We start from the raw sequence: 72,089 nt of genomic DNA, 5'->3' as shown, positions 1-72,089 counted from the left end.
CATTATATGTCTTCTCCATATTGCTATATGGTGTCTATGTTTTGTTTCATGCCTATAAAACATTCCATTGAGCAGTTATACCCTAATTTAATTAGCAAGTCTCCTATTTTAGCTATTTGGACTGTTTTTAATTTTCATTGTTATTTGAAAAATATATTAATGCATAAGACTGTTCCAGAGTTTGGATTATTTCCTTAGGCTAACGTCCCAGAAGGAAAATTACTACATCAAAGGATCTGAGTAGTTTTACAGTTCTTAAAAATTAAAGCTGTTACATTCTATAAAATGTAGGCTAATATTCAGAGCAGTAGTAATATAGAAGGATATCAGATTTAACACATACTTACCAGCATTCATTTGTAAGGCTTTACTAATTGAGTGAAAATGTTACCTCTTTTTTATTGAACTTTTTTTGTTCAATTTTATCTTTTGTGAATTATCTGTTCACATGTTTTTCCTGTTTATTTGCTGATCTTAGGATTGATCCATTTGTTTGCACCCTTTATAGATTAGAGATGTTCACCCTCAGGTATTTTTGCTGCAAATATTTTTCCCAGATGGCTTTTTTCTTTTGTATAGAATATGCAGAATTATTTGTCCATCCTTTACTTTGTGACTATTTCTGTTTCTCCTATACTTAGAAAGCATCCTCTACAGTTTTTGATAAATAATCAATAGAATTCAATTTCTTTCCATTTTACGTTTGTTAGATATTGTTTCTTTATTTATATTAGAAGTTTATTTATACATAACTTTTCATTCAGATTTAGTGTGATGTGTTGGGTTGGCCAAAAACTTCGTTCAGGCTTTTCCGTAAAATGTTATATCACACTCATATATAGGACATATTTGCTGCAAATATTATTCCCTCTTTCCCCTCCTGCCTTTCATAGCCCCTTCCTACCAACCCCAGGTAACCACTAGCCACTATAGATTGATCTCAGTTTTAAGAATTCTGTATAAATGGCATCATACAGAATGTACCCTTTCATTCTGGCTTATTTCACTCAGCGTATGTATTTTGAGATTCATCCATGGCGTAGTGTGTATCAACAGTTCATTCATTTTATTGCTCAGTAGCATTCCATTAGATGGATATACCCTAGATTGTTTATCCATTCTTCTATTCATTGGCATTTGGTTCACTTCATGTTTTGGGCTGTTACAAACAAAACTGTTATGATCATTTGTGTGCAAGCCTTCGTGTGGATTATGCTTTCATTTTTTTCAGGTAAATATATGAGTGGGACACTGAATCATACTGTCAGTGTGTGTCTAACTTTTTAAGAAACTGTCAAACTGTTTTCCAAAGCAGTTGTCTCATATTATATTCCCACCAGCACTGTATGAAAGTTCCAGTTCTTCTGCACGCTCACTGACGTGTGGTATGATCAGTCTTTTTAATTTTAGCCGTTCTTAGTGGGTGCATAATGGTATCTCATTGCAGCTTTAATTTGCATTTCCCTAATAATTAATAATGTTGAGCGCCCTTTCATGTGCTTATTTGCCATCTGTGTGCAAAAGTTTAGAATAATAATGGTCTCTTGATGAATTAACCCTGTTCTCATTATGAAATAATCATCTTTTTCCTTGGTAATATTATTTCCTCTGAAATCTTTGATATTAATATAGCCACTCAAGTTTTGAGTAGTGTTAACGTGGTATACATTTCCATTCTTTTACTGTTAACTTACTTCTGTCTTTATATTTACAGTATGTATCTTTTGGACTTTTGAATTTTTATCCACTGTAACAGTCTCTAACTTTTAATTGGAACAATCAGAACTTTTATATAATTATTGATATAGTTAGGTTGAAGCCTTTTATCTTGCTGCTTGTTTTCTATTTTCCAAACTATTCTTTGTTGTCTTTTTCCTCATTTTCTCTTGTCTTTTGGATTAATTGAATATTTTTATTCTGTTTTTTTTTCCTTTGTTAGATTATTAGCTTATAACTCTGTTCTCTTATTTGAGTGATTACTTTAGGGTTTATAGTATAGAGCTCTAACTTATCTGTTTACTTTCAACTGTATACCACTCACGTGTAACTGTGCAAAACCTCACACGTAGAATAAAAAACCTTACCGTAGTATACTTACATTTCTCCCCTCCAGTTCTGTGTGTGTGTTTCCATAATACATCGTTACTTTAAAAACAGTACTCTTTTATTGTAGAAAATATGTATACCATCAAATTTACTGTCTTAACCATTTTTAAATGTACAGTTCAGTGGCATTAAGTACATTCATATTGTTGTGCAATAATCACCACTATTAAGGTCCAGAACTTTTTTTTTATCATCCCAAACTGAAACTCAGTACCCATTAAACAATAACTTCCCATTCGCCCCACTCCTCAGGCCCTGGTCACCAGTACTCTATTTTCTGTGTCTGTAAATTTGACTACTCTAGATTCCTCATATAAGTGGGATCATACAACATTTGTCCTTTTTGTGTCTGGCTTATTTCATCATTGACCTTACCATACACTTTTCAAGGTTCATCCACATTGTAGCATGTACCAGAATTTCTTCCTTTGTAAGGCTGAATAATATTCCATTGTATGTATATACCATATGTTGTTTACCCATTCACCTAACAATGGGTATTTGGGTCGTTTCTACCTTTGGGCTATTGTGAATAATGCTGCTATGAACATTGTTGCATAAATGTCCTGCTTTCAATACCTTTGGGTCTAGAAGTAGAGTTGCTGGATTACATGGCAATTCTATGAAAAACAGTTAATTATCTTTTGAAAAGATTTACATAGAAATTTAAATTATGATTTAAATTTAAAAATCTTCTATATTTACCCATGCAGTTAGCATTTCTGGAGCTCTTCATCCCTTTGTGAGGATTCCTATTTACAAATGTATATTTACAAATGTTAGCTATTTGTTCTCACAGTGGAACTGTAGAATAAAATTGTCAACTCGCAGAAAAAAATCATTTAAGATTAAAAATTGAATTCCAGGTCATTGAAAACATAACTTGGAGAGAACAATGAGAAAATATTCAGTATTTCCATCTGATAATATGTCACGATTTGCCATTTATTCAGGTCCTCTTTTCAATGTACAAATAATATTTTGCAGTTTTATTTAGTCAACTTCTATACATCTTATAAACGTTTATTTCTTCTGCTTTGAGGGGCATTATATTTCTGTTGAATGGGCCTTCTTAAAATTATGTTTTAGTTCTCTTTTTATAAAGGTACAGAGTACTACTGACTTCTGAGTATTTATCAGATACTGTTACCTTGATTAAGCTTTCATTAATACTAGAGATTGTTATTTTTAGCTGAGTGCCTTGGATTTCTAGGAATATAATCAAGTCACCTTAAAATAATAATTTTATGTATTATTTTCTTTTACTACTATTTCTTTGACATGACTTACTGCATTAATAAAAATTTCTAAAATGCTACTATATAAACACAGTGAACATAGATACTTGTTATTACTGTTCCTGAGTTTACAGGGACTTTGTCTAAGACATCTGCTATTGACTATAATGATGACAGGTTCAGGATAAGGACTATTAATTATATATATTAATGGAAAAGCCTTCCATTCCATTTTTTTAAATACGTTTAAATGTTCAATTTTAGCACATCCCTTCTTGCAGCTATTGTATTATCAACATAATTATAGTAATGCATGTCCTTATATTTTATCATTCCTGCATTCGTGAGATAAGCCCTGCTTTACTGTAGTGGGTTATTCTTGTATTATATTGTTACAGTCCCTGTGTTAGTATCTTCTTTAAGGTGTTAGTTAATGTGCACTATTGGGTTTAGGTATTCTTGGCAAAGAAGCACAGAACCTCCTGCTACTGTACAACTAGTCTTCAGTGGGGGGAAATCCAAAAGAAAACAATGTGTGGTGGCTTTACTAAACAGCAAAAGACAAGGGAGTTTTTTGTAGCATTTTTCTTACCATAGGCCTAAGAAGTGGGAATCCTTAAAATTTTGGTGATTAACATAACTACGGCTGGGAAATAAAAGGTTTAGCTTAAAAAATGGGAAACAGGTAAAAATCTTTGAAAATCTGCCCATCTTCTTGCTGTTTCTAAAGACCAAACAAAAAAGCATTAAGTCCATTTTTAGGACAGTAACAGACTCCCCTCTGCAATCCCAACATCGAACTGTCCATACAATCTGGGTGGGCTGGGAAGCAGTGGTAAGAAATTGTTTTAAACTTTAGAATACACATGTTAAAAGTACTACCTCAAAGCTAAGGTTCATAAAAACATTACTGAGAATTTTCCCTAAAAGTGAAAAACTAAACAATCCCATCTCTTTTTTTAAAAAATTAATTTATTTATTTTTGGTGCGTTGTATCTTCGTTGCTGCACGCGAGCTTTCTCTAGTTGTGACGAGCAGGGGCTACTCTTCGTTGCAGTGCATGGGCTTCTCATTGCGGTGGCGTCTCTTGCTGCGGAGCACAAGCTCTCGGCGCGCGGGCTTCGGTAGTTGTGGTTCGTGGGCTCTAGAGCGCAGGCTTAGTAGTTGTGGCGCACAGGCTTAGTTGCTCTGCGGCATGTGGACTCTTCCCGGACCAGGGCTCGAACCCTTGTTCCCTGCATTGGCAGGCGGATTCTTAACCACTGCACCACCAGGCAAGCCCACAATCCCATCTCTTAATTCACTGTCACCTTCCATGCTTTCCTATTCTCGGTAACAGTTTATTGGAAACAGGAATTGTAGTTTTTGTTTTGTTTTGTTTTGTTTTTGTCTTCATATACCCAGAGCCGAGGACACATTAAACATTTTATAACTGCCTGAATAAATTAAGAGAAAAATGGGGCCATAAAAGGTGGCTACTAAAGATCGACGAAATGGGGCTTGAAACACAGTACGGCAGCAGATGAAGCAATTGGAGAACGATTTAATTTTTTGTCCTATAAAATGAAATAAAATGGGGAAATATTATGATTTTTGTGCTGTAACTTTACTTAAACCAAGTATATTAGATTTAGCCAGTGTGTGTCCATTTTCTAATACTGATAATTCAGGAATTTTGGGGGGCGGGGTTTGTTTTGTTTTAGAATCCACATGCAGTCCCTTTGGCAATTGAAGTTGCCCGGATAGCATCTCTTTTGTTGACATAAACCATGGGAACTTCAGTGGCATGATCTCATTATCTGATTACAGCTGTGACTTTGAAGTAATCTCTCAGAATGAGCATTTTTGGAAGAGTTGTTGCTCACAGGCCAAGCCCAGGGTTGTGGAAGAGGATTTGCAAAGGTATTTGTTAACTCTGCTCTTTTTCCTTTGGCTTTCTCCTGCTCTATTCCATTAGTTTCTCATCAGGCAAGAAACTACAGTGGGACTGATTTTAGTTCTGTACACAAAGGGCACTCAGCTAATATTGCTTTACCAAGTGGTCAATGGGAGAGCACCAGTAGATTGTACTGTACAAAGTTCCACAGGGATCCCTGACACCGTGTGGAGTTCAATCCTCTAAAATCCTCTTAAAAAGAAATTCCATAATGACCTTGTGCAAATCATTATGTTTCACCCACATCTTTGAAAAGGTGATTCGTTTGCCCTTGGTAAGTAGCAACTTTTAGTTTTAGAAAAATAAGTTTGAAGCAATTATCCTAGGATCCATGGTTTTTCACTCTGATGATCAAACACTAGTCCACGGAACATCTCCATTAAAATCACATAGAAAGCTATTTAAAACAATGGATTTCTGAGCCGGGCCTTTGGAATAAATATTTATTTATTTAGTTATGTTGTAAAATTAAGACAAAAACCCTCATGGCATAAAATTCACCATTTTAATCATTTTTAAACTGTACGACTGAGTAGGGGTTTTTGATATTTACAGTGTTGGCAACCACCACCAGTATCTAATTCCAGAATCTTTTCATCACCTCTAAAAGAAACTATGTATCTCCAAATTGCTCCCTTGCCTCATCCCCTAGCAATCACTGTTTCACTTTCTGCCTGTATAGATTTGCCTATTCTGCTGTAGCATAAAAGGCATCGTACAATATGTGACCTTTTGTGCCTGGCTTCTTTCACTTAGCATGAAGTTTTCAAGGTTTATCCATGCTGTAGCGTGGATATTTCATTCCTTTTGATGGCTGAATAATATTCAATCATTAGTTTTGCTTATCCATTCATTAGTTTTCATTTGGGTCGTTTGCATTTTTTGCCTGTAGTGAGTAATGTTGCTGTGAATATTTGTGTACAAGTTTTTGTGTGGACATGTTTTCAATTCTCTTGAGTATATACCTAGGAGTAGAATTACTGAGTCATATGGTAACTTCATGCTTAACTTTTTGAGGAGCTGCCAAACTGTTTTCAATCGTGGCTGCACCATTTTACCTTCCCCCAGGGCATCAGGAAAGATGACTGAAAGTGTTCTTCATTCCCCAGCAAGGGGGAACCCTAATGGCCAGAAGGAACATAGGAACCACAGCACATGGCACAGAACAGGTAAGAAAACAAAAAAGTCACCAGGGCACCACTGTAGCTAAAGGAAAGTGACCCCTAGTACCTTTGGTTCCCCAGGAAGCAGGAAGACAGGTGGCCTGAGGACCACCAAAACCACAGCACTGGGCAGGTAGGTGTTTAGAGGGTTCCTCCAGGGCACTATCAAGAGGAAATGATGTAAACAAAAGGAGTCACAGTTTCCCAGCATGTAGGGAGGCTTGTGTCCCTAAGGATCCCAGGAATCCCAGGAGGCAGGCAGGCTACTGACCAGATGGGCCCCAAGGGCATCAGCGCTATGCAGGGAAGGTGACCTAAAGTGCTCCTGGTTCCACAGCAAAGGGGAAGGCCAGACCCATAGCAGATCCACAGGCTGATACAGGAAAGTTTCCCCCAAAGGCACCAGCATGACAGGCAGAATGAACTACAGTTTTTTTGTTTTTTTTAAAAATCACATAGGCAGGCTTGTGACCAAAAGTAACCCAGAAAACCCAGAGGGCAGGCAGGCTAGTGACCAGATGGGCACTCAGGACAGCTGTGCGCTGCAGGTAAGGCAGCTGAAAGTGATCTCAGCTTACCAGTGACGGGGAAGGCTGATGGCTGGAAGGACAACTGGAAACATAACAGGGACAGGCTGGTGGTCAGAAGGTTCTCCAGGGAGATCAAGGCGAGGATAAGGACGGAAGAAACCACAGTTCCCCTGCACGTAGGCAGGCCTGTGGCCCAAGGAATCCCAGGAGGGAAGGCTAGTAAGTAGATACACCCCACCCCCACCCCCACTCCCCAAGCACCAGCGCACTGCAGGGCAGGTGGCCAAAATGTTCATCCGTTTCTCCAGCAAGGGAGAAGGCTGGTAAGTGTAAGAGCTAAAGGTATCCTAGCACACTTGCAACCACTGGTTCTCCGGAGGCACCAGTATGAGGGACAGGGCAGTGGCTGATAGGAGTCACGTTTTCCCAGCATGCAGAGAAGCTTGAGGGCATAGGGATCTCCAAAACCCCGGGTGGCAGGTAGGCGGATGACCAGATGTCCCCTCTCCCTCCACCCCCACAGGAAATCAGCGCACTGCTGGGAAAGAAGCTCAAAGTGATATCGATTCCTCAGCAATGGGGAAAGCTGATGGCCTGAAAGACGTAGGAACCACAGAACGTGGGCAGACTGGTGCCCGGACGGTTGCCCCAGGGCACCATCACGAGTAAAGGGTGTAACCTGAGGGAGTCACAGTTCCCCAGTAAACAGGCAGGCCTGTAGCCCAAAAGATCTTAGAAACCCCAGGGTTACAAGCTAGTAACCTCAGAAGCCCTCGGAGAACCAGCGTGGTGTAGGGAAGGGGGCTGAAAGTTCACCCCTTTCCCCAGCAGGGGTAAGGAAGGTGAGCTTAAAAGCCCTGGAACGCAAACACGAGGACAGGATGGTACCCGGATAGTTCTTCAGAAGCACCAGTGAGAGGCTACTACGGTAGCCTACAGCAGCCATAGTTCCTCAGGTCGCAGGCAAGATTGTGGCCGAAAGAGTCGCCAAAACCTCAATGCGAGAGTAAGCTAACGACTATATAGGTCCTCCTGAGAATCACTGCACTACAGGGAAGGTGACTGAAAGTGCTCTAAGTTCCCCAGCAAAATGTAAGACTGACAGACTGAAGTATACCGGAACCCTAGCTCTAGGGGTAGCTGACGCCGGGAAAGTTACAAGATGTACCATCATCAGGGTATTATGGTGGACAAAAAGAGCCAAGTTTCTCCCAGAACACCCACAGGCTTGTGGCCTAAAGTATCCCAAGAGCCCTACCGTGTGGCTAGGTACTGGCGGGAAAGTGGATGAAAATTTTTTCCGTTTCCCTAGCCAGGGGGAAAGTGAAAGCTAGAGGGACCACCGGAACTTTAGCACTAGTGCCCGGAAGGTACCATTCGCGAACCACTTTGAGGAAACTACGATGAGCGAAAAGAGTTCCCCAGCATGAAGGCAAGCATTTGGACCAAAAAATCCCAGAGAGGTGGACGAGATAGTGACCAGATAGGACCCTGGTGCGACAGCGCTCTGCATGGGCAGTGGGCTGAAGTGCTCTTCATTCCACAGCAAAGGGAAAGCCCATGATGGCCAGAAGAACAGTCAGAACCATAGCACACGTGTTCACGCTGGTGCCCGGACGCTTTCTCCAGGTGGACCAGAGAGGTACTATGGTAAGCAAAAGGAGCCACACTTCCCTAGCTTGCGAGCGTGTCTGCGGTCCACAGGATAAAAGGAGAAGGCAAGCTAGTGATAGGTGGGTTCCTGAAGCAGCAGTGCTATTGAGTGAAGGTGGCCAAAAGTTCACTCAGTTATCCTGCAAGCCAGAAGGCTAGTGGCCCAAAGGAGTCTGGAACCCAGGTTCTACAGTAAACTAGTCCCTGGAAGGCACCCAGAAGAACCCTCAGGGCACCACTGCAAGGCACGGACAGTGGCCAAACAGAACCAAGATTTTCCAGGCTGTCAGCCTGATACATGCAAAGCCCCAAGTTTCCTTCGCGAGCATGCAGATAGAGTTCCACATGAGACCCTGTAGCTGAGGCAGGGTGGTGGCCAGAAGACATCCAGGACCGTGAAAGGACAGATGGCATGTAGACAAAAGATTACGTGGGTCCGCACTACGAGGGTCATATGGTGGCCGAAAGGACTCTGGTTTCCCAAGCGTGGAGGCCGTCTGATGGTCTGAAGGAACCCACAGCCAAGCGTGCACACAGGTAAGTGACTTGAAGGGCTCCCAGGGCTCAGCCACATTGGAGGGAGGGTGACCAAAAGTGCCTGCCGTTCCCCAGCAAGCTGGAAGGCATGTGGCCAGGAGGAACACCAGATAGACTTGTTTAAGTACCTGCTATTCAACAAATAGTTACTTAGCTATCTGAAAAAGCTGTTTCCTTCCCTCCAGGAGCCTGTATTATAAAATACAAAGTATGATTTTTTTTTAAGCCATGTGATTGCTAACAAATGCTCCAGGGCAGTGTTTATCGTACTTTAAAGTGCAGATGAATCACCTGGAGAGCTTGTTTGAAATTCTGCTTTAGCAGATCTGAGGCGGGGCCTGAGATTCAACATAGTTAATGATAGGCTAATCAGGTGATGCCAATGCTGACTGACCACTTTTGAGTAGCAGAGACCTAGAGCTAGCGATCCAGTAGCCACATGTGGCTAGTTAATGTAATTACATTTAAATTTAAAATCTAGATCCTCAGTCTCACTAGCCACATTTCAAGTTCTTGGTAGCCGCTTGTGGCTAGTGGCTACCTTACTGGAGAACAAAGGTACAGGCCGCTTTCATCTTATGCAGACAGTTCTCCAAGGAATAAATGACCGTATATTGTTGGGCAATTCAAGGAAGTCTTTGTGAATTTTGTCTGGACCTAGAAATGTAAGTATGATTGTGATGGAAGAAACATTTAATGTGGAAATAAATGCTAGAGGGCAGCTTTGCGCATTGGAAATAAAGGGGGTTCTGGATTGAAAGATGCCTGGCATTGAACCGTGCCTGTGACATTTATAAGCTTTGTAATTCTGGGGGAGTTACTTTAACTTTCTCAGCCTTGGTTTGCTCAGTGTAAAAATGTCTATGTCACAAAGTATGCATTAGATATATGTGTGAAAACATTTGCAGTGTTAGTCCCAGCAGATTCCCCGACCCTGCAGTCTGCCTTTTCCTTCTCACAGCTGGGGTCACTTAATCCCTACCTGTGATCTCATCCCTGCCCTTGATTCCCAAGTTCAGAGTTAATATTTATTAAACTTTCCATTGTAGGGTTGTAAAATCCTGGAATTGATATGGAGGACCTTGAATGCCAAGGCTGAGGGGTCAGTTTTCATTGGATAGGCAGTAAGGAAACAATGCTTTTTAGCCTGTTATTGTAAAAGGTGAGCTATCCTCTTGGATGATTAGAAATAGCATTCAGCAGAAACTAGAGGTGAGTAATCGAACTCAATAGAAGGCAGGTGAGAATAGAGAGGTTTGTGGGACCAGATCAGTGGAGAGCCCTGCCTATATTGTTAAGGAGTTTGTACTTTATCCCGTTGGCCATGGGAACTTGCTCAGAAGTTGTAAGATTTCATAGCCAGGCCATCTGGTTGAAGTGGGAGGAGATATTTGAAGAGAACTGTCTGTGAAGAAGTGAAAGCGGTGGAGAAAGAGAACTCTCTAGTGAGAGGTGACTTCACGTTTAGAGATTTTGAAAATGGAGCCCTTCTGAGTGATGACAAGAGTTGTGAGGCTGTCTAGGGACTAAAGAGGAATAAAATTAATTTAAATATAAGCCGAGACACCCCATTATTTGAGAAGGTGGGTGAAATGGGCATATTTCATTTCGAAAGTAGTCAAGGAAGGACTGTCTCCAAGGAAATTTCTTAGGTTTAAGCTCCAGGTGCCTGAATTTCAAGCACTATAATTTAAAGCACTGGATTTTTCTGAAATAACATGTGACCCATCATTTGTTCTATGTCCTTGCTCCCTAACCATTATTATGATGAAAATCTTTCCTAGAATTAGTTTCCTTAGTCATAGAAAGCCACATTCCTTCACATTTAGGGGGAGGAGTCAGGGGAGACACTCAGTGAATGATACAGGAACATATAGCACAAACAAGTTGACCTCTAAATATTTTTGCATGGATTATCTGTCACTGGGGGTAATGATAGCAGATATGTAATTCCTGTTGATCATTTCCCTGCTTTCTGAGCTGTTTGGTTCTCTCTAATGTCACCCTCAAGTTTCCCTCCTCCATGTAATTGAGTAGTCCTCCATAGTAATATTGTCTGAAAGAAGTACCACTGAGAAGAAAATATAAAACTAAACAGCCTGCATTGTACTTCCAAGGCAAATAAAAATGACTTGGGGACCAGTCACTAGTTGGAATTATCTACCTCACCTCTCTTCTACTGTTGAAAAGTGGCAGGGCATTTCTTTCTGGCCAACTTAGTCTTTTTTGTGATCCTTCCCTCTCTTTTATTTCTGGGCAGAATCATATCACGTTGTAAAACACTAGACCACTTAAAACAGAAGAAATACAGCAGTCCTCGCTGTTAGTAGTCAGGTTTTTTTTGTTTCTTTTTGTTTTTTGGTAATATAAAAACAAATGACTAATATTTTAGGGATTACTTGTTGTCTCAGCTTTAAAATAAACAGCCACACTGTTTTTCTATCTCAATTTCTTATATTTCGAGCCTATTCCAGTTTTATATCCGGGACTATTATTTGGAATTGGGCAGAAAAATGGAGGCATTAGAACTTGGTTTTGTTTATTTTGTTTTGTTTTTTAAATTTTATTGAAGTATAGTTGATTTATAGTGTTGTGTTAATTTCTGCTGTACAGCAAAGTGATTCAGTTTTACATATATATATTCTTTTTCATATTCTTTTCCATTGTGGTTTATCACAGGATATTGAATATAGTTCCCTGTGCTATATAGTAGGCCCTTGTTGTTTATCCATCCTATATATAATAGTTTGCATCTGCTAATCCCAAACTCCCAATCCTTCCCTCCCCCACTCCCCCCTTGGCAACCATAAGTCTATTCTCTATGTCTGTGAGTCTGTTTACGTTTCATAGATATGTTCATTTGTGTTGTATTTTAGATTCCACATATAGGTGATACCATATGGTATTTGTCTTTTTCTGACTTACTTTGCTTAGTATGGTAATCTCTAGTTGCATCCATGTTGCTGCAAATGACATAATTTCATTCTTTTTATGGCTAGCATTCCATTGAATATATGCACCACATCTTCTTTATCTATTCATCTGTCTATGGACATTTAGGTTGGTTCTATGTTTTGGTTCTTGTGAATAGCGCTGCTATGAACATTGAGGTGCATGTATCTTTTTGAATTATATTGATAGTTTTCTCTGGGTATATGCCCAGGAGTGGGATTGCTGGGTCATATGGTAGTTCTATTTTTAGATTTTTTAAGGAACCTCCATACTGTTCTCCATAGTGGTTGTATCAATTTACATTCCCACCAACAGTGCAAGAGGGTTCCCTTTTCTCCACACCCTCTCCAGCATTTATTATTTGTAGACTTTTTAATGATGACCATTCTGACTGGTGTAAGGCGGTACCTCATTGTAGTTTTGATTTGCATTTCTCTAATAATTAGCGATGTAGGGCATCTTTTTTTGTGCCTATTGGCCACCTGTATGTCCTCTTTGGAGAAATGTCTATTTAGGTCTTCTGCCCATTTTTCAATTGGGTTGTTTTTGTTTGTTATTGAATTGTATGAGCCGTTTGTATATTTTGGAAATTAAGCCCTGTTGGTTCCATCATTTGCAAATATTTTCTCCCAGTCCATAGGTTGTCTTTTCATTTTGTTATGGCTTCCTTTGCTGTGCAAAAGCTTATAAGTTTGATTAGGTCCCATTTGTTTATTTTTGTTGTTATTTCTGTTGCCTTCGGAGACTTACCTAAGGAAACATTGGTACAATTTATGTCAGAGAATGTTTTGCCTGTGATCTCTTCTAGGAGTTTTATGGTGTCATGTCTTATATTTAAGTCTTTAAGCCATTTTGAGTTTGTTTTTGTGTATGGTGTGAAGGTGTGTTCTAACTTCATTGATTTGCACTCGATTGTCCAACTTTCCCACCACTTGCTGAAGAGACAGTCTTTTCACCATTGTATATTGTTGCCTCCTTTGTCAAAGATTAATTGACCATAGGTGTGTGGGTTTATTTCTGGGCTCTCTGTTCCATTGATCCATATGTCTGTTTTTGTGCTAATACCATGCTGTTTTGATTACTGTATCTTTGTAGTATTGTCTGAAGTCTGGGAGGGTTATGGGAGGCGTTAGAATTTGAACACCAAGGTGTTAGTTTGAAACTATGTACTGGTTTATATGAATTTTTAAATGGCCAAGGAAATTTTCAACACTTTAGCTTCCAGCTTTTATACTTTCAAAGTTTATTTCCAGCCTCTCTCAAACCCTTGACTATTTATCACTTTCTCTGAATTATTAATGCCAGACATACACTTCCGTGAATATTGTTGTATTTCCTACGTAGCGCCGAGGCTGCTAGTTCACTTTTGTTCCGCTGTAAAAGAAAAAAAATTTAAAAGCTACCTTTCTTCCCTGTGTTTCCCACACAAAAGTCACTGCTTTGTGGAGATTACCATCTGTAAGCTAATTCTGAAATTGTTAATGGCAAGAATCAGAGAAATTGGCATGTGTTTTAAAACACACAGTTTAAGGTTTAAGATGATCTCTCCCACTCATTTGTGAGAGCTGTGTGACATAGCAGTGTGTTCTCTCTAGGGGGTTCCAGCAAAGACTTTTATTTCAATTGCTTTAACTGGCTTTTTGAGCATTTTTAGGGAGTGTAGATTAACTCCTAAAGACAAAGCAAATCTGTGCTACTTGATTTGTTGTAAAACCATAACGTTTTCCATTGATTTCCAGCCTAGCCACAAACATTCTTCAGACTTCCCCTCATCCCTGAGCTTGAAAAAAACTTGAATAGAAAAGCAGCTGTGATCCCTGTCTTTTCAACAAATTCTGATTCCAAGTGCCCACGGGAGAAATGACAAGGAAAAGAGTTCATGTTTCTATAATAATACAATTCTAGAAAAGGTACAGATATTCTCAAAGAATCCTGTACAAACTTTGCAACAATCTGTTAATGGGCAAATATTTTCACTAGCCTACAGAATACCCTGAAACATTTCCACCCTCAATAGTGTCTTGAGAAAAGCATGACAAATGACTGTGAAAAGCCAAGAACAAAAATATTGTTGAATACCAAAGGTTTCAATTTCTTTTTTAAATTAAAACTTTACCTTTCTGTAATCTAAGTTCCTTAGGATTTGTTCTTATTTTTGTTTCAAGCCCCAGAGAATCTGTGCTGTTTTCTTTTTAGCTCTTGTGCAAAACATCTTGCTAACATTGGATAAGTTAGCAATAGCACCAAAACCAAAACAGGTTATTTTATTTTTTCAGTTTTTCATTCCTCATTAAGCATCTTGCAGGGATCTTAACTAGGAGTGCTCCTAAGATGACATATCAAGATTTTACATGTCAAGGTTTCAAGGAACAGAACAGGCAAACATTTAAAGCTAAAAATGTCACACAGAGAGAATATGGTACTTTCCAACAGAGCTTTGTAATTGTTGAGCCCTAGATTTGACAATCATTAATTTGCTATTAATAAATGTTACTGTTAGGGGGACTCACTTCACCAGCCTCAGGAAGTTTGTTCTTTAGACAACCATTGCTTTAAAGCAGCCTGTCAAATTGATTCAGACATTCAAGGTAAGAAAGAGATGTAATTAAATCTTTTCAATATACTGGCTAAGCACTCATCTGCTGCCACTGATAGATAGAATTTGGGAGTTGCTATGAGTTCTTTATCCTCTCCCTTAATACATTTTTTAATGATCTTTAATGCGTTAAATGTCTATCAGCCCATAGTTGAATTGGTGTTACTTGGATATGTAAGACCTTTCTCAGTTAGATGAATAAAGAAAATTCATCTCAATAAACTAGCCGGACAGTTTTTCCTAACTCTGATAGTGTGTGGCATATATGACATGTATACATTGGTATATATATTGTTGCCTTACATTTTTGGTTGCTATACAATGGAAATGGCAAAGACTAGATTATCTGTCAAAGTAAGTAATTATAGATTGTTTTCCCCTGACTTTTTGCCCAGGCATTAAAAATTAAGTGGAAAAAGAAACTTCAGTTCAGATTTGGGGGTGGGGGGGGTGGGAACACTGTTTCGGGTGGGGAGCTCGCACAGTGTTACATGACTCGGTGCTCTGTCTCTAGCTCTGTGTTTGGATCCCCTACCTGCTGTGACCCTAGAGCTGTGACACAGAGCTCACCTGTGTGCAAATGCCATCTCTTCTCACTGGCTCTCTTGTTTCTCTTTCTCTCATCACGCCCTTAGTTTCCTTTAGCTCTGTCATATATCCTTGACCTTCCTACCTCAGGGAAGACAGAATAAATTCCAGGACTGTGTGTCTTACTATAAATGTGTGGGAAAGGTTGGACTGAGCACAAGTAAAGGTCACCTTGCGGCTGCCCTGCTTGATCTGTGCCCTTTTGTGAAGAGTAATAGTAAATATATCAGCTCTTAGCCATGAGGTAGCTCTAAATACCAGATTCATGGAGAAATCCAATGGGAAAACAGTAGTCTCTCCATAAAGGGTTTTTCCGGCCTTGTGCTACTAAAATCAGCTATTTTGCCTTGAGAAAATGGCCTTTTCATTTATGTGCGAAAGTTGTTCTACCATGAATGGAAAAGTGTTTTAAAACGCCAGCAGTGCCCCCATGTGAAGAATTCTCCACTCGCTCCATTCTTCTGATTATCCTGTTGATTATCCTGTTGAGTTGCTTAGCCTCTGTGCTTCTGAAACATATTCTGAGATTGCTACTGAAATGCAATGTTTGTTGCTGAGAGCTGTCAATAGTACAGTAAAGACTTACTCCAGTGTGTAGTAAAGGGAAAACACTGGCTTCTGAAACTAGGATATATTGAGTAGTTACAGTGTTTTGCATTTAGGGGACACCAAAAAAGGTAAAAACATGTATCAAACTGTACAAGTGTCTTCCAGTCTGGTGGAAAGGGAAAATACATACAAATAGGAAAACAGCAGAGCAACAGATAACATATGTAATAACCATTTTATCAGTGAGCTAGTGCTACTAACCACCACAAAATCTCAGTGGCTTACAGTAAGAATTGATTTCTCTGTGATTCAGCTGGAGTTTAGCAGATGTAGGCTGAGCTCAGCTGGGTTTGGCTCCAGGCCTTGAGTTTGATTCAGACTTGGTCCACTTGGGTGTCATGCTTGTACCAAAGGGCTACCTGGGTATGTTTCTTCTTAAGATGAAAGAGGTCAACTCTCCCAGAGAAGAGAGTAAACAAAGCAAGCAGTGCCTCTTTAAGGCATAGTCTTGAAGCAGTACACAGTCAGATGTGCCAACATAACACTGGCTAAAGCAAACCACATGACCAAAGCCAACAACAGTGGGGCATGGAAGTGTACTCCTCCTATAAAGTAGGGAGGGGAGGGAGTGAATAATTACTGAAGAAATAACCCTAACTTGCTACAACTATATTGACTTTTCAGTGCAGAAGTAACATGAAGGACTAGAGGAATCTGTATGGTAGGTGGGTTACAGCAGGAGTTTTGAGAAATCTAGGAATTGCAGATGCCTTCTTGGCAGTTACGGTAATAATCCATGACTCAGGGCCTATCTATAAGCTGTCTATAAAATTTTTTTCATGGTTCATTCAGCAAGAAGATAAGTTACAGTTTTCTCATCTTAAATGAAAAGGGGGGGAAATGCAGTAAGTTCTCTAAACCAGAACATATTAGAAAAAGAAAACTTATTCTTCCATCATAAAATTAGTGTTCAGCTATTTTTTCAGCGGTATTTTTATGGAGAAGTTTGCTGACATTTCAAGCTGTTCATGAACACCTCCTTTAGAAGACCTTGCTAATTGTTGCAACCAGCCTCCAAGTTGCACTCCCCCTGGATTAAAATTTGTGTTCTGCTCACCACCACTCTGGCCCTCCAAGTTGGTCCTCCCTGAAATTTATTTTCATTTGACATAGTCTTAGTGACATATCCAGGGATGGTTACGTAGGGGAATATTTCTCTGTTATTTTCACATATTTAACTTGTCTCCACTTACACCTTTCAGGGATGTGTGCTTTATGAGTCTCCAGCATGTAGTTCATAGTGAGTATGTGTGTGAGAACGGTGTGGAGCAAAGCTTTCACTCTTCCCTTTAAATAGCTGTAATAGGATTAATTCATCTGGATAACAATTAAAATGCATTAACAAGAAGAGAACATTTGAATCTAGAATTGGAATGCCAGTATGTGAAATTTTATAGTAAGGAGTTACAACTGTATCTCTAGCTACATGACCTTCGGAAAACCACATTATCTAGGGCACAACTTTTCCCTGTTTTTTTTTGTTTTTTTTGTTTGTTTGTTTGTTTGTTTGCGGTACGTGGGCCTCTCACTGTTGTGGCCTCTCCCGTTGTGGAGCACAGGCTCCGGACGCGCAGGCTCAGCGGCCATGGCTCACGGGCCTAGCCGCTCCGCGGCATGTGGGATCTTCCCGGACCGGGGCACGAACCCGTGTCCCCTGCATCGGCAGGCGGACTCTCAACCACTGCGCCACCAGGGAAGCCCTTACCTGTTTTTTGAAAAAAAGGATTGGAATAGATGGACTTTAGAATTTTAGTGCTGGTTCTTTCAAGCTGAAGCAGTAACAAGTTTTAAATTCTACCATCAGGTTAACATAAAATAAATATAGGCAGCAAAATCATTATAGGGAGCATAGAATCTAAGTTGACATAGGGAGAAAAAAATGAACATAGTTAGGATTCTGCCATTGAGGACAGAAGTACAAGTCACAGAATAAGGGAGTTCAAGAAGCAGAGTCAGACATACAGGACGGAAGTTTCAAGGTGAGCCACTTGGCCCACCCTGGCAGCCAGCCTGTGCATCACTGGTCTGATGCTGGAGCTCTAGGTTGCTCCTAGAAGACCATTTACCTTCGGCACCATGGACAAGATGTTGAATAATAGGGCTTTGTAGATGATAAAGTTATGTACCTCTTAAATTGGTAGTTCAGAGATGATGCTTTAAGTCCCTGGCTGTACGTACCATAGACAGTGTTCTTTTTTATCTGTTAGAAAAGCTTTTGTTTCTCACTGTAAAATTTGGCTAGGTCCTATCTTTGAGTCTCGCCAGAGTTACGATTTCTTGAAGAAAGAAGACATTAGTTCCGTTGAATCCTTGAAGTACATTGCGAAGTATTTCCCATTGGGAACTCCTTACTTTGATTTTCAGTATAAACCACCCGCATGTGGGTTCCTTTAATAATTATAATGATTGCATTTTTGAAAAGAAAGTCATAAGAATATTCTGAAATTTAGTATGCCACTGTTTTCCTGCAGGAAAATCCAGGCTATATGATACACAGAATGGTATGGATTTTGCAAACTGTATGATGTTAGTGAATCATCATTAATTTTGATATTATAGAGATATGGGGATAATGTTCAAGGTAGTTTATAGGACCTTTATCCAGTACTCCAAATTCTAGGATATTTTATGCAGTGATAGGAAAAAGGCAATGACCAAAGACTTATGAAACACAGGTAGTTGGTATATTTCTCTGAATGGAATTATTTATTTATTTACTTTTTCTATTTGCAACATGTCTTAAAGGTATCCTTCATGTTAAGGTCAGTAACGATTAATTTAGAAAATGTGAATGTTAATTAAAGGCATGCTCAGAAGAAACCTTTTAAACATTTGGCTCATGCTGGTTAATTAGAAGAACAAAAATTACTCCATTGTGTAAATATAGGGAGAGTTTCTTCTTCCCAGTAATGTGAATACATATCTGTTTGGTTTGTATGGGAAGAGAGGAAGTCATTAGGCAAGTGAAATAGGTAAGGTGACACTGACTTTGAGGTTTTAAATTATTTCCAGTATTAGGCTTTATGGAGCTATACCAGTGTACCTGGTCGTCATCCAACAGAGGCGATAGCCAAAGTTACAAAGCTATAAAAAGGATGGAACTGTATACCGTGGTTTTCTGTTTGTATGGAAATGCAAATCCAATGGCAAAAACGTTCTAGGATTTCTCCTGCTATAACTTTTTAAAATTTATTTATTTATTTATTTTATTTTTGGCTGCGTTGGGTCTTCGTTGCTGCGCGCGGGCTTTCTCTAGTTGTGGCGAGCGGGGGCTACTCTTTGTTGTGGTGCACAGGCTTCTCATTGTGGTGGCTTCTCTTGTTGCAGAGCATGGAATCTAGGCACGCAGGCTTCAGTAGTTCTGGCACATGGGCTTAGTTGCTCCGTGGCATGTGGGATCTTCCCAGACCAGGGCTTGAACCCATGTCCCCTGCATTGGGAGGTGGATTCTTAACCACTGTGCCACCAGGGAAGTCCTCTCCTGCTGTAACTTTTGATCTGACTAATCAGTGATGTAATTTGTAGAACACCACAATTGGTCAGATCTTGAAAGTATCTATTACACAAATGAAGCTATTTCTTTATATTTATTGTTGGCTTGACCAAACCTGTAGTTAAACAGTTTTTTAGGACTCCTCTTGCTTCCCTTTCATATAGCCTAAGATGTAAGACATCTATGGATAGCTAAGATTTTGTGTAAAGTCTTCAAACCTTCTCCAAATCCTTGTCATGAGGTAGAGGCAACCTGAATCACTGAGGGAAATTGTATCAGGTTGAGAAATTTGCAACATGCTAAATTATTGCTGTGTGTGTGTGTGTGTGTGTGTGTGTGTGCGCGCGCGCGCGTGCGTGTGTGCGTGTGCAGGCGCATGCGTGTGCAAAGTGAGATACACATATAGGATTTGTTACACTCACATGGGAGACCCCTAGGGCCCTTCCTAGGAAAACTCATAACATATCACAGAGATTCATTGTGTTCCCTGCTCACCACTCCATCCCAAAGAGGTAAAAATCTGTTAAAATTAGCACTAAGGGCAACAGTGACAAGGATAAAGCTGAGGGAGATCATGACTATAGTGCTAGGGTAAATGGCGATCAGGATATGGTTGTGAATTGATGAATTGTATTCTCTTACAGTAATGCGTTCTTCTTTTGTTTTCTCATCTGTACACCCCCATTCTGAGTCATTGGGGCACTCTGAATGCCTGGTTTCCAAAGGAGGGACGCTGTTAAAAGTATCTGAATGCCCCAATTTGTCATAACTTAGAGATAATGACTAAGAACCAATTTCCAGTCCAGCCTTTGTTTTTTGTTTTAATTCATAATTATGTTTAATAGATATAGCCATTGAGTAGAAATTATAGAGCCTACCCATTTCTATTTTGAATATCTTTCTTTCTGATAAGTTGAGCATGAAATTAAAATCTCATGAGTTTTGAGTGAGTTATATTAAAATCTATATATTGACTGTTTAAGTTTTGACAATTTTTTTGCAATATACATTATTTTACTTATTTAAGACGATACATTGCAAAAATTAAAACATACTTTAAAACTATATTTTAAAACACACCCATAAACATCTTTATTGGAGTATAACTGCTTTACAATGGTGTGTTAGTTTCTGCTTTATAACAAAGTGAATCAGTTATACATATACTTATGTCCCCATATCTCTTCCCTCTTGCATCTCCCTCCCTCCCACCCTCCCTACCCCACCCCTCCAGGCGGTCACAAAGCACTGAGCTGATCTCCCTGTGCTATGCAGCTGCTTCCCACTAGCTAGCTGTCTTACATTTGGTAGTATATATATGTCAGTGCTACTCTCTCACTTCATCCCAGCTTACCCTTCCAAGTTCACTTGATGCTGGAAAAAAAAATCCATATATTTTTTTCCTTCAGTAATATCATTTAAAAAGATTGTGCTGTGAGGAGGGAAAAAGAAAAAAGTAAAACATTTTTTTCATTGTGATTCCCATCCTGTATGGTTCTATTAATATTTGACAGGAATTAAAATGAATTTGGTATTGGTGAAATTGATTTGCTTATTCATATAAATTCATATAATGAATCAGCAGAGAGTTTCATTCCTAATTCAGGTAGGAAATGATTATTACACAAATATAATAAAATGTTTTAAAATTTTTAAGAAAGGACTAAATTTCTTAATCATTTAGATGAAACAGTGGGGTTTTTTGTTTGTTTTCTAATATGGAACCAGTTTTTTTTTCTGTTGAGTTCTGTTATGTAGGATCCAAAGCTAAATACATCATGGTGGGTTGTGAGTTAAGGGATGGTCTTCCCCTCCTGTGAGTTAGAGATGGAGGCATGGGTAATTAAGAGGTTCTAATATATACATTACACCCTTGAGACCATTCTGCATTAATGCATAGTCATCTGCATATCTAAATTATTTTTCATGAATCATGTAGGTAAACGATTTGGGGGGGAGCTGTAGAAAAAGCATTTCAGTAAATATACTGAAAGCGTGTGCTTTGTCAAAAATATTATTAATGCATCGTAAAAAGATTCTAAGAACACATGTGAATTCATAAAGTCTGTCAGGGGAGATGTATGCTCATAAAAAAAACAGGTGCAATTATTGCTGAGTGTTTGTGGTATTTTATGAGTAATGGAAAAATAACTACAAATATTAATGTGGCCAAAAACCTCAATTTGAGCAGAGCAAGAAACCATAGCAACTCATCTTTTTCACCCTGAAATAACAGAAAAATTGTAACCCGACAATGATCTCAAAACAGCATATTCCTGCTCAAGTATTATTTGATTTTTTTTTATCATGTATCCTCAGTAGAATCCTTCAATCACAGTCTACATTTTCTAAATGTTTTTCCTCTTGGAATTTTATGGAAAAAAGGGAAAGATCTGAAACTTACTTTATTACTTCTGATAGGAAAGCACATATTTTAGTATTAATATTTTTTCCCCAGGAATACCTAAAGTTCTATATAATAAAAAATTGGAAAAAGATAAATGATTTTATATAAAACACTAGGAAATCAAGATGGCAGAGCATAATTTGGGGGTTTTAAAACCCACATGGATAAGCCAATGTAGATTCTCAAGTCATATCAGGAAATGATGTTATAATCCACAGAGCCTGTTTCAACTGCTTATTTAGCTCATGTAAACACAAAATTTCACGTTTGCCCTTCCAGATATACCTTTGAGAGCAAGCTTGTGCTGCCTTTGGGCCAGGAAAATGGTCCTGATTGTCAGGGCAAGAAGGATTGCCCCCTTCACTGGCCCAGCCTCAAAGAGCACTCCCATTACCCTACAGGTCTTCCAGGCAGTTTCTTCTCCCACCACCTCCTCAATTAAAGCAGCTTGAAATTTTCATGCTACCCTTCCTAGTAAACTTCCGTTTAAATAAAGCATTCTAGTCAAAAATATGTGAAACTTTTGGACCAGTTTATGGCTAGCAGCTCATTCACTTGCCTTCTTTACCCCAGAAATCTTTCTGTGAAAGTACTAATAGATATAGTTTTATGAAACATGGTATAAAGACACACTTTCATTTACCTTATTTAATTTCAGTGTTGAAATATAAATATTTTCAGAGGTAAATTTGAGTATAAATTAAAATCTAAAAAACTAGAGAGATTTTTATTACTTCAAGTATAAGTTAGATCACAAAGCCTTATTTACTCCTTTCTAAACGATGGGTATGTGGATTGGGGAGGTAATTTGTCTCTTCAACCTTCATATATATCCATTTAAATATTTCAGGACCAAGTATAACATGGCTATATAAAAAAGTTGGTCCTAGTTATATTATACATAGAAATTAAGCTTTAAGACACCATATGCTGTATAACTTTTAATAAGATTTATACTTTTTAAATGCCCTTTTCTGTTAAGAAAATGGCATTCGATGTGGAGAGAATGACAGAAAACACAAATGATGAGAAAGCATAAAACTTGAGTGTTTATGAGTATGCTTGTGTGTCTTGGGCAGAGGATTTGCATAAGGAAATAGTAAGGTAGAAGATTGGAAAGAGTTTAGAGACAAACTGTGAAACCATTGACTTTCAAAATTAGAAGAATCTGAAAGATCATTTATTTATCCCTTTTCTCTGATGCACAGGCTCTCTCTCCAGCAGCACTAATAAGCAATCATCCAAACTGTTATACCTCCCATGTCAGCAAGTGCATGACTTCAAAGCCTTCATTGTTTGACAGCTGCAATGACTAAAACTTCTTCCTTGTGTCAGAACTGAAACTTCTGCCATTGGTCTTAGTTTTGCCTCTGGAATGCAAAAGAATCCTTTTTCTAAGTCAATTCTTTTGAAGGTTAAAAGTCTTTCAAAAGAATACTCTGATACACTTCTTGTGTGATTTATGGCAGTCAGATTCCATAACCTATGACAGTTTGCTCTTCACCTAGAAGACAAGAGAAGTGCTTAATATTAACACTAACAAAAACATGGGTATTTCTTATTATGTGTCAGGTACTCTAATTTACATATACCAATTTATTAATCCTCATAACCTCCCTATGAGGTAGGTACTCTTATAATCACCATTTTTTCAAATGAGGAATCTAAGGTACAAAGAGGTTAAGTAACTTATCCAAGGTTACATAGCCAGCAAGTGGCAGAGTGGGACCTTCAAGATAGCAGACTTGAATACAAATGATTTCTTTACTAACCCATTTCCGGTAGCTTTGCATTTAAAGAGGAAACCAGGAGATGTAAAGAAAGGAAAATACTAAAACTGGAAAAACCCATCAGTGGATTATCAAAGATTAATCTTAGTACTGTATTTCTCATTTCCAGGTTACTCGGCAATTAATCCAATTCTTTCATTTCATATCTGACTTCGTAACTTTGTTCTCTTTCAACACATATTTCTGTTTAATTTCTTATATCCAATTCCAGAATAACAGAGAGTTGGGATTGCTGCTTTATTGTGTTGTAGGCATCTTGTGCCTTAGTCTGTTTTTTCTCAAAATCAATAATTAAATACTTATATTAGGCAAAATCCATATATCTTAGTAGTTTCATTTTAGGAAATGGCAGTGTTTTAGAGCACAGAATGTGTTTTTTTAAATTAATTTTTATTGGAGTATAGTTGATTTACAGTGTTGTTAGTTAGTTTCAGATGTACAGCAAAGTGAATCAGTTATACATATATCCACTCTTTTTTAGATTCTTTTCCCATATAGGTCATTACAGGGTATTGAGTAGAGTTCCCTGTGCTATACAGTAGGTTCTTATTAGTTATCTATTTTATATATAGTAGTGTGTATATGTCAATCCCAGTCTCCCAATTTATCCCTACCCCCTTTTCCCCCTTGGTAACTGTAAGTTTGTTTTCTACATCTGTGACTCTGTTTCTTCTTTGTAAATAAGTTCACTGGTACCGTTTTTTTGATTCCACATACAAGCGATATCATATGATATTTGTCTTTCTCTGTCTGACTTACTTCACTTAGTAGGATGATCTCTAGATCCATCCACGTTGCTGCAAATGGCATTATTTCATTCTTTTTAATGGCTGAATAGTATTCCATTGTATATATGTACCACATCTTCTTTATCCATTCATCTGTTGATGGACATTTAGCTTGCTTCCATGTCTTGGCTATTGTAAATAGTGCTGCTATGAACATAGGGGTGCATGTATCTTTTTGAATTATGGTTTTCTCCTGATATATGCCCAGGAGTGGGATTGCTGGGTCATATGGTAGTTCTGTTTTTAGTTTTCTTTAAGGAACCTCCATACTGTTCTCCATAGTGGCTGCACCAATTTACATTCCCACCAACAGTGTAAGAGGGTTCCCTTTTCTCCACACCCTCTCCAGCATTTATTGCTGTAGAATGTGGTTTTTTCCTCTAGATATATCTGAGTCAGTTTTAATGGTTACATGCAACTTTTCATATTTATCTCTACACTTTCAGCATTTGTGTACAGGATTACATCACCATGGATCACCATTTACTAATGTTTTAAATCATCGATATATTGATACATTGAAGTTTGAGACTTCTAAATACCAGTATATCTGTATACTGAGATAGGTTCCAAAAAGGTAGAAAACCTCCTTCATTGGAATAAGTAACTTGTCTAATTATAAGTAAGATTCTACCCTTTCAAACTCAAAGCATAGATACAGTGGGTGTACTGCCCTTGTTAGGGTGTATCTATATGCAGTAGGTTCTGTCAGAACCCTGCTCATATGCCTTTGCGTTCACTGTTCCTGCAACCACAAGTCTTTGTTTCAGCGATTTCTCTGCCCATGGTAGTATGCTTAGCTCAAGCACAGGGCTGGTTGGAAGGGCCTGGACGTTGTCATTGGTTAACCCATTAACCAGTAGCACACTAGAATTGGTGGATAAATACCTTCTTTGCCGCTCAGATGGTGCAGTGCTGAGGCATGTTATATACTGTCTCCCAGAGGTTCTTAGTAAGGTTGAGCCCCCAGTTGCCCACAGTGGTAATCACTCATGAACACATTCTGTATTGGCTGCTTTAACTTTTCTTTCTCACTTCTCCACTCCCTGCTGGTAATCACCTCCTAAACGTGTGCTAAAACCGTAGTCTGAGGGTCTTAGTTACGGAGAATCCAGGCAAAGATTCTTTTCACACAAGGAAGCTCCATATAGGCAAAGTTGTCTAGAGGGGGACCACCGCCTTTGGAGGCAGTGCTGTCTCAGTTTTTCTTGCTGGCACTTGGCACTTGTACTTGTGACTATGTATATTATCTTTGTGGATGTATCCTCTCTCTTGCCACCATCTGTCATTATCACCTAAATTTTGATTTGTTTCCTTTACTTTTTTTTTTTTTAATCTTCTATTGTCTTGACAAATCACAAGAACACTTTGCTTGGCAGGCCTAAGTTCTGGGCATGAGTAGTGAATCTGATAGGCATTAACCCTTGTTTTCTTTATCTTTCCTATTATAGTCAACTCAACCCCTAAACTGACCCTTCCCTCACCCTTACCTCTGTTAAAATTAAGTTCTATCAGTTAAGCCACACAAATATGTCCTAAACAGTTCAATCCCCTACCCTCACACACTCCCAGCTTTAGACCTCATCATTCCTTGAAAACCTCAATGCCTACACCAGCCCCTCAAATCTCTATGTACCCTCACTCTCTCCATTTTGGTCCATCATCTACCCTGCTGCCAGAGTATTTTTCAATATTGTAAATTTGATTGTGTTACATTTTTGTCTCAAAACCCTTCAGGGGTTCCGTATTACCCTGAGAACTGTCCCTGCTCCTTAGCATGGAACACAGCATTCTTCTTTGTCTGGCTCCCAACCACCTCTGCAGACATGTCACTCTCCACACTCAGCATGCACTCTGCCATCCAGGCATGGTGAGCCATTTGTAGTTCCCTGAACACATGGTGACCTTTCAGAGGGCCTTCCAAATATGCCTGAGTCTAAAGTCTGTTCTTTTTTCCCCTATAACACTCCCATGCACTATTCCCATGCACTATTTCCCAAATGCACCCTGAAGCAAAAATTTCCTGGGAACAAGAATGAGAAGGAAGGGAATATTATTTCAAACCCTTTACAAAATAATTGTAGACACTGCATTTGGGAATTTCTAAGTGCAATAGAAATCTGGGTGAGTAGGTAAAATAGCTACATAAATAAAATGAACACCTTTTAGGTCACATCGGGAGATTGCCTTGAGGTTTAAATGGCTGAGATCATTTTCACGTTCCTCACAGCTAGCCATCTATAATTAAACAGCGGCGCCAGTCAGCACACATTCATCATCTCCAAAGAAAAGGAAAGTCACCTCCATAAATCTCAAAAGATGGGATATTAGAAGTTTGTTTTTATAATAGCTGACATACAACCATTCGTGCTAACATCTGCTTAACCTGAATCCATGTCCCAGGATTCAGGATTTACGCACGTAATAAAGAAAGCCTGCTAGTTTTTTCTTTGCTAAAAGCAAAGAAAAATAAACTCTAATAATTTAAATGATTTTTAAACTTAAGTTTGGATTTTGATTGGCATTAGTAAATTTACTGTGTTTTGTAAAGGGTACCAATCAGCTTATGAGAAACACTTCTCAATGTTCCACCCCAGTTCATACCTTTACCTCATGCAGTTCTCCCTCTCGTTCCCTGGATTGATTGTAGAGTAACTCTCCTAAATATAATTCCCCTTCTGAAGAGCTCTATGTAATTTTGCCAGATTCTCTTACAATTCCCTCTACTTCCTATTACCTTAAGTATCAAAAAAATACTCTTTCTCCCTGAAATAATAACATCTCGTGAAGTATCAGATTCATAGAAAGAAACAAGACAGCCCATTCTACATTACTTGCGCCTTGGTCACTTTTCAGGGAACAACACTATATATGATTATTTAGACCTGGAGTTGGCAAAGTTTTTGTGTAAAAGGCCAGATAGTAAATATTTTAGGCTTTGAAGGCCATACAATCTCTGTTAAAACTACCCAACTCTACCATTGTAGTACAAAAGCAGATAGACAGCACATAGAAGACTGAGTGTGTCTGTGTTCCAATAAAACTTTATTTACAAAAACAGGCACCAAGCATGTTTGGCCCATGGGCCATAGCTTGCTGATCTCTGATCAGCCCCTTAAATCCTTTCTGACATCCTCTTAGGACAGTAACAAAAAGATTACTTGATTTGTTTTAACACAGTTTTGTTGAGCAAAACACATAAAAATAGTCCTCTTTCTCTGAGGATTCCCAATCTCAAAATCAAATAAGGTAAATATACTAATAGTAGATATGTCTACAGCATTTGAAATGATTAGAAACAAGACAATAAGGAGATTGAAGTATATACCATTAATTACAGGTCAAAGAGAATATATATTTCGAGACTGGAAAAAATAATTCTGGCCCTTTCCTGTCCAGACTGAAGGGGGATATCAGTCAATTTGGAAGAGTGGAACAAGTATGAGATCAGATTCCAAGGCTGGGTTCTTTAAGTTATCGATGGCCATCAGAGTTTGAATAAGTCATAATCTCTCTCAGATGTCCATTTTTTCCATCTGTAAAATGCAGATTTTACCTACGCTGATGTCTTTCTCAAGGCTGTTGAAAGACTGTATATATGAAAACCCTCTTTAAGAAGTAATTTTAAGCTATGGATGCTCACTTTAAAAACTCAAAGTATGGAGGAAAATCTATAGATCTGATGATTCTTTTGAAGAATTTTACTTGCCTCCAATATGCTGTGGAAGCCCCTTGATCGTTTCTTTGCCACTCTCTTGAATTCTTCCATCTTTTTTACATCTTCCTCTTGGAAGGATGCCCAGAACTAAAACATAATACAGACTTCTCTTTCAAAATAGCAGGACCTCTTAGGGATTACGAGTCTTTTTTAAAGGTGGTGCCTAAAGTCAATTTGTAGTCATTCTTGCTAAGAAAGAAGAAAGGGATGGAGTCACCTTAATGCTACTACGCAGACAGCTGTTTCTTCATGAAGGAATAAAGAGAGGAGATAAGACTATGAAATAAAGCATCCTCTCTCTCTTCACCACCTGTCATTTTAAGCCTTATTAGCCAAAACTAATTTATTTAGCTGTAGAAAGGTCAATTTCTGGTACATAATGGTTACTTAAAAGAAAGTTGCATGAAGGTCTGGAGGTACGAATGACACCTCATCGTTTAATATCTATGCTAGGATTAGTTGACGAACAAGGATCGGGTGTAAAATTGTAACTTGGAGTACTAGGGGAAAGAGGGTAAACTAGACAGTAGTAGTGCCCAAGTGTTTTGCCACTCAGCTTACTGATAAGCATATTTGGCCACACCAGACCCACAGGTTTTGGCACGTGCTTTCATCTGACAGAGAAGACACACGACTCAGCCAAAATACATCATTGGTGGTGAAGCCAAGGTTTGAACCAAGCAAGGCTGATTGAAATCCTGTTTAATTCAACCATTCATTCATGCCTCACAACATTTACCTTGGTAAAGCCTGAAGCAAATATTTCAGCAAATTTCTCTGCTATTTTTTTTAATCCTGAGTGCCTCTTGTTCATTACACAATCTCAGTGATTATCTCAGCGTATCATTAAAGACATCACACTTAAGGGTCTCTTGAAATTATTTTTTTGGTTCACCTAATTTCTGGTTCACTCACACCTGCTACCAATTCTGAGCTTTCATGTTCCTCATTTGAAGAAATCTTTCAAAAAGGGGGAAAAAATGAACATTTTTGGTTGAGTTTTTCTCTCACCAATGATCTTTTATCAAGTGGAGAAATTTCATTTAATATTAATTCCTCAGCTCAAAACAGAATTCTGTTGTTACACCCTTACATCTATAAGTAGACAATCTCTTTTAGTACAAGATGCTGAACTAAAATATAAAATGAAGGGAGATGGTCTCATAGAAAGCTTCAGTAGGGCCCTAGGATGATTTATATCTAGAAAAGGCAGGTTCCGTAAAGAGTAACGGAAGACCACTAAAGTGCCTTTAACAAAAGACCATTTAGACTTATATGAATTATATTTCCCTCATTTAACCATGTACATTAGTAGTGTATGTGAGAAAGTGCTAGGCAGTCTTTATTTTGAAATATGATACATAGATCTAAATAGAAATACTTTACATCTGTCAGTCCTTACATCTTATATTAAAAGGCACATCCATCTTAAATTCTATTTAATGGGTTTAATAACTGAAGTACCAAAATGACATAACTACCAAGCAATACCATGTATAAAACTGTAGTTTGAGATCTGAAGAAAGAGACAGCCTGAATTCCAGTATCTTATAGTCAGTATGTTTGAATTTTCTGTCCTTGACATTTCCCTGTTTATCCACTGTTTTGTCTTATTTAGGTGGGGATTCTTCTTATTGCTCTTAAAAATTTGCCCCAACCTTGTTTTCTTTCTGTTGGGAGCTCAAGGACCAACAATTTAGCAGGGCATCGTCTTCACATCTGTTCACTATACTGTTACAGATGCAGCCTAACCAGCATAACCTGGGTGGCATATACTCAGATACATCATCTCCGTCTTGACTGCTATATATTTCAGCAGCTTAAAAGCATATTAAAATTATAATGATCTTTGTCACCCCCAAGAAATTCTGCTGCTTACCAAAGAATACAGTACCAGTGATGAAAGACTCTTATTTTCCTCTTCCTTGCGTGATAACACCTGGGAGATTATCTTGTAAACTGAGTAAAAGAGCTGCCAGACACCATCTCCTGGAAATGCCTGGAAGAGACATGAGCTAAGAGGAAAACAGCAAACCTTGAAAGAGGGATCTGCCAGCCTGCATCAAATCACCCCCAACCTGGGCTCCTCACACTGACTCAGTAAGTTTAGTCTCTTGGCAAATCATACACCGTAATTACCTGTCCTTATTTCTGACGAACGTTTTATGGGCCCACAGGGTCTGGAGAGAAAATCGTTAGCTTCACTGGATAATTTTCAGTTAATCAGCAGCAATTCATTCAACAGAGCACTAATCGGGCAGCCTTGATTAGAAGTATAGGGATATGATATAAATTGGCTCCTTCTAACAGGGATGAGGATGCTAAATGGCAAAGACCATCTGTAGCTCTGGAAAGGAGACACTTGAAAAACACTTTTTGAAGGTAAATGATAAAACAAGAATATTTTTTAAGTTTTCAATTCATTCTACAAAATATTTTGTTTCTTTTGTTATTATTTCTTTGATTCTCCCCTTCAGAGACAAAAACTTCTTTGAAAAATATTGTTTTAAGTGACGTATACAAATGGTGAAGCTATGTGCTCTGCAACCAAATCTTTTAGATTTTGACTTGGGGATAGAGTTTAGGAATATTGAATATACATAGAGGTAAAAATGATATACATATATATGTATATGTATATTTGTGTGTATTTATATCCTAAAAGAACACCAAATAAATGAAATTTCTTAGGCAGAATCACTTGATAAAAAGATAGAGTGAAGGGAGTCTTCATGGCTGTTATATGGGTCTGAAAAAGATTGAAAATAGAAATTAAATAGCATTAAAAAAATCTACAAGCAACAAATGCTGGAGAGAGTATGGAGAAAAGGGAACCCTCTTACACTGTTGGTGGGAATGTAAATTGATACAGCCACTATGGAGAACAGTATGGAGGTTCCTTAAAAAACTAAAAATAGAACTACCATATGACCCAGCAGTCCCACTACTGGGCATATACCCTGAGAAAACCATAATTCAAAAGGACACATGCACCCCGGTGTTCATTGCAGCACTATTTACAATAGCCAGGACATGGAAGCAATTAAACAGCATTTATTCGAAGCTTTGAATTAGAAGTATAGGAGAAATCACCTACTCAGTAAAAATGCAGTCTGAATTTTATTTACTACAGTAAAACTCAGTTAACCAAAGTACTTCAAGAATGGAGGATTTAGTTAATTTAATTTTCCTACTAATTAAAATTTAAATCTAACCCACCTTAGTTCTAATTCTTATTGCTGAAATGTCTTTTGAAATGAAATATTTTATTACCTTAGTAAGTTGAGTATAGGAAATATAATTGAATCATAGATCATTTAGGATTTTCACTAGGATCATTCAGAAGATCAATTCTTGTGCTCTAATACAATAGAGGTACAGATAGAAGGCGGATTTAATTGAGTAGAAATTTTACTTTGACCCTAGGACCATTAGGCATGCCCTTGCTCTCTCCCCCCACCTCCCTTCCTCCCTGCCTCTCTCCCTCTCCTAACTAAATCTCTGAAATAAACTTGTTTTATTCTCCTTCCCCTCTGGTTTCTATTAATGGATTATTTAAAAAGTATTTTTAAGGGCTTCCCTGGTGGCACAGTGGTTAAGAATCTGCCTGCCAATGCAGGGGACACGGGTTCGAGCCCTGGTCCCGGAAGATCCCACATGCTGCGGAGCAGCTAAGCCCGTGCGTCACAACTACTGAGCCTGCGCTCTAGAGCCCACGAGCCACAACTACTGAGCCCGTGCACCTAGAGCCGGTGCTCCGCCACAAGAGAAGCCACTGCAATGAGAAGCCCACGCACCACAACAAAGAGTAGCCCCCACTCACCGCAACTAGAGAAAGCCCGTGCACAGCAACGAAGACCCAACACAGCCCCCTCCCCAAAAACAAAATATATATATGTGTATATATATATATATATATATATACACACACACACACACACATATACATATAAATAAGGAACTCAGAGCAGAGAACCTGAGCCCCTGGGTTTAAAAAAAAGTATTTTTATTTAAAAGTTTAAGATTCTTTTAAATTGATAAAAACAGCAATTTTTTAGTTCTTGAGGAAAATATTTCTTTGTCTCAGTATCCACATAAAATAAGTGAAAGAGCCAGGGCTTGAATCTGTTGTTCATTTGAGGAAGCAGTAATTTACCTACAGCAGTTAACATATAACTGGAAATGTAATCATCTGTAAGATCCTTTCTAACTGTAACAGTCAAGGTCCAGGATCAAATGCTAAGGTCTGTCTTTTTACCTAATAGAATTCATGATTTCTGTGGGCTTAATGAGGTTTTCATTTCTGTATCTCCTGAAAGAATAAATTGATCTAGTTCAGTATCATGGCAGTGAGCTGATATCCCCCTGCCCTTGACTAAAAACATACAGAAATTCTCAATAGAATATGAAGCAAAATAAACCTACCATCATATCAAGATATTTAACAGAACTATAAGAAACTGATAAGTGAAGATAATAAAATGAGTAAACATAAAATATTTGAATAAAAATGTAAAGCTTGATCTAAAATATACATCTAGAACGCTACATGGACTCTAGATAAATATTTTGATCAAGCTTTAAAGTTTATTATAAATTATTTTCAAAACACATCGAACATTTGACGGCAATAGAAGTCTTGAGAATTTCAGCCCAAATTATATAAAACAAAACAAATTCTCTGACCATAAGTCACTTAACTTTAAATTAACAATAAAAATAGTCACAAAAAACTCACATATTTAGAAACTAAAATATACACTCTTTTTTTTAAGATTCTTTTTTGATGTGGACTATTTTTTTTAAGCCTTTATTGAATTTGTTACAATATTGCTTTTGTTTTATGTTTTGGTTTTTTGGCCACGAGGCATGTAGGTCTTAGCTCCCCAACCAGGAATTGAACCTGCACTCCCTACATTGGAAGGTGAAGTCTTAACCACTGGACTGCCAGGGAAGTACCAAAAAATATGCACTCTTAAGTCATATTTAAATTAAGAGAAAATCAGAATGAAAAAAATCTGTAAATGTATACAACCAAACGACAATGAAAATCCTCCATAGTAACAGTTATGAAAGGCAAATAAAATAACACTTAGGTGAATTTATAGCTTTACATGCGCTTGGTTTTTAAAAGCTTTCAAAAATAAGAGTTCACATTTTTTTTTTTGAGGTATAAATGACATATCACATTATAAAGTTTCAGGTGTACAACATGATTGGATATTTGTATATATTGTGAAATGATCACCACAGTAAGTCTAGTTAACGTCCATTACCTTATATAGTTAGAAAAAAACATTTTTTCAGTGATAAGGACTTTCAAGTTTCAAATATGCAATACAGTATTATTAACCATAGTGACCATGTTGTACATTACATCCCCAAGTTTTATTTACTTTATACCAAGAAGTTTGTACCTTTTGACCCCCTTCACCCATTTTGCCCACACCCACTATCCACCTCCAGCAGCGATTAATCTGTTCTCTGTATTGATGAGCTTTTTTTAATTCCATGTGTAAATGAAATTATACAGTATTTGTTTCTCTGATTTATTTCACTTAGCATAATGCCCTCAAGGCCCATCCATATTGTTGCAAATGGCAAGATTTCCTCATTTTTTAAGTGGTTGAGTAATATTCCATTACATATATATACCACAACTTCTTTATCCATTCATCCATCAATTGTTGTTTCTATGTCTTGGCTAATTGTAAATGATGCTGCTATGAACGTGGGGGTGCAGATATTTTTTCAAGTTAGTATTTTCATTTCCTTTGGATATATTCCCAGAAGAGGAATTGCTGGATCATCTGGTAGTTCTAATTAGTTCTATTTTTAATTTTGGGAGACCTGCCATACTCTTTTCCATAGTGGCTGTACCAGTTTACAATCCCATCAAAAGTGCACAAGGGTTCTCTCTTTTCCACATCCTCACCAGCATCTGTTACCTTGTATGTTATTGATGATGGCCATTCTAACAGGCATGAGGTGATATCTCATTGTGGTTTTGATTAGCAATTCTCTAATGGCTAGTTATGTTGAACTTATTTTCATGTACCTGTTGGCCATTTGTATATCTTCTTTGGAAAATAGTGTATTCAGTTCATTTGTCCTTTTTTTACATTGGATTATTTGGGGTTTTTTCTTTGATACTGAATTGTTTGTGTTGTTTATATATTTTGAATACTTACCCCTTATCAGATAGTTTGCAAATATTTTTTGCCCATTCTGAAGTTGTCTTTTTACTTTGTTGATTGTTTCTTTTGCTGTGCAGAAGCTTCTTAGTTTGATGTAGTCTCACTTCTTTGTTTTTTATTTTGTTACTTGAGCTTTAGGTGTCATAAACAAAAAATCATTATCAAGATTCATGTTAAGAAGTTTTTTCCTGTTTTCTTCTGTGAGTTTCATGGCTATGGGTCTTGCATTTAAGTCTTTAATAAATTTTGAGTTAATTTTTGGAAGTGGTATAAGATAGGGATCTAGTTTCATTTTTTTCCATTTGATGATCCAGTTTTCCCAGCACCACTTATAGAAGAGACCATCTTTCCTCCATTGAGTATTCTTCACTTCCTGTCAAATATTACTTGACCTTATATGCCTATGTTTATTTCTGGGCTCTCAATTCTGTCCCATTGATCTGGATGTCTGTTTTTATGCCACTACCATACTGTTTTGATTACTATAGCTTTGAATATAGTTTGAAATCAGGTAATGTGATGCCTCCAATTTTCTTCTTCTTTCTCACACTGCTTTGGAAATTCAGGGTCTTTTGTGGTTCCATACAAATTTTAGGATGTTCGTTCTATTTCTTTGAAAAATGTCATTGGAATTTTGATAGTGATTGCACTGATTCTGTAGATTGTTTTGGGTACTGTGGACATTTTTAACAACATTAATTTTTAAAATCCATGAGCACATAATATCATTCCTTTTATTTGTGTCATCTTCAGTTTCTTCCATCAGTGTCTTACAGTTTTCAGTGTACAGGTTTTTCACCTCCTTGGTTAAATTTATTTCTAGGCATTTTATTCTCTTTGATGCAATTGTAAATAGATTGCTTCTTAATTTCTCTTTCTGATAGTTCGTTATAAGTGTATAGAAATGCAAAAGATTTCTGTATATTAATTTTGTATCCTACAACTGTAGGATACAAAATTTGATCTAACAGTTTTTTGGTAAAGTCTTTAGGGTTTTCTATATATAATATCATGTCATCTGGAAATAGTGACAGTCTTACTCCTTCCTTTCCAATTTGGGTGCCTTTTATTTCATTTTCTTCTCTGACTGCTGTGGCTAGGACTTGCAGCATTACATTGAATAAAAGTGGTAAGGGTGAGACTTCCCTGGTGATGCAGTGGTTAGGAATCTGCCTGCCAATGCGGGGGACACAGGTATGAGCCCTGGTCCGGGAAGATCCCACATCCCACGGAGCAACTAAGCCATGTGCCACAACTACTGAGCCTGTGCTCTAGAGCCTGCGAGCCACAACTACTGAGCCCACATGCCACAACTACTGAAGCCCGCATGCCTAGAGCCCATGCTCTGCAACAAGAGAAGCCACCGCAATGAGAAGCCTGCGCACTGAAACAAAAAGTAGCCCCCACTCGCCACAACTAGAGAAAGCCTGTGCGCAGCAACGAAGACCCAACACTGCCAAAAATAAATAAATAAAAATTAAGAAAAAATTGGTAAGGGTGAAGACTTCCCTGGTGGTCCAGTGATTAAGACTCTGCGCTTCCAATGCAGGGGGTGCAGGTTCAGTCCCTAGTTGGGGAACTAAGATCCCACATGCTGCCAAGTGTCACAGCAGAAAAAAAGAAAAGAAAAAAAAAGAAGTGCTAAGACTAGGCATCCTTGTCTTGTTCCTGATCTTAGAGGAAGTGCTTTCAGCTTTTCTCCACTGAATATGATACTAGCTTTAGGACTGTCATATATGGCCTTTATTAGGTTGAGGTATATTTCCCCTATACACACTGTGTTGAGAGTTTTTTCATAAATGCATGAATTTTGTCAAATGCTTTTTTTGCATCTGTTGGCATAATCATATGATTTTTATCCTTCGCTTTGTTAATGTGTTATACCACATTGATTGATTTGCGGATATTGAACCATCCTTGCATCCCTGGAATAACTCCTACCTGATCATGGTGTATGATCCTTTTAATGTATTGTTGAATTTCATTTGCTAATATTTCGTTGAGGATTTTTTCATCTGTGTTCATCAGGGACATTTGCCTATAGTTTTCTTTGCTCGTGGCAACCTCATCTGGTTTTGGTATCAGGGTATGTTGGCCTCATAAAATAAGTTTGGCAGTGTTTCCTCCTCTTCTAATTTTGGAAGAGTTTGAGAAGGATTGAGATTAATTCTTTAATATTTGATAAAAATTACCAGTGAAGCTGTCTGGTCCAGGACTTTTGTTTGTTGGGAGGTTTTTGATCACTGATTCAATCCTCTTACTACTAATCAGTCTAGCCAAATTTTCTGTTTCTTCATGATTCAGTCTTGGAAGTTTATATGTTTCTAGGAATTTATCCATTTCTTATAGGTTGTCCAATTTGTTGGCATATAATTGTTCATAGTAGTCTCTTAGTGTCCTTTGTATTTCTGTGGTATCAGTTGTACTATCTCCTCTTTCATTTCTGATTTATTTGAGCCCCCTTTTTTCCCTGGTGAGTCTAGCTAAAGGTTAGCCAATTTTGTTATTTTTTCAAAGAACCAGCTCTTAGTTTTATTGATCTTTTCTATTTATCGTTCAGTCTCTTTCATTTATTTCCACTCTGGCACCACTCTGATCTTTGTTATTTCCTTCCTTCTACTAACTTTGGGCTTCATTCGTTCTTCTTTTTATAGTTCCTTGAGGTATAATTTTAGATGGGTTTTTTTGAGATTTTTATTTCTTAAGCGAGGCTTTTATTGCTATAAATTTCCCTCTTAGAATTGCTTTTGCTGCATCCTGTAAGTTGTGGTATGATGTAATTTCTTTTTTCATTTGTCTCAAGGTACTCTTTGATTTCTCATCGGTTTCTTCATTTGATTTCTCTTTTGATTTCTTCATTGACTCATTGGTTGTTCAGTAGCATGTTGTTTAATCTCCACATATTTGTGAATTTTCCAGTTTTCTTTTTGTAATTGATTTCTAGTTTCATACCATTATGGTCAGAAAAGATGTTTGATATGATTTCAGCCTTCTTAAATTTATTAAGACTTATTTTGTGTTGTAACATACAATCTATCTTGGAGAATGTTTCGTTTGCACTTGAGAAGAATGTGTATTCTGCTTTGGGATAGAATATTCTGCATATTATCTGTTAAGTCCATCTGGACTAACGTATCATTTAAGGCTGTTTCTTTATTGATTTTCTGTCTGGATGATATACACATTGATGTAAGTGGAGTAATAAAGTCCCCTACTATTATTGTGTCCCTGTCTATTTCTCCCTTTAGGTTTCAACATTTGCTTCATATATTTAGGTGCTCTATGTTGGGTGCATAAATATTTACAAATGTTATATCCAGTTTTTGTACTGACTTCTTTATCATTGTGTAATGCTCCTTTGTCTCGTGTTACAGTCTTTGTTTTGTTGTTTTTTTTTTGCGGTACTCGGGCCTCTCACTGTTGTGGCCTCTCCCGTTGCGGGGCACAGGCTCCGGACGCGCAGGCCCAGCGGCCATGGCTCACGAGCTCAGCCGCTCCGCGGCATGTGGGATCCTCCCGGACAGGGGCATGAACCCGTGCCCCCCGCATCGGCAGGCGGACTCCCAACCACTGCGCCACCAGGGAAGCCCCCTCTGTAATTTTTGGGAATAGTTTCAGAAGGATAGGTGGCAAGTCTTCTCTAAATGTTTGATAGAATTTGCCTGTGAAGGCATCTTGTCCTGGGCTTTTGTTTGTTGGGAGTTTTTAAATCACAGTTTAAATTTCAGTGCTTGTGATTGGTCTTCATATTCTCTGTTTCTTCTTGGTTCCGTCTTGGGAGATTGTACCTAAGAAGTTGTTCGTTTCTTTCAGGTTATCCATTTTATTGGCATATTGTTTGTATTTTTGTGCTGTCCATTGTAACTTAATCCTTTATTTCTAACTGTATTGATTTGAGCCCTCCCTTTTTTTTTTTCTTGATGAGTCTGGCCAAAGGTTTATCAATTTTGTTTATCTTTTCAAAGAACCAGCTTTTAGTTTCATTGATGTTTTCTTTTGTTTTCTTTGTTTCTATTTCATTTATTTCTGCTCTGATCTTTATGGTTTCTTTCCTTTACCAATTTTGGGTTTTGTTTGTTCTTCTTTTTCTAGTTGCTTTAGGCGTAAGGTTAGGTTGCTTATTTGTGATTTTTCTTGTTTCCTGAGGTAAGACTGTATTGCTATAAACTTCCCTTTTAGACCTGCCTTTGCTGCATCCCATAGGTTTTTGGATCGTCATGTTTTCGTTTTCATTTGTCTCTAGGTATTTTTTTATTTCCTCTTTGATTTCTTTAGTGATCCATTGGTTGTTTAGTAGCATGTTGTTTAGCCTCCACATGGTTGTGTTTTTTACAGTTTTTTTTCCTTATAGCTGATTTCTAATCTCAGAGTTGTGGTTGGAAAAGATGCTTGATATGATTTCAATTTTCTAAATTTACCAAGGCCCACAATTATTGTGTTACTGTCGATTTCTCCTTTTATGGCTGTTAGTGTTTGCCTTATATATTGGGATGCTCTTACGTTGGGTGCATGTATATTTACAATTGTTGTATCTTCTTGAATTGATCCCTTGAGCATTATGTAGTGTCCTTCTTTGTCTCTCATAACAGTGTTTATTTTAAAGTCTATTTTGTCTGACAGGAATATTGCTACTCCAGATTTCTTTTGATCTCCATTTGCATGGAATATCTTTTTCCATCCCCCTCACCTTCAGTCTGTATGTATCCCTAGGTCTGAAGTGTGTCTCTTGTAGACAGCATATATATGGGTCTTGTTTTTATATTTATTCAGCCAGTCTGTGTCTTTTGGTTGGAGCATTTAATCCATTTACATTTAAGGTAATTATCAATATGTATGTTCCTATTGCCATTTCTTAATTGTTTTGGATTTGTTTTTGTAGGTCTTTTCCCTTCCCTTCCTCTTTTGTTCTCTGCTCTTGTTATTTGATGACTAACTTTAGTGTTGTGTTTGGATTTCTTTTTCTTTTTGGTGTGTATATCTGTTGTCAATTTTCGGTTTGTGGTTACCATGAGGTTTTGATATAGCAGTCTATATATCAACAAGATTGTTTTAAGTTGCTGGTCTTTGAATTTCATATGCATTTCCAGTATCCTGCATTTGTGCTCTCCTCTTCTCACATTCCTGGTTTTGATACCATATTTGTGTGCAGATGATTTCCTACCTTTACTGTATGCTTGCCTTTACCAGTGAGCTTTTCCATTCATAATTTTCTTGTTTCTAGTAGTGGCATTTTCTGCTTAGAGAAGTTCCTTTAGCATTTGTTGCACAGCTGCTCTGGTGGTGCTGAATTCTTTTAGCTTTTGCTTCTCTGTAAAGCTTTTTATTTCTCTGTCAAATCAGTGAGAGCCTTGCTGGGTATAATTCTTTAAATGTTTGGTAGAATTCACCAGTGAAGCCATAAGTTATTGTAAATTTTTTTTCACCACATGTGATGTCCACACTATCCTGTATGTTTGAAGTTCACATGCATAAGACCGGCTCTTACTGGAAGACAATTTGACACCAAGAGAATCTCCTCACATACAAAAGAATGAAAGCTCAACAAGAAAGTTTGTCAACTAAAACAGATGCTAGACTTTAGTACAGTCGAATCTTACTTGAGACATTTGCTTCATTCTGAGTAGTTTCCTATTCAAAGATATTTTTTAGGTCACTGGGTTATAAATTCACCTTTTTGAATATCACAGTCAGTTACTTGCAGATCCCATCTCAATAACTGATGTTCTATATTTTAGGTCAGAGTGATTAGTTTTGTTTTGTTTTTCTCTAATTAAAGTTGATTCTCTTATTAAAAAGAGACTTGTTTCCATTTTCATATTTTTTCTCAGAAGGAGCATTTCCACACACACCACAATTGCTTTTAAGTACCATCTTTCTTTAAATTTGACTCTACAGTATATCTGTAGATATCAAACTATGGATACCTTGTGCACTATTTTAAATGTAGGCATTAATTTTTTCTCAGTTAAAGAACCTTCTCCTGTAGAGTCCTGGTTATCAACAGCACATACCCAGTATTTAGAGTCATTTGGATAATGAATACTAAGTAGAAAAAGGTATATCATTTTGATGTTTGTTAACCTTTCTTTGACGTTTACCTACAACCTGAAGTGAAAGATCAGTATAGCAAGCTGTAACTAGCAGGGTGATTTTTTAAGGCTTAATTATGTCAGTGGTTATTATTTCATCTCTCTTTCTCTCAACAAAAGATTCTTAACTTGTAGTCTACACTTTAAAACTGTAACCCTTGATTTGTTTTGAGGTGGCCTAGGTCAAATCTTATTTGTGATATCAGTTTCTTCCAGTCACAGACCATCAGGAACACACCCATAGTTGAACAAAGTTGGGCTTTTTGGCTATTGTAACGAGGAAGACAGTACATCATGAGGATATAGTGACAGAAGACAGAAACGATGAGGCATCTCAGAGGGTATCAGAAGGGACTTGTTATAGGATATAGACTTCTGTTTGGTGGTTTCTGGGATAGGTTCAAGGAAGCATGATTTTCCTATGGATTGGTTGCTCTCAGATGGCAAGGAAAATTCTATGTTTATGATCTTAATAATTTTTACCTACAAGGTGGGCATTCTAAATGATAAATTTGGGGCTAGTAGAAAATAGTAGAAAATAAATGCAAATGTATTTTTAAACCTACGTGATACGTGAAACTAAGAGCAGGGAGCTCCTTGTGAGTGTGGCGGATATCTTGCAGAGGAAACAAAGATTTAGGACTGGAGAGTATGCAACTTTGTCATTGGGTCAGTGGTTGGAAGGACATGGTATGGCTCCATCCAGTGCAATTGAAGTGATGTCCTTTTAAATTGTATCCAGTCTCCAGGCTGTAGCCCAATAGCATCTATTCTTGCAGCCATGAATTGTATGCCTTGTCACAAGCCATTAATATTTGTGATAATGTACAAAATATCATCTAATATTTTCCAAGTAGATGGCTGGTGCATTGCAGCAGAAAATCTTATGATTAATATTAATTTCTATGTTGGTTGTATATCTCATGCTCAGGAGCACTACTGACTATAGTTAGTTCCTCTCATCCTCCAATGCCACAATTTGACCACTGGGAACCCGTTTTGGTTGGCTCCTTTTACTACAACCCCAGAACTTTTAAAAGCATCCTTGCTTTCTTACAGCAAAATAATTCAGACCCAACTTTATTTTTTCTAACATATTACCAGAGTTTACTAAAGATTTTCATTCGTACTCTACTAATAAATCTAACTGGTACACGTGTTGCTAAGTATATATGCAATTGGAATGCCACCAAATTACAAAGTGGGCAGTTTCTAATCAGTGAGTTTATCATCACTGTTGTCTTCATTTGATTGTGTTTTTCAGTTACTCTAATCCTTACATTTTAATTATAAATACTGTCAGTTTAGCTTCATCATTATTAATTTAGCTTGGGAGTAGTTGTTTGTTCACCTTACAGTGATAAGGGATACATATTTGCATCAATAATATTTTTGATATATAATTTTTCCATAAATAGGTATCTTTAAGATGTGTATGCATTGAAGTTCAAATATGAATGTGTCAATCCCTCATTTATTGAGCAGCTGGATTCGTAAACTTAAAAAATATAGAGGGACTCTAAAAAACATCTTTAAAAACTCGTATTTTGGGGGGAAAGTTAATAAGTGACTCATATGTTGCCAACAACAATTTTACTACAAATTTACTACAGTTGTTGCTTACAGTTCTTTATTATAATGGTTATCATTTTTGGTATCATCGTTTTTCATTTAGAAAGTAGGAGCAAGTAATAAAGATGGGTCATAGAAAAAAAAGTTTAAAATTGCTCTTAGTGAAGTCCCCCTCAACTGGAAACTCATATTAGAAATATCAGAGTATATTGGGTGATTTTATTTTACAAAATATGCATATCACTTCCCCACTAGCAATCCTTATAGGGTAGCCACACGTGTTACAAAAACTTTCTCCCTGTATTGCTCTTTCCCATCTCACTTTTCTTTCCTACCTACCCAACCTTGAGAAGCACCACTGTTCTAGGTCTCTAGTCCCTAAAGGTTATAAATGGATATTGCTCAGTGGGAGCAAAGACTCAGCAATATTTGACATCTTTACAAAGAAGAGAAAGCCCATTGGCCATTTCTGCAGCTTCAGGCCATAGGATTTTCAGAATCATATACCGTGGTGCCACTGATCAACCTAAAGACTGTAAAGGTGTCTCTGATTTCTCTCTCTGACTCAGTGTCCTTTCTAATAGGTACTGCACTATGGATCAGTCACCGTGAAGGAAATATCCCTGTGGCTGAATGCTACTCGGAATTGTGTCACTAGAAGGAATAAGTTAACAGGGTGTTTTTTTCCCTCCTACTAGTCATTTTGTAGAAGAATTGGCTTTCAGAACATGTAGACTGCCGTTTGTGGACTTTCATGTGTCCGTATAGTCAAGATTACAATGGTATTGGCTCCCTTTTGTCCTGCAATATGACCTATTGGGCATAGAAACAATCATAACATCTCAGTGGTATAAACAAAATCAGCATTTGATTCATTTTTGATCTACTGACCCCAGCTGGGCTTACTCACATATCACTCCTCTGTTGTTGGAGTGGGTGGCTTGCTGAACTCAAATGGATGGTCTCATGTGTCTAAAGGTCAACAGGTCAGCTGGAGTTTGACTGATTAAGGATATGGTGTCTGTGGTAGCTCTGCTTCACACTGTAGGTCTGTGAATTGGCTGCAAATGTTTCTCCTCCTAGGAACACTGAGCTAGCCAGGGTATGGCCCCTTTATTACAATGGCAGAGACACAAAAGGCCTTCTGAGGCCTAGGATTGGAAGTGGCAGATCGTCACTTCCTTCTCATTCTTTTGGACAAAGCAAGCCATATGACCAAATCCAAAGTCAAAGGGTGAGGAAATGTAATTAAACTCTTTAGGGGGAGGAGCTACAAAGTCATATATCAATGGGCATGAATAAAGAAGAAGAGACAGTGAAGAACTGGGACAATTAATGACATCTACCACATACCTCTTGCATTTTCCGAGCATAACATGTAATACACATGAAAAAGTCCCATAGTAATACTTTCTACCCTGATTCGGAAGCCACGGTCTTAATCAGAAAGGAAAGATATTGAAGTGATTAAAATCCCAGGGTCTGCTGGTAGCCAGACCAGGACTTGAATACCTGCTTTACTCCTTACTAATCAGGTGACTTTGAGCAAGTTGATTGCTCTGAGGAATAGTTTTCCCAACTAAACAATGACAAATGTAATAACACCTAACTCTAGGATTTGTTTTAGGATCAAATGAGATTAATACTTGAAAGTTGTTTAGTACAACTACATACACTTGGTAAGAGTTCAAAGTATCATATCTATAGTTTTTTTCTCGTTCTCTCTTTATTCATCTTTTCCTCTTCTCATTTTCTTCTCTCTCCCTCTCTTTTTTCCCCTTTTCCAACTCTCTTCCTTTGGGATTTACTTCCTGATTATTATGCTCATTCTTTGACCGGCTCATTTTAGATGAAATGTATTCATCAAGATCTCATTAAAGCATTTTTCTTTTTCTTTTTTTCCCAGTTTTATTTTGATATAATTGACATACATCACTGTATAAGTTTAAGGTGTACAGCATAATGGTTTGACTTACATATATTGTGAAATGATTACTGCAATTTAAAAAAGCAAAACAACAAACCTTTTTCCCTTCTGATGAGAACTCTTACAATTTATTCTCTTAACTTTCCTATATATCATACAACAGTATTAACTATAGTAATCATGTTGTACATTACATCGCTGATATTTATTTATCTTATAACTGGAAGTTTATAACCTTTTGACCACCTTCCTTCAATTACCCCTCACCTCACCACCCACATCTGATTAATACAAATCTGATTGGTTCCACATATAAGAGAGATCATACAGTGTTTGTTTTTCTCTGATTTATTTCTCTTAGTATAATGCCCTCAACTTCCATCTGTGTTGTTGTAAATGGCAGGATTTCCCTTTTTTATAGCTGAATAATATTCCATTGTGTGTGTGTGTGCACGTTGTGTTTGTATGTACGCACGCGCGCGTGTGTGTGTGTATAGAGAGAAAATCTAGTTTTCACAGCACCATTTATTGGAGAGACTGTCTTTTCTCCATTGAGTATTCTTGGCTCCCTTGTCAAATATTATTTGACCATATATGTGTGAGTTTATTTCTGAGGTTTCAATTCTGTTCCATTGATCTATGTATCTGTTTTTATGCTGATGCCCTACTGTTTTGATTACTATAGCTTTATAGTAGAGTTTGAAATCAGGAAGTGTGTTGCCTCCCACTTAGTTCTTCTTTCTCAAGACGGGTTTGGCTATTTGGGGTCTTTTGTAATTTCATATTAATTTTAAGATTGTTTTTTATACTTCTTTAAAAATGCCATTGGAATCTTGATAGAGATGACATTGAGCCTATAGATGGATTGTGGTAGTATAGACATTTTAACAATATTAATTCTATTCCTTGAACACAGGATACATTTCCTTTTATTTGTGTCTTCTTCAATTTCTTTTATCAATTACTTGTAGAGTTTTTTTAAAATATTTGTTTATTTAGCTGTGTCGGGTCCCCGTTGCAGCACATGGGATCTTCATTACAGCACGTGGGATCTTTTAGTTGCGGCATGTGAACTCTTAGTTGCAGCATGGGGGATCTAGTTCCCCGACCAGGATTGAACCTGGGCCCCCTGAATTGGGAGCGTGGAGTCTTAGTTACTGGACCACTAAGGAAGTCCCTACCTGTAGTTTTAAGAGTAGAGATCTTTCAACTGTTTGGCTAAGTTTATTCCTAAGTATTTTATTGTTTCTGATGCTGTGGAAAATGAGATTGTTTATTTCTTTTTCATAAAATTTGTTGTTAGTGTATAAAAATGCTACTGATTTTTGTATGTTCATTTCATGTCATGCAGCTTTACTGAATTAATTGACTAGATCTAACAGTGTTTGGGTGGGGTGTTTAGGATTTTCTATGTATGAAATCATGTTATCTGCAAGTCAGGACAGTTTCATTTCCTCCTTTCCAATTCTGATGATTTTTTTTTCTTGCCTGATTGCTCTGGGAAGGACTTCCAATACTATATTGAATAGGTGAGAATGGGCACCCTTGTCTTATTCCTGATCTTAGGGGAAAAGCTTTCAACCTCTCACCAGTGAATATGATGTTAGTTGTGCGCTTATCATATGTAGCCTTTACTATGTTGAGGTACACTTTTTCTGTATCTGATTTGTTAAGAGTTTTTATCATGACTGGATGTTGAATTTTGTCAGATGATTTTTCTGCATCTTTTGAGCTGATCGTATGATTTTTTTCTTTTCAGTCTATTAATCTGATGGGTCACATTGATTGACTTGCCTAAGTTGAACCATCCTTGCATCCCAGGAATAAATCCCACTGGATCATGGTGAATGATCCTTTTAATGTGCTGCTGAATTCAGTTTGCCAGTATTTTGTTGAGAATTTTTGCATCTAAATTCAATAGGGATATGGTCTGTAGTTATGTTTTCTGCTAGCATCTTTTTCTGGCTTTGGTATCAGGATAATACTGGCTTTGTAAAATAAGTTTGGGAGTGTTACTTCCTCTTTCATTTATACCAAGAGTTTGAGAAGAATTGGTGTTAATTCTTCTTTAAATGTTTAGTAAAATTCGCCTGTGAAACCATCTGGTCCTGGGTTTTCCTTCATTGAATCAGTAATCAAAAATCTCCCAGTCTCCTTAGTAGTAACTGGTCTATTCAGACTTCATATTTCTTCCTGCTTCAGTCTTTGTAGGTTGTATGTTTCTAAGAATTTTTCAATTTGTCTAGGTTGTCCAGTTTGTTAATGTATATTTGTTCATAGTAGCTTCTTATGATCCTTTGTGGCTCTGTGGTGTCAGTTGTAATGTCTCCTTTTTAATGTATTTTGTTGACTTGGGTCTCCCTCTTCTTCCTTTGGTTAGTTTAGCTAAAGTTTTCTCAATTTTGTTTATCTTTTCAAAGAACCAACTCTTAGTTTGGTTAATCTTTTCTGTTGTTTTTATGTGCTCTATTTATTTATGTGCTAATCTTTATTATTTCCATCCTTCTGCTAACGTTGGGCTCAGTTTTTTCTTCTTTCTAGTTCCTTAAGATGTAGAGTTAGACTGTTTATTTGGGATATTTTTTGCTTCTTAATGTAGGTGTTTATTGCTATGAACTTCCCCCTTAGGACTTATTTTGCTATATCTCATAAGTTTTGGTATGTTGTATTTTCATTTTCATTTGTCTCAAGATACTTTTCCCCCCTTTAATTTCTTCTTTAATTTGTTGGTTCTTCAGTAAACTATTGTTTAATTTCTATGTATTTGTTAATTTCCCAGTTTTCCTCTTGTTGTTGTTTTCTAGTTTCATACCATTGTGGTCAGAGAAGATACTGTGATCTCAGTCTTCTTAAATTTGCTAACACATGTTTTGTGACCTAACATATGTTCTATCTTAGAAAATATTGCACATGCACTTGAGAAGAATGTGTATACTCCTGTTGTCAGATAGAATATTCTGTATATGTGTGGTAGGCCATTTGGTGTATAGTGTTATTTGCTGTTTCCTTATTGATTCACTATCTGGATAATCTATCCATTGTTGACAGTGGGATATTAAATAAAGTTTCTATATTATTGTACTGTTGTTTTATTTCTCCTTTTAGTTGTTTTTCTTTTTGCTTTATGTATTTAGATGTTACAATTAGGGGCACATAAATATTTACAGGTGTTACATCTTCTTGATATGTTGACCCCTTTATCATTAGATAATGACCTTCTTATGTTTATTTTTACCATTTTTAATTTAAAGTGTATTTTGTCTGATATAAGTATAGCTACGCCTGCTTTTTTTTGGATACCATTTGCTTGAAATATCTTTTTCATCTCTTCACTCTCAGTCTTTGTGCATCTTCAAGGCTAAAGTGAGTCTCCTGTAGGCAGCATTTCTTTGTATCTTGTTTTTTCATCCATTTAGCCATTCTGTGTCTTTTGATTGGAAAATAGAATCCATTTCTGTTTAAAGTAATTATTGAAAATATAAATTTACTCTTGCCATTTTGTTGTTTTCTGATTGTTTTGTAGATCCATTATTACTTGTTTCTTATCTTGCTGACTCTTGTGTTTTGAGGTCTTGTGATATCAATATGCTTTGACTTCTTTATCATGTTCTTTTTTTTTTCTTACATCGTTATTGGAGTATACTTGCTTTACAGTGGTGTGTTAGTTTCTGCTTTATAACAAAGAGAATCAGTCATACATATACATATGTTCCCATATTGCTTCCCTCTTGCATCTCCCTCCCTCCCACCCTCCCTATCCCACCCCTCCAGGTGGTCACAAAGCACCGAGCTTATCTCCCTGTGCTATGCGGCTGCTTCCCACTAGCTATCTACCTTACGTTTGGTAGTGTATATATGTCCATGCCTCTCTCTCGCTTTGTCACAGCTTACCCTTGCCCCTCCCCATATCCTCAAGTCCATTCTGTAGTATGTCTGTGTCTTTATTCCTGTCTTACCCCTAGGTTTTCATGACATTTATTTTTTCTTAAATTCCATATATATGTGTTAGCATACGGTATTTGTCTTTCTCTTTCTAACTTACTTCACTCTGTATGACAGACTCTAGGTCTATCCACCTCATTACAAATAGCTCAATTTCATTTCTTTTTATGGCTGAGTAATATTCCATTGTATATATGTGCCATATCTTCTTTATCCATTCATCCGATGATGGGCACTTAGGTTGTTTCCATCTCTGGGCTATTGTAAATAGGGCTGCAATGAACATTTTGGTACATGACTCTTTTTGAATTATGGTTTTCTCAGGGTATATGCCCAGTAGTGGGATTGCTGGGTCATATGGTAGTTCTATTTGTAGTTTTTTAAGGAACCTCCATACTGTTCTCCATAGTGGCTGTACTAATTCACATTCCCACCAGCAGTGCAAGAGGGTTCCCTTTTCTCCACACCCTCTCCAGCATTTATTGTTTCTAGATTTTTTGATGATGGCCATTCTGACTGGTGTGAGATGATATCTCATTGTAGTTTTGATTTGCATTTCTCTAATGATTAATGATGTTGAGCATTCTTTCATGTGTTTATTGGAAGTCTGTATATCTTCTTTGGAGAAATGTCTATTTAGGGCTTCTGCCCATTTTGGGATTGGGTTGTTTGTTTTTTTGATATTGAGCTGCTTATAAATTTTGGAGATTAATCCTTTGTCAGTTGCTTCATTTGCAAATATTGTCTCCCGTTCTGAGGGTTGTCTTTTGGTCATGTTTATGGTTTCCTTTTCTGTGCAAAAGCTTTGAAGCTTCGTTAGGTCCCATTTGTTTATTTTTGTTTTTATTTCCATTTCTCTAGGAGGTGGGTCTAAAAGGACCTTGCTGTGATTTATGTCATAGAGTGTTCTGCCTATGTTTTCCTCTAAGAGTTTGATAGTTTCTGGCCTTACATTTAGGTCTTTAATCCATTTTGAGCTTATTTTCGTGTATGGTGTTAGGGAGTGATCTAATCTCATACTTTTACATGTACCTGTCCAGTTTTCCCAGCACCACTTATTGAAGAGGCCGACCTTTCTCCACTGTACATTCCTGTCTCCTTTATCAAAGATAAGGTGACCATATGTGCATGGGTTTATCTCTGGACTTTCTATCCTGTTCCATTGATCTATCTTTCTGTTTTTGTGCCATACCATACTGTCTTGATTACTGTAGCTTTGTAGTATAGTCTGAAGTCAGGGAGCCTGATTCCTCCAGCTCCGTTTTTCGTTCTCAAGATTGCTTTGGCTATTCAGGGTCTTTTGTGTTTCCATACTAATTGTGAAATTTTTTGTTCTAGTTCTGTGAAAAATGCCAGTGGTAGTTTGATAGGGATTGCATTGAATCTGTAGATTGCTTTGGGTAGTGGAGTCATTTTCACAATGTTGATTCTTCCTTTCCAAGAACATGGTATATCTCTCCATCTATTTGTGTCATCTTTAATTTCTTTCATCAGTGTCTTATAATTTTCTGCATACAAGTCTTTTGTCTCCTTAGGTAGGTTTATTCCTAGATATTTTATTCTTTTTGTTGCAATGGTGAATGGGAGTGTTTTCTTGATTTCACTTTCAGATTTTTCATCATTAGTTTATAGGAATGCCAGAGATTTCTGTGCATTAATTTTGTATCCTGCTCCTTTACCAAATTCATTGATTAGCTCTAGTAGTTTTCTGGTAGCATCTTTAGGATTCTCTATGTATATTATCATGTCATCTGCAAACAGCGACAGCTTTACTTCTTCTTTTCTGATTTGGATTCCTTTTATTTCCTTTTCTTCTCTGATTGCTGTGGCTAAAACTTCCAAAGTTATGTTAAATAAGAGTAGTGAGAGTGGGCAACCTTGTCTTGTTCCTGATCTTAGTGGAAATGCTTTCAGTTTTTCACCATTGAGGACGATGTTGGCTGTGGGTTTGTCATATATGGCCTTTATTATGTTGAGGAAAGTTCCCTCTATGCCTACTTTCTGCAGGGTTTTTATCATAAATTGGTATTGAATTTTGTCGAAAGCTTTCTCTGCATCTATTGAGATGATCATATGGCTTTTCTCTTTCATTTTGTTAATATGGTTTATCACATTGATTGATTTGCATATATTGAAGAATCCTTGCATTCCTGAAATAAACCCCACTTGATCATGGTGTATGATTCTTTTAATGTGCTGTTGGATTCTGTTTGCTAGTATTTTGTTGAGGATTTTAGCATCTATGTTCATCAGTGATATTGGCCTGTAGTTTTCTTTTTTCTGACATCTTTTTCTGGTTTTGGTATCAGAGTGATGGTGGCCTCGTAGAATGAGTTTGGGAGTGTTCCTCCCTCTGCTATATTTTGGAAGAGTTTGAGAAAGACAGGTGTTAGCTTTTCTCTAAATGTTTGATAGAATTCGCCTGTGAAGCCATCTGGTCCTGGGCTTTTGTTTGTTGGAAGATTTTTAATCACAGTTTCAATTTCAGTGCTTGTGATTTGTCTGTTCATATCTTCTGTTTTTTCCTGATTCAGTCTTGAGAGCTTGTGCATTTCTCAGAATTTGTCCATTTCTTCCAGGTTGTCCATTTTATTGGCATAGAGTTGTTTGTAGTAATCTCTCATGATCTTTTGTATTTCTGCAGTGTCAGTTGTTACTTCTCCTTTTTCATTTCTAATTCTATTGATTTGAGTCTTCTCCCTTTTTTTCTTGGTGAGTCTGGCTAATGGTTTATCAATTTTGTTTATCTTCTCAAAGAACCAGCTTTTAGTTTTATTGATCTTTGCTATCGTTTCCTTCATTTCTTTTTCATTTATTTCTGATCTGATTTTTATGATTTCTTTCCTTCTGCTAACTTTGGGTTTTTTTTATTCTTCTTTCTCTAATTGCTTTAGGTGTAAGTTTAGGTTGTTTATTCGAGATGTTTCCTGTTTCTTAAGGTAGGATTGTATTGCTATAAACTTCCCTCTTAAAACTGCTTTTGCTGCATCCCATAGCTTTTGGGTCGTTGTGTCTCCATTGTCATTTGTTTCTAGGTATTTTTTAATTTACTCTTTGATTTCTTCAGTGATCACTTCGTTATTAAGTAATGTATTGTTTAGCCTCCATGTGTTTGTATTTTTTACAGATCTTTTCCTGTAATATCTAGCCTCATAGCTTTGTGGTCGGAAAAGATAATTGATATGATTTCAGTTTTCTTAAATTTACCCAGGCTTGATTTGTGACCCAAGATATGATGTATCCTGGAGAATGTTCCATGAGCACTTGAGAAGAATGTGTATTCTTTTGTTTTTGGATGGAATGTCCTATAAATAACAATTAAGTCCATTTTGTTTAATGTATCATTTAAAGCTTGTGTTTCCTTATTTATTTTCATTTTGGATGATCTGTCCATTGGTGAAAGTGGGGTGTTAAAGTCCCCTACTATGAATGTGTTACTGTCGATTTCCCCTTTTATGGCTGTTAGTATTTGCCTTATGTATTGAGGTGCTCCTATGTTGGGTGCATAAATATTTACAATTGTTATATCTTCTTCTTGGATCGATCCCTTGATCATTATGTAGTGTCCTTCTTTGTCTCTTCTAATAGTCTTTGTTTTAAAGTCTATTTTGTCTGATATGAGAATTGCTACTCCAGCTTTCTTTTGGTTTCCCTTTGCATGGAATATCTTTTTCCATCCCCTTACAGTCTGTATGTGTCTCTAGGTCTGAAGTGGGTCTCTTGTAGACAGCATATATATGGGTCTTGTTTTTGTATCCATTCAGCCAATCTGTGTCTTTTGGTGGGAGCATTTAATCCATTTACATTTAAGGTAATTATCGATATGTATATTCCCATTCCCATTTTCTTAATTGTTTTGGGTTTGTTATTGTAGGTCTTTTCCTTCTCTTGTGTTTCTTACCTAGATAAGTTCCTTTAGCATTTGTTGTAAAGCTGGTTTGGTGGTGCTGAACTCTCTTCAGCTTTTACTTGTCTGTAAAGGTTTTAATTTCTCCATCAAATCGTAATGAGATTCTTGCTGGGTAGAGTAATCTTGGTTGCAGGTTTTTCTCCTTCATCACTTTAAATATGTCCTGCCACTCCCTTCTGGCTTGCAGAGTTTCTGCTGAAACATAAGCTGTTAACCTTATCGGGATTCCCTTGTATGTTATTTGTTGTTTTTCCCTTGCTGCTTTTAATATGTTTTCTTTGTATTTGACAAAGAAATACAGTTTGTCTGTATTGACAGTTTGATTAATATGTGTCTCGGCATATTTCTCCTTGGATTTATCCTGTATGGGACCCTCTGTGCTTCCTGGAATTGATTAACTCTTTCCTTTCCCATATTAGGGAAGTTTTCAACTATAATCTTTTCAAATATTTTGTCAGTCCCTTTCTTTTTCTCTTCTTCTTCTGGAACCCCTATAATTCGAATATTGGTGTCTTTAATGTTGTCTCAGAGGTCTCTGAGACTGTCCTCAGTTCTTTTCATTCTTTTTTCTTTATTCTGCTCTGCAGTAGTTATTTCCACCTTTTGATCTTCCAGGTCACTTATCAGTTCTTCTGTCTCAGTTATTCTGCTATTGGTCCCATCTAGAGTATTTTTTATTTCATTTATTGTGTTGTTCATCATTGCTTGTTTCATCTTTAGTCCTTCTAGGTCCTTGATAAATGTTTCTTATATTTTGTCTCTTCTATTTCCAAGATTTTGGATCATCTTTACTATCATTATTCTGAATTCTTTTTCAGGTAGACTGCCTATTTCCTCTTCATTTATTAGGTTTGGTGGGTTTTTATCTTGCTCCTTCATCTGCTGTGTGTTTTTCTGTCTTCTCATTTTGCTTATCTTACTGTGTTTGGGGTCTCCTTTTTGCAGGCTGAGAGTTCGTAGTTCCCGTTGTTTTTGGTGTCTGTCCCCAGTGGCTAAGGTTTGTTCAGTGGGTTGTGTAGGCTTCCTGGTGGAGGGGACTAGTGCCTGTGTTGTGGTGGATGAGGCTTGATCTTGTCTTTCTGGTGGGCAGGTCCATGTCTGGTGGTGTGTTTTGGTGTGTCTGTGGACTTATGATTTTAGGCAGCCTCTGTGCTAATGGGTGGGGTTGTGTTCCTGTCTTGCTAGTTGTTTGGCATAGGGTGTCCAGCAGTGTAGCTTGCTGGTCGTTGAGTGAAGCTGGGTGTTGGTGTTGAGATGGAGATCTCTGGGAGATTTTCGCCTTTTGATATTATGTGGAGCTGGGAGGTCTCTTGTGGACCAGTGTCCTCAACATGGCTCTCCCACCTCAGAGGCACAGCACTGACTCCTGGCTGGAGCACCAAGAGCCTCCTCAATTTGGGATGATTCGTTGTGTATTCATGTATTCCACAGATGCAGGGTACATCAAGTTGATTGTGGACCTTTAATCCACTGCTTCTGAGGCTCCTGGGAGAGATTTCTGTTTCTCTTCTTTGTTCTCACAGCTCCCAGGGGCTCAGCTTTGGATTTGGCCCCGCCTCTGCATGTAGGTCGCCAGAGGGCGTCTGTTCTTCGCTCAGACAGGACGGGGTTAAAGGAGTCACTGGTTCGGGGGCTCTGGCTCACTCAGGCCGAGGGCAGGGAGGGGCACGGAGTGCGGGGCGAGCCTGCAGAGGCAGAGACTGGCGTGACGTTGCACCAGGCAGAGACGCGCCGTGCGTTCTCCCGGGGAAGTTGTCCCTGGATCCCGGGACCCTGGCAGTGGCGGGCTGCACAGGCTCCCCGGAAGGGGGGTGTGGATAGCGACCTGTGCTCGCACACTGGCTTCTTGGTGGCGGCAGCAGCGGCCTTAGCGTCTCATGCCCGTCTCTGGGGTCCGCGCTTTTAGCCGCGGCTCGCGCCCGTCTCAGAAGCTCCTTTAAGCAGAGTTCTTAATCCCCTCTCCTCGCGCAACAGGAAACAAAGAGGGAAGAAAAAGTCTCTTGCCTCTTCGGCAGGTCCAGACTTTTCCCCGGACTCCCTCCCGGCTAGCCGTCATGCACTAACCCCCTGCAGGCTGTGTTCCTGCCGCCAACCCCAGTCCTCTCCCTGTGCTCCGACCGAAGCCCGAGCCTCAGCTCCTGTCATGTTCTTTTGTATAAGTACGACAAGATTTTCCCTTGTGGTTACTATGAGACTTATATAATATCTTAATATTATAACACTCTATTTTAAATTAATAAGAATTTAACTTCAATACAATTCTAAGCTTTACACTTCTCCCTCTCACATTTTAGGTTAGTGATGTTACAATTTACTTATTTTTATATTGTGTAACTAATAAATTATTGTAGTTATGGCTATTGTTAATACATTTGTTTTTTTAACCTTTAAGCTAGAGTCATAAGTGAATTATGCACCACCACTACCATATTACAAAATCTAACTTTGTATATTTACCATTATCAGTGACTTTTACACTGCCTTCTTTTGTTTTTGTGATGTTAATTAGCATACTTTTACTTCCTCTCAAAGAACTCTGTTTAGCATTTCTTGTAAGGCAGGTCTCGTGGTGATGAATTTCCTCATCTTTTGTTTCTTGAGGAAAGTCTTTATCCCTCTTTCATTTCTGACAGCAGGCTTTGCCAGATATAGTATTCTTGGTTGACAGTTTTTTCTTTCAATATTTTGAATATGTCATCCCATTGTCTTCTGGCCTGAACATTTTATGTTGAGAAATACATTGATAGTTTGTTGGGGAGGTTTCTTGTCTATAAATTCTCTCTCTTCTCTTGCTGCTTTTTAAATTCTTTGTCTTTCACCTTTGCCAATTTAATTACAATGTGTCTCAGTGTAGTCCTATTCAGGTTCAACTTATTAGAAGTCCTTTGGGTCTCTTGGAAATGAATATCATTTTTTCTCCCCAGGTTTGGGAGGTTTTCAGCCATTATTGCTTTAAATAAACTTTTGTATCCCTTTCTTTCTCTTCTCCTTCTGGAATATTAAAAAATCAAATATTGCTTTGTGTTTGTATGTTCCTACTTTTTTTTTTTTTTTTTTGCAGTACGCGGGCCTCTCCCGCCACAGAGCACAGGCTCCGGTGTATATCCCTACTTTTGAAGCTCTCTATTGAATGCTTCAGTTCACTTATTGTATTTTTCAGCTCTAGGATTTCTGGGTTTTTTTTTTTCATGGTTTCTGTTTCTTTGTTGAACTTCTCATTTGTTTATGCACTGTTTTCATAATTTCATTTAGTTGTCTATATGTGTGTTCTTGTAGTTTACTTCTTTAAGATGATTATTCTGAATTCTTTGTCTTCAGTTCATAGATCTCCATTTCTTTAGGGTCAATTATTAGTGCCTCATTAGTTTCCTTTGGTGATATCATCATATTTACCTGATTTTTCATGATCCTTCATTCCTTATGTTGGTATCTGTACCTTTGAGTAAGTAGCCTCCTCTTTCAGGCTTGGCAGGTTTGTTTTGGCAGAGACAGTTCTTCACCAGTTGGCTCAGTTTGAGTTTCTGGAAGTGTCTGCTGGTAATGCCCTTGGGCAGATGGGGCTGGCTATTAGGGTCTGTTTTGGGAAGAGGCACCTATTCAAGCTCTGAGGTGGGTTGCCACTGGCTGAGAACAGCTAGGTAGGACTGATAGCTTGGTTCCCTGCCTAAGTGAGGCTCTAGGATGGGCTGCACTGTTGCCTGGATTCTCTGATCAGGCTTACTCGACATTCAGGACTAGGTATTATACTCAGCAAAAGGTGGGACTCTGAATTAGCTTCGCTGCCCTGGCAAGGTGGCAGGCTAGAACCTGCTTAGAGAAGCAGCTCCAAGGTCACTAAGACTCTTTGAGGTGTTGACTCTAGCTGAGTCATGCCCCAAGTTCCCTGGCCAAGCAGGGCTACTGGCTTTGCTCTGAAAGTTATCACCTCTATCTGCCTGCCTCTCAGCTTGAGCATTTCTGGGTTATGCAGTTTCCAGCCCCTCTCACCAGCCCTTCACGTCAGATGGGGTTGGGGGCCACGCTTCACAGCAGGTTGGGCTATGACTCAGCCCTTCTGCCTGGGTGTGGGCAGACCAGGCTCCAGGACTGGCAGAGCTCCTCCTTTAAGGGCCCAAATCAGGCAGACCTGCACTCCACTGAGTTTCCTGGTCAGACTGTACCACCAACTTGTTTCTGAAGATGAGTAAAGCTGCTGGTTGGGACTACTAGTTGGACTCTGCAGGTAGAAGCTCAGTCTGCCAAGATCCAAGTGCTGGTTGCCATAAACTGCTCCTCCATTCTCCATCATGATGAGATTCGCAATAGTTGAGCCCCTCCAATTACCCTGTGATCCCTATTGGGCAAAACCAGAGTTTTGGGGGCTCCCATGAAGTGACCCACAATGTTAGGGGGGCTGGATATCACCCCTGGGTTCTTTTCCCGCCAGAGGAACCAGAGGCTCAGGAGACACCTCTCCAAGTGGTGCTGTGCTACCCTGGGGAGGTGCAACGTGGTCAGTGTGCAGCCAGCCACTCCTCTCTCCTTTCTGATGCACTCTGCCTTGGCGTCTGTGGTGCAGGGGTACTTCAGCCTCACTCCCGCATTCTAGGATTCTCTCACTGACATCCGTGAATAGTTGTTATTCTTGTGAGGGGGGCTAAGTCTGGAATAACTTTTCCCTGTTTTGGTGATGTCACTTTCTAAAGTATTTTTCTTAAAAAGGCACTTTTCAAAAGAGAACTAAAAATAATTTCCTAGGTTTGGCCCATGAGTCTTAATATTACCTCTTACACAAAACTAAACATAAAACAGTTCTCTCAGAGCTACTGAAAAAAAAAAAGTTATGGTGTCTCTAAGTTCAGCATAGCTTACATTTTGCTCTGAAGGAAATACTGATATTCTCTATGGCAACTGCCTAAGTTGTGAGGCCTGGTAAGGCAACATGGCAGATTCATATTAAATTTACTGGAGGAAATGACAACGGTGCGGGGGGGGCGGGTGTAATCAGCATAACTGTTTCTATCCCTTGACTACCTAGTATTTAATAATCTCTGAGGCCTTCCTTGACATCATCCTCTGATCCAGAGGTTCTCAAGCTTGGCTGCACATTAGAATCTCCTGGGGAACTTTTAAAAATGCCAAGGGCCCATCTACAGAGATACTGATTTAATGTCGATGGAACGTAGACATCGGTATTTTTAAAAATCTCCCAGATGATTCTAATGTGAAGCTGGGGTTGAGAACCACTGTTCTAAACTAACATATACCTCCTCATTTGTGATATAATAAGTAGAGATAAGCTGCCTAAAGTTAATTATAACAGTCCCCTCAACTGACTGGTCAGTATAACTGCATTGTATAACCTAAGAATATTTGAAATAGATACCATAGGGAAAGCCACAGGGGCATTAGGAAGAGTTGGACTAGTAAGAAACATATCAGAATAAAGGTAGGTAGAACCCATGCCTTGGAAACACACCCGTCGAGGCAGTTTGCTGTTCTAGGAGAATTATACAGGGACTGAGACCCTTGACTGTGGCCTTAATTCAAGCAGAAATACCTGCATAAGCTTTAGCCAGTCACTGCCCTTCTCTAGACCTCATTTATTACCTCATCTACAAAATAAGAGGACTTAACTCATTGATTTCTAATTCCCATCCTCTTCTCAAATCCTGTGGTTTCTAAAATATAGAAAGATTAAAACATGCTGTGCCAGGGCCCCTCCTCAAACCAGTTAAATCAGAACTTCCAGGAGTGGAGTGTGGATGTCGTAGGTTTTAAATGCTCCCAGGTGATTCTAATATTCAGCCAGAGTTACTGACAGCTGGACTTGAAGAACCTGCTACGATATAGTTTTATGTGGGATGGGTAAAAAAGGAGAGAATAAAGTCTTACAAAAAATATGGGGTAAAAATCAGTAGCACTTTTATAGGTTAATTAAAAACTAGTAGTACCTTTTCCATTTCTTTTTGATTTTTTTTCATTTTTACCATAGTCTTAGATTATGGTTCAGCATCTGTTCTCCCTCTCCTCTTTTAAACCTGCCTTACTAAGGCATTTCATTACCAATGAATATTTCATTTGGAGAATTTAGAAAGTGATCAAAAGCAGTATTACTTGAGAAATGAGACTTACAAGATCTACTCCTAAGAGAGATGTCACCAAAACTGTAACGGAATATATTTTATTTTAATTTTTCTAGTTGTGAGGATGTATGCTCTCAGCTAAGTATATGTTAAAGGTAATTCACTGTAAAAATGTCAGCATCTGTAAAAAATGAAAAAGAGAACACAGGAAAACAGACTAAATGTAGTCAGAGAGAGGCTAAAGGCAGGGGTCCCCAACCCCCAGGCCACAGACCGGTACTGGTCCATGGTCTGTTAGGAACCGGGCCGCACAGCAGGAGGTGAGCGGTGGGTGAGTGAGCAAAGCTTCATCTGTATTTATAGCCGCTCCCCATCACTCACATTACCACCTGAGCTCCACCTCCTGTCAGATCAGTAGCAGCATTAGATCCTCATAGGAGTGCGAACTCTTCTATGAACAGCGCATATGAGGGATCTAGGTTGCACACTCCTTATGAGAATCTAATGCCTGATGATCTGAGGTCGAGCTGAGGCGCTGGGGAGCAGCTGCAAACGCACATTATCATTAGCAGAGAGGTTTGACTGCACAGAGACCATAATAAATCAATTGCTTGCAGACTCATATCAAAACCCTATCAGTGAGTGGCAAGTGAAAACAAGGTCAGGGCTCCCACTGATTCTGTGTTATGGTGAGTTGTATAATTACTTCATTATATATTACAATGTAATAATGGAAATAAAGTGCACAATGAATGTAATGCACTTGAATCATCCCAAAACCATCGCCCCACCCCAGTCTGTGGAAAAATTGTCTTCCACGAAACCAGTCCCTGTTGCCGAAAAGGTTGGGGACTGCTGGCTAAAGGCATCTGTTTTATTATATAAAGTTGAGAGCATGGTAGCTTAGCCCAACACAACCTGGGCAAATGGCCAGTGTCTGGTGGGCAAAAAAAGAATCTTTTCCGGATGTACTACATTCACTCCCAGCATCTTCCTGAAGTCTTCACCATTCTTCCCATTGTCTTAGAAGCAGTTGTAAGAGTTTACTTCCAGAAATTCCACCTCTCAGAAGTCCTATCTAGAACTGTGATGCCCCAACCAGTAGTTATTAACCACATGTGTCTTATAAATTTAAATTAACTAAAATCTGAAATTTAGTTCTTTTGTCACATTAGCCACATTTCACATGCTCGATAACTACATGTGGGTATTGGCTACCATATTGGATAGAGAAGAATATTTTCATCATCACAGAAAGTAATATTGGACAGGGCTTGACTAGAGTCTTAGCAGTACAGAAGTTAAACTTACTTGCTAACCAAAGGTAATTTCCTCTTCTTTTGGAGCCCTGTAGAACATATAGATTAATTCTATGCGTCTCAGTTTTCTCCTCTTACAAATGGATATAAAAATAATGGTTGACTCCAAAAGAGTTATAGAATTGTTTAAGTGTCCTAAGGAGCATAATTCTAAATAAAAGCCCCTACAGGTGAAAAACAGCTGTGTTATAACTCATAATCTAGGGGTGGGGGGGAGAAACTAAGGTGTAATATTCAGAAGGATTACCGTTGTTTCTCAAAATATACTCTATGAACCACTTGGTTTGGACTCCCCCCACCACCCTCTTCCCCCCGTTGCTTGTTAAAAATGCAGATTTCTCTGCCTTATTCCAGACTTCCTGGATCAGAATATTTGGAGTAGAACCCATGACTGGGCATTTTAACAAATCCACTGATGATGTTTATGCACACCATTTGAAAAAAATGCCTTTTTGGAAAAAAATCATTTCTAACCCTCCCAAGCATCCCCCACTTTGTGTTTACATTTTAATTTGACTGATTTAATTTATCATTCCTTTGGTCATTAGGTTATTTGCAAACCTGTTTGCAAAGTCAGCGGTCTCTCCGACAGCGAGATTACACCCGTGATCCTGCAGAGTTCAATTGCCGTGTATTCCACACTCACTTTTTCTTTGATTGGGCAGTGCCATTGAGTTTTAGTTATTTTAGTTAGCATATCTTGCATAAATTGCTCATTTGGGGCTAGCCAAATGATTGCCTAGGAAATATTTTGCACAGTTTCTGAAAGAAGCTGTTTCAGTTGAAAACAGCAGGAAAACACAGCCATTAAAAGAGAAAGAATGCCTATGTTTTTACAACAAAATAATTAGAAGCCATTACTGGCACCATTTAGATTTCAGTACCCCATCTATCTTACTTTCAGTTAGAAACAGTGTGCCCAAATAGGAAAAGTCTGGCTAAACATGAGTGCAGTTTTGACCCCGTTGATAACATAGTCTATGCAATTTTCTTTAAGTACAACTTTGTTGGCTGATACTAGTTTTGGGTTTTTTTTTAAATTATTTATTTATTTATTTTTGGCTGTGTTGGGTTTTTGTTTCTGTGCGAGGGCTTTCTCTAGTTGCGGCAAGCGGGGGCCACTCTTCATCGCGGTGCGCGGGCCTCTCACTATCACGGCCTCTCCCGTTGCGGAGCACAGGCTCCAGATGCGCAGGCTCAGTAGTTGTGGCTCACGGGCCTAGTTGCTCCGCGGCATGTGGGATCTTCCCAGACCAGGGCTCGAACCCGTGTCCCCTGCACTGGCAGGCAGATTCTCAACCACTGCGCGACCAGGGAAGCCCGATACTAGTTTTTGAGGTAAAGAGCTGGGTACCAATTTCATGAATTTATATCCATTTTTATCTATCATAATAGAATCTCAAAGATGAATTTTTTAGTTTTAAGCCCCAAACTTCTACTCAGTGTCTGGATCATTGCACAGCTTTCCCAGTGAGTGTTTATCCATCCTCCATTTGAACACTTCTAAAAATGAGACGGTCATTTCTTCCAAAGGAAGCCTTTCCCACTCTGGGACAGCCCTTACTCATACAAACTTCCTGTATCTTTTATCATTTGGCTCTAGTTCTGCCCTCTTGGACCACAGGGCATAAACCTAATACCTCTTTACATGACAACTTTTCCAAGAGTGGAAAATTACTGGGGTGTTTCCCCTTGTCATCTCCATTGTGTATTCAGAAATATTTTCTTTTAACTAACATATCTGGCTTTCAGCTAATGGTGATGAAAATAGAACAAATCATTAAAAATTTCTTCTACTTCGAAACACTTTCCCATATTATACTTCTTAATTTAGTCAATGAAGGGTTGACAATTCGTAGTTGCTAATTCAAAGAGACTGAACCTAACCCGCAACAGACATTATCTTGACTAAAGGAGATTCCTGAGAAAATGTATCCATTTCATCTAAACTGCAGTGGTCTATCTGTTGAATCTCTTTTGTTAAAAGCTCAAAGTTTATTCATTAATTCAGTGTATTTATTAAATGCCCAACTGCTATATGTAGGGACACAATCATGAGTTAGAAGCATATGATCTAGAATAACATTTAGATGCCTATTTTAATACAAACCTTAAGCATTGCCCTTTCTTGGGTACTCATTTGAAAGTGGGGCCACAGGCATTGGTGGGGTAGAGATTGGGGATTGAAGCAGCAGAAAGAGCACTGATCTAGTTTTCAGAGAGGCAAAAATCTAATTTTGTCAATCCAGCTCTGCCTGTAAACATATCAAGTGGCTTTCAGCAAGTCATTTAGCCTGATTCTGCTGCATTTTCTATGTTCCTCCTACCTTGTCAATTTGCATACATTTTGTTCTGTTTTAATCAGTTGAGATGATACTTGTCAAATGGCTTTCTATTAAAGAGAATGAAGCATAGTTTACTAAATACAAACATAAAAATAATGTTTTGGTATATGTACAGTTTACAAAGTCCGTCTCAAACATTATATCCTTAAATATTTTCAAAGATCTGTGAACTCATTGATTTGTGAGGGAAAGAAACTGCCAACTGGGATGAGATAGGCATTCAATTTAGAAATTATTACAGTGAATTTTATCATTATCTTCTATGTAACCATTTCCAGGTTGTTTTGTTAATGTCTGAAGAATTTTTTTGTTTTTGCCCAAAGTCAAGTCTACTCTCTACTTGTAGATGCTAAAGCTAATTTGATAGATTATATCTCCTTCTGGTTGACAGCCTTAATTTTTTTCATGATAGATAAGCTTTTGCCAGTTTCCAGTCTTTGCCAAACTGATCAAGTAACTGATTCTATGGTTTGATCCCATGGAGCTCGTTTCCAATTTGACATTTTTCCTCCTACCATTTTAAAAGTAGCTGCTGAAACACAAATATCAGAAGGAAAATAAAAAGATCTCTTGAATTAGTAGCTTGATCCCCTTTGGTGCTAGTTTCCTTTTCCCAGAAATATACTTTGTACTGTTTTGTTAGTTGAGTTTTAAGTGTCTCAAGAGGTGGTGGATTTGGTACTTTCTTGGCAGCATATTTCACAGTCTAATAATCTTAATAGCTTTAATACTCTGGAATGTGTTTAATCCAGTCTTACTTGTTTGTATAGGTTAAAATTTTCCAAGGGCCTCTCATTGCCCTAGCAATAGGAATTTTTAAATGGTCTCATCACTTTTTAATTCCTTAAACTTTTACCTTTTTTTTTTTTTTTTAGTGTTTAAAGGTTTGGAATGAGCATTTTAGTTTGTCCCGCAAAGTCCTTCAGTGGTTATTACCAGGATCACTTTCAGCATGCTTTCTCAGCTTAATCCTACACCTTTTTCCTTTGTCCTTTCCCATCAAATTAAGTTAGTTGTGTATATTCTTATTTAGGTAGCAATAATTTAAATAGTACTTATAATTTACTCCATGTTTACTACCTATCAGGTGATGGGCTACGCACTTTACCAGAGTTTCTCAGTCTCAGCATTATTGACCTTTTGGGTTGGATAATTCCTTGTTGTGGGGGACTGTCCACTGTAAGATGTTGAACAGCATCCCTGGCCCCTACCGACTAGATGCCAATAGCATCCCCAAGTTGAAACAACCGATAATGTCCCAAAATGTTCCCTGGGGAGCAAACTTGCCCCTATCTGAGAACCACTGACTTACATGATGTCATTTAACCCTTACAAAATCCTTGTAAAACAAATGGTATTATCATAATTTTATAGCTGAAGAAAATAAGGCTGAAGGAGAATAAATAATTTATCTAGAGTCACACAGCTAGTAAATGGAGAAGCCAAGGTTTGAACCCGTCTTCTGACTTCAAAGCTAATGATTTTCCTCCTGTCAATACAAACTTACCTCAATAATATGTTCACAGTGTTAGTTTCACTTTAATATTTTTATCACAGTTGAGTTGAGTGACATTTATTTTTCTTCACATTTCTTCACACTTTTTCTTCACATTTATTTCATTTGAACTTTTAAATCTCCTTCCTTAGGGGAATATAACTCCCTCAACTTCTGTGTGAGGCTCTTTCTTTGTCAATCAGTACTTATTATCAACCAGTATTTTATCATTGTCTTTTTTGAAGCCAGGATGTCTTATATGATTTATCAAGATCTCATTTTGTTTTAATCTTGACTTCTAAAGAATTTGGGATCCCTCTCGGCTTGCCTAATCCACAAATTTCATTCGTCTTTCCTCTATTACATCAATAAAATATTTGTTATTCTAGATGGCAAACTCCATTACATCTCTCTTCCCAAAATATCTTTCTATTTGGATTTTTGCCAGTTTATAATGCATTGATTCCATCTATAATTCATAGCATTCTGACTGTCTGGAAAGATAGGATCAGGTGCTGAGGAGAAGCAGAGGAAAAGGATAATGAACAGGTAAGCAGTGTGACAGTAGCAGCAGGAGGCAGAAAAAGAGCCTGTATTCCTTCATCGCCTAAAGGCATATACCTCAGGAGAAGCATCACAACACCACGGAATGCAGTTTGAACTCAACCTTAGTCAGCGTGAAGGACGAATATGAAATACAGTTGAGCCTTGAGCAACACAGGGGTTAGGGGTGCTAAGCCCCCACACAGTCACAGATCTTTGTCCTGCTCTCTCTGCCTCAAAAAGAAACGAATTGATAAATGACTCACCCAAGGTCAGGAAGCTGAAACAGTTTGGATAGGATCAGGACTCAAACCCTAGTTCTTTCTGACTCCACACATTGGAATCTCTAATTGAACACAAACTTTTCCCTGCACTTAGTTAATTTAAAGATCTGTAAAATGAAAATATTTTGTTTATTGAAAATAATCCACATGTAAGTGGACCTTCACGGTTCAAACCTGTGTTGTTCAAGGGTCAACTGTATATGGTTTATACTTAGGCTTGAAATGCTTGTTTATACTTACTAGCTACAGTGAAAAACCTGATTTAGATTTTAAGAGTTCAGCAATGGTTTCAGAGGAGAAAGAGGACATCTTTTTGTTTTTGTTTTTGTTTTATTTTTGGCTGCGTTGGGTCTTCGTTGCTCCGCGTGGGCTACTCTTCATTGTGGTGCACGGGCTTCTCATTGCGGTGGCTCTTCTTGTTGCGGAGCACAGTCTGTAGGCATGCGGGCTTCAGTAGTTGTGGCACGCTGGCTCAGTAGTTGTGGCCTGCGGGCTCTAGAGCACAGGCTCAGTAGTCGTGGTGCACGGGCTTAGTTGCTCTGTGACATCTAGGATCTTCCCGGACCAGGGCTCGAACCCATGTCCCCTGCATTGGCAGGCGGATTCTTAACCACTGAGCCACCAGGGAAGTCCCAGGAGGACATCTTTTTAAATGTAACATTCTAGGCTCTACAGAAAAAGCTAAGCTGACCAAAAAAAAAAAAAAAAAGTCACTCTCATTTTTCTCTCCGGGGACTCTAATCACTTTGTCTTGAGATCAACACTCCAGATGTAACAGTATGAGATTCAAAAGTTTTGGAGAATATCAAATAAGCCAAAGAACAAAACTACAACTGTAGACCATAAAGTACTGAGAGATATCTACTGAATTGTTTTAGGAGTATAAGGTTTTTCCTAAGGGTGACCAGAATAATGAATTTGTAAGATGCTTGGCTAAATTGAGTGTGAAATACAACTCTCATGTGGAACAAAGCTCATTCAAATACTGGTGGTCTGAGTCTGTGGCATAGGTTTCGTAAACACTTTTCTCTGACCAGCTGCGAACTATTTAATAACTGGATTACTGATCAGATATTTTGTAAATAACCTGTGAGTTGATTGAATTCAGTCTGTTTCCTTTTCCGAGTTTGCATGTGTAAGCACATGAAAGTAACTTGAACAAATGAAAGGTATGCGCTAAAATAACGTTATTTCCGTGTGGCATCCAGATACTCAGGAAAAATTTGGGGAGTGGGGAGATAGGTTGACTTTGTACCCTTAAAAGTTTCTGTTTACTACTTTACTGTGCTTATCATCAGAACATATTTGTTTACAAGACTCAGGAGGGTTGAGGAAAGAGCCTTGTAAACATTGTTTAATGATGTATCAAAGCCCAGGGACTTCCCTGGTGGCGCAGTGGTTAAGAATCTGCCTGCCAATGCAGGGGACACAGGTTTGATCTCTGGTCCGGGAAGATCCCACATGCCACAGAGCAACTAAGCCCATGAGCCACAACTACTGAGCCTGTGCTCTAGGGCCCGTGAGCCACAACTACTGAGCCCGCTCACCACAACTACTGAGCCTGTGTGCCTAGAGCCCGTGCTCCACAATGAGAAAAGCAACTGCAGTGAGAAGCCCACACACTGCAATGAAGAGTAGTCCCTGCTCACTGCAACTAGAGAAAGCCCACGTGCAGCAACGACAACCCAAAGCAACCAAAAGTAAATTAATTAATTAAATATTTTTTTTTAGAAAGCCCAATATTGAAAATGCCATGACAGACATCTGGTTGAAACTGAAACAAAAGTGATAATTTCCCAAATAGTTAAATATATGTAAAGTTGGGGGTGAAATACTAAATATTCTGGTTTTAAACTCAAGTGTTACACATTTTTAACTGAAAGATGTCATGGAGATGTTGACTTGAGCTCTGCTGAGTATCCAGTGAACTAATCATGTTTCTGATTAATAGGTATGTCACATAACTTCCAGAAGTCCCTGTGACTGTATCATAATATCCCAAGTGAGATGAGATGCTTGCAAGTGAGTTCTTTTAAAATTCAGATTGGTTTAACAATTCTGACAAACATTTATGAATATTTAGGCATCAGAGATGTGATCATTCTATGCATTGTTTAATTGCCAAAATTCTCGTATTCTCTGGGGGCTTCTTTTTGGATTATGATTGAGGAAGGTAAGGACATCAATAAATAAAATCGGGTGAACTTATTTGGATCGATACAAATTGGACTGTCTCTGTACCTCTATCTTAGCAAATAACACTTGTCTTAGGTTGAGTTCTCCCAAAAGCAAACCCTGAGACAAGGATTTAAGTGCAGATAGTTTATTTGGGAGGTAGTTTCAGCAATTACGGAGCAGGAAAGGAGGGAATAGGGTACACAAGGGAAGGAAGCCAGTACAGACTGCATCATGATCAGGTTCCCGCTGAGGGCAACTGGGCCACAATCCCACTGAGAACTTGCAGGAGACAGTGGAGAAGACACCTCCGAGCTGACCCACCCAAGAGCCAAGGAGACTCATGGTATATTTCTCCCACTTCTGATTGTCATTTATGGATGGATGACTGCTCCCAGGGGCAGAAGTCCCCAGAGTGAGCCTGTGCTATGCACAGCTTGAGCAAGCACCTGTGACTGGAGACTGCCCTCTGGCGGAGAGACACAGAAGCTTGTAGTAAGTTGCCCTTGGCTGTTGAATGGGACACTGACAGCATCTTTGATGGCACTATTATTCCCTAAAATATCAACCTGAAGCGCCCTAAATGAAAAATTCAAATAGGTCAGAGCTTTGGATCAGAAATGTGAAATACAAGTTCCAATAACTGCCCTAAATAAAGGAAACCAATCTTTTCCTGATATTCCTCAAAACTGCTGCCCATACAATCTACAGAACCCTTGTAAAGAGGTTCCCTCACCATTTTTCCAGCCAAGACTGTTGTATGCTAGCTCAGTTTAAACAGAAAAACCTCACTGGTTCTGACTTGCTTTTGTCAATTTGCTGATGGCCTGGGGTGCTTCATTTACACATGCATTTTATAACTGAAAGAGTGGTCCTTGGAGAGGAGCCTTGGCAATCATTTTAATTAGCAGCAAGTTGAAGACTGTCATTTCTTTCTTCCCCCAGTAGCCCTAATGAACCAAGAGATAAGCTTATAAAGTTTTGCCCCAAAGGTTTCTCAGCTGCCAGCTGATCAAAATGTGCAGAGGCAATAATACTAGACAACTGTTTCATACTCAGGCCGATTTTTAAACTGTTAATTATAGTCCAGCTAAGAGGTGAAGGAAGGCCCATGATTACTAGACTCATATGTAAGTTGTTGTCAGCATTCTTTGGTCTCTACCCTGAAACTGGAAAGAGTTCAGGAAAAAAAAATTCACATGCATCCAGAAGATAAACTTTTAAAAAAATGTTCTTTGCTCGCTGAAGAGCGTCTCTCTTCTCAAGCATCCTTAATAACTATCCTTAATCTTTCTTGCCTCACAGTTGAGGAAATCCTCAAATATGCAGCTCTTTTAAAATTGAACAAAACCAGAACCAATGCTGAAATCATAAAGCACAAGACAGTAAGATAAAACATTCACTGACATCTGTACACTTTTGCTATATTTTCATTTTAGATGAAGTTTTTTAGGTCCATTTCCATTTTGATCAGACTCTGTTAATTTTGTTTCTTTTAGGATGATGGTTTTCTCTCTTGCTCTCTCTCACTTTCTTTCAGCCAGTCTTAGGCCAACTCTGAGAATGGATTCAGGTGCTCCAAGAAAATGCTTCATTGTATGCCAGTACATTCTCATTCTTCTTTAAACTTACTTACCTAAACACCTGTACCCTGGGTGGGGCAATACTGGGAGGAGAGAGTAAGGGGAAGGGCTTAGATTAAGAGCAGAGGTCTACCAACTGAGCCCTTTCTTGCAGGACAGCACTTTCAAACGAGCTTTTTGTAATCATTCTTTTGTTTTCCAGAAACAAGTTTCCTGCTTCTGTATTTTCAGTAAGTCATATCATTTTAGAGATGCTCTTTTTACTTGCAAGTCAGATGGCACATTTTAAATCATCTCCTCTTGTAAAATGCCAGGATAGAGAGCATTATATAAATTCAAGGCATGTACAGTACTATGCACAGTTCTTATTGAATAAAGATAGATCTTAGAGTCATATAGTTAGTGTCCACACGATCCTGTAACAACCCATGACATATGAAACACTCAGGTGGTTAGGCAAGTTGTTTCAGCTCCATTAAACCTGGCATCCAGGGTACATATAAATGATTTAGGTGCTTGATTACATTGTTTTCACATTTGGTCTGCTGACTTGGCTTTGTGGTAGTAAGGCCTGGAACCCCACTGATTCTCTGAAAATGCTGCATTTATTTCTGAGGAATAATGCTATCATTAAGTTACTTTTCCAGCATTTCCATAGTGGTTGGCATAGACCTTGACTATGTTACATGTCTGTGTTAATTGATCATAAGAAAGATAATACCAGGCTCACTTAAAGATGCAGAAATGTTTAAAACAGACCTTTGTGACTATTCTGAAGTGATATTAAACAATGCAAAGTACTGCCAGACTTGGGTTTTCTGGAACTGTAAAGTCTTTGCTATTTTCGGAAAATAATTTGAAGAATTCTTTTGGACCATCTAATGAGATGCATTACCAGATACTGCCTTTTTATAAACTTGAAGAAGTTAAATGGTTGTTCTTTTTCTTGTCCAATCCAGTTCTCTTTAAGTGTTTCAAGCCAGCATGGATTTCCTTGGCATCTCAGCATGTGGCTTTTCCAGGATTGTCTGATGGTACTGCTGTGAAATGTGATTAGGGAATTTGAGAGAGAAGGAAGTTGGCTGAAGGTCATTACCAATTAGATGAAAACTAAAGGCTCCTGAGCTGCTCAAATAGAGTAATGAATAATTATCCAAACTTTTTGAAAGACATTTAGAATGTAATATCATTGTGGATTTTCATTAAATTGAAAAATGGCCGAACTATCAAGTCCATCCAGACACCGGAATACACATACCTCCACGGCAGGGCAATTTCCTATAATCAGAGAGGAGTGGGGAATGGGCTAAGGTTGGAGCAGGATTACAATATAGCTTAAGCCATCATCACTAGGTACCTAAATAGGTAAGAGAAACTTGAGCCAAAGTATGGCCCTTTAACTACCAATCCTAGTAGCCTCACAGGCCTCAGAACGATGACCGGAAGTTCTTCCACAGTTTCTTAGTTATTAGAGAAAATAAAAGGATAGTCATCTCCTGAGACCACTATTTGCCTCACCTAATGGAGGGGGATTAGGTTCTTTGCTTGTTTCTCTAATAGGCTGATATAAAATAGTAATTTGCCCCAGTTTAAAATTGTATTGCAGATATTCCCTGTGAGCATATAAGTGTATAACAACAACTTAATTTTTTTGAAAGGTAAAATGCAGAATAAACAACTATCCACAAAATTGGATCCTTTTCTCATGTATTATAATTACAGTCATTTTAACAGCGTCACCAATTACGTCTCCTGTTTTTTCTGAAAACAGTATAATTATATATAAATAATTTAAGCAAAGATGTGACCATGCAGGCCCAGAAACATGTGACTGGTTCTAGTGAGCCCAGAATGAATAATATTTAATATTTATCATTAAACTCTATAAACAAGGGAAACTATAATCATATACGTCTTAAGCATTAAAAAGGAAAAGATATGCCAATCCCACCAGAAGAAACTGCTTCACCTAGAATAGACCACAAAGACTGGGAAAATAAAAGTCAAAGAACTATCATAAAATCCTCCGTTAGAGGTCAGAAAATTTTAGAAAATTAGAAATCAAAATTTCAGACGGTGTTCAGTGATTTGGCCCAAGTCACAAACAACAGGAGTCTATGATGAAGGTGGATATTATAGCTCAGCTTCTTCCCGTTTCTGAGTTGGAGAATCCTTTGTAAAGTTAGGCTGTGTTTTGTCTCAGAAGTGCAGTGAAGTGCCCAGACACATCTGAGCTGGAACTTCTAAAGAAGATAAAGCAGTCAGATGCATCCATAGAAAATAGACTAAATTAAACATCCATCCTGTGAAAGGAACTCTTCAGCAGCTATGAATCATAAGAGGAAAATTAGTTCTGTGTTTAACTGCAAGAAAAATCCAAATTAAACTAATTTAGTGCTGTCATTTTTACACATTAAACAAATGTTATTAAGGAAAACAATCAACAGCGTGAAAAGGCAAACTACAGAATGGAAAAAAATACATGCAAATCATATCTGATAAGAGGTGAATATCCAAAATATATAAGGTACTCCTCCAACTCAGTAGCAAGATTAAATAAATAGCTTAATTAAAAAATGGGTAAAGGAACTGAATAAACATTTCTCCACAGAAGACATACAAATGGCCAGCAAGTATATGAAAAGGTGCTCAACCTCACTAATCATTAGGGCAATGCAAATAAAACCACAATTAGGTATCACCTCACACCTGTTAGGATGGCCATTAACAAAAATTAACAAGTGTTGGAAAGGATGTGGAGAAATTGGAAAACTTGTGCACTGTTGGTGGGAATGTAAAATTGTGTAGCCGCTATGAAAAACAGTGTGGAGGATCCTCAAAAAATTAAAACTACCATAAGATCTAGCAATCCTACTTCTGGGTACTTATCCAAAGACTTGAAATCATGATCTTGAAGAAATATTTGGACTCTCGTGTTCACTGCAGCGTTATTCACAATAGCCAAGATGTAGAAGCAACCTAAATGTCTGTCAACAGATGAATGGATAAATAAAATGGTATGTGTGTATGTGTGTTTGTGTATATATGTATATATGTATGTGTATGTGTGTGTGTATATATACAAAGCAATATTATTCAGCATTGAAAATGAAGGAAATCCTATCACATGCAAAAACATGGATGAACCTTGAAGACATATGCTAAGTGAAATAAGGCAGTCACAGAAGGATAAATACTGCATGATTCCACTTATATGAGGTATCTAAAATAGCCAAGGTCAGAGAAGAAGAACACAGAATGGTGGTCGCCAGGAGCTAGGGGAAATGGCGAGTTGCTGTTCAATGGGTATACAGTTTCAGTTATGCAAGATGAATATGGTCTATAGATCTGCTGTACAGCACAGTGCCTACATTTAACATTACTGTGCTGTACACCTAAAACTTTATTAATAGGGTAAATCTTACATGCTTGTCTTTACTACAATAAAAAATATCATTTTTACGTCTAATCATTTCAACCTGTTTTGAGATGTTTGTCATTAGGACATATCAATTTACTGGCACATAAATTTAGAAAACATGAATATCACTGTGGTTGCAAAAAAAAAGAAAGCATGATAAAATATACATGATTGTTTACTTGCCTTCTTTTTATAATAAATTATTTTTTAACTTTTTTTGAAGTATAATATGTATCCAAAATCATAAATAAACAGCTCAGTGATTTATCACAAAGCGAACACACTGAAGTAACCACCACTCAGATCAAGACAGCAAATTATCTGCCTCCAAAAAGCCACCATCATGCCTCCTCTCAATCAGGACCAGTTTATCCCCAAATGTTACCACTATCCTGAATTCCAAGAAAATACATTAGTTCTGCCTCTTCTTGAACTTTATGAAAATGTAATTGTACAGTATCTATTCTTTAGTGACTGGCTTCTTTCAGGCAATAATATTATTTACCCATTCTATACTTGATGCAAATTTGGTGGTGTTTTTTCCCCCTAGTTCTTAGTCATTTCAAATAAAGCTGCTATAAATATTTCTGAACATGTCTGGTACAAATATGTATGCATTTCTATCGGTTACATGTCTAAGAGTGGAATTTTGAAGTCATGGGATATGCATGTGTTCAACTTTGGTAAACACAAAGTTTTCCAAAGTCACTGAATCAATTAAACCTCCACCAGTAGTATACATATGTCCTCCTTGGTCCACATTCTTGCCTACGTTAGATATTTTTAGGGTTTTTAAAATTTTAGTCATTCTGCTAATTCTTTAGATGTTTAGTTTGCCTTTTTAAAGTTAGTTTACCATTAGGATATATTTTATGAAATGCCTGTTTATAAAAGTCTCTTGCCTGTTTTTCTGTTCATTGGTCTTTTTATTTAAACAATTTATGTAAACCAAAAAAAAAAAAATAACAGTTGACCCATTTCTCCCACCCACCTCCTCTGGCAACCACCAATCCATTCTCTATACTTATAGCTTTGGTTCAGTTTTTGCTGCTGTTGTTTTATTTTTTTTTATATTATAAAAATATAATATAAAATATCTCTCATATAAGTGAGATCAT

Source organism: Grampus griseus (assembly GCF_964374135.1).
Source record: "Grampus griseus genome assembly, chromosome: X".
Taxonomy (NCBI): Eukaryota; Metazoa; Chordata; class Mammalia; order Artiodactyla; family Delphinidae; genus Grampus; species Grampus griseus.
This window is presented reverse-complemented; position numbering follows the sequence as displayed.